Source organism: Lutjanus erythropterus, chromosome 20, assembly GCF_056507025.1.
Source record: "Lutjanus erythropterus isolate fLutEry1 chromosome 20, fLutEry1.hap2, whole genome shotgun sequence".
Taxonomy (NCBI): Eukaryota; Metazoa; Chordata; class Actinopteri; order Lutjaniformes; family Lutjanidae; genus Lutjanus; species Lutjanus erythropterus.
The window spans coordinates 33,329,066-33,401,154 of NC_139336.1; the positions used below are offsets into that span (position 1 = coordinate 33,329,066).

The 72,089-nt window shown below is 39.8% G+C and overlaps 3 protein-coding genes across 5 annotated transcripts; 1 reads left to right on the plus strand and 2 right to left on the minus strand.

Moving 5' to 3' along the window:
• Window positions 1–1,842: 1,842 nt before the first annotated feature.
• Window positions 1,843–32,005, minus strand: xrcc4 (X-ray repair complementing 4). Of its 3 annotated transcripts, none has more exons than XM_084746266.1 (8): window positions 31,872–32,005; window positions 27,605–27,748; window positions 26,854–27,044; window positions 17,996–18,162; window positions 16,390–16,521; window positions 15,413–15,552; window positions 11,966–12,107; window positions 1,843–2,007 (listed from the first exon to the last, which is right to left on the minus strand). In XM_084746266.1, exons 2-8 carry the CDS (start codon window positions 27,744–27,746, stop codon window positions 1,902–1,904), a joined length of 1,020 nt encoding a protein of 339 aa, XP_084602392.1. In that variant the 5' UTR covers window positions 27,747–27,748; window positions 31,872–32,005; the 3' UTR covers window positions 1,843–1,901. The 3 variants fall into 3 exon arrangements, with proteins under 3 accessions (XP_084602392.1, XP_084602393.1, XP_084602394.1); XM_084746267.1 differs by lacking the exon at window positions 31,872–32,005 and adding an exon at window positions 31,478–31,680; XM_084746268.1 differs by lacking the exon at window positions 1,843–2,007 and adding an exon at window positions 6,537–7,255.
• A 15,115-nt stretch (window positions 32,006–47,120) lies between these two features.
• zcchc9 (zinc finger, CCHC domain containing 9) lies at window positions 47,121–50,788 on the minus strand. Its single transcript, XM_084746545.1, has 6 exons — window positions 50,700–50,788; window positions 49,607–50,014; window positions 48,106–48,256; window positions 47,926–48,018; window positions 47,752–47,820; window positions 47,121–47,423 (listed from the first exon to the last, which is right to left on the minus strand). Exons 2-6 carry the CDS (start codon window positions 49,991–49,993, stop codon window positions 47,311–47,313), a joined length of 813 nt encoding a protein of 270 aa, XP_084602671.1. The 5' UTR covers window positions 49,994–50,014; window positions 50,700–50,788; the 3' UTR covers window positions 47,121–47,310.
• A 973-nt stretch (window positions 50,789–51,761) lies between these two features.
• On the plus strand, window positions 51,762–55,664 carry LOC146308801 (low choriolytic enzyme). The gene is given in 10 exon segments (XM_084746161.1): window positions 51,762–51,895; window positions 51,978–52,010; window positions 52,105–52,170; window positions 52,389–52,438; window positions 53,299–53,368; window positions 53,455–53,569; window positions 53,758–53,930; window positions 54,179–54,260; window positions 54,334–54,455; window positions 55,240–55,664. Coding segments are annotated over 10 exon segments (1,041 nt in total). The 5' UTR covers window positions 51,762–51,843; the 3' UTR covers window positions 55,518–55,664.
• Window positions 55,665–72,089: the final 16,425 nt, after the last annotated feature.

Sequence of the window (72,089 nt, forward strand, 5' to 3'; positions counted from 1 at the left end):
TTTCACTTTGTTACATCTACGTCATTTTTGTTACATTGTTTTTGTATTATGTTTTTTTTATCTTAAATATTTCTGGGTGTTTACGTCTTGTTGCATATTTCATGTTTTCGTCTGGTTCCATCTTTTACGTAGTTTTCATTCAGTTAAATCATTTTTGTCTTCTCACTTCTTTCTCGTCTCGCCATGTCTTTTACGTCATTGTCACACTGTTTTCATCTTGTCATGTCATTTGCTCTTGTTACACCTTTGATGTAACAAAACTCAGAAAAATCATCTTTGTTCATCTTTCCACTGTTCCAACAATCACCAGATCTGGTTTGGTTGAAATAATCCCTTAATTCACAGAGTCAGATGTGAAAATATTCTGGCGTCTCGCTGCGTCCTCCTGTCACGTCTTCATCGTCCCTGGTTGGACTCAGTTCATGTAATGCAGACTCGTCAGGCTACGAGCAGAAATTCCCTTAACCAGTAACTTGATTTTGACATGAAGAACTGGAGATCCACATTGAAGACCAAATAAAAACACAAATAAGCCTGTAAAATAACAACATATTTACACTGTTTGTTGGAACAAATATTTATTTGACAAGTTTGCAAAATATGTAAAAACACAATTCATTATCAGCTCATGGAGCACATTACAGAAGCAAACTGTGTTTAAAATACATGATGATTCTACAGAACCTCAGACAGGTCACAAATTAAAGGAGACACCTGGAGGAACGAGCACAGGTTCCACCAGACCGCAGGAGGTGTGCTCTGGTGTCAGATCAAACGTTCAGGAGGTTCTAGGGTTTCTTCAACCAGTTTTAGCAATCCTTTAGAATGTGATATGGTTCATTTACTTGGTTCTAGCAATTCTTTAGGGGGTTCTTTAGGGGGTTGCATTTGGAAGTTTTAGAGTTGCTGTAGGTTCTAGCATTCATTTAGAATGTTTAAAGGTTCCTTTAGTTGTTTGTGCTTCTACAGTTGTTTTACGTGGTTCTGGAGATCTTTTAGGATTTTAACTTAGGTTATTGTCATTTAGGATGTTCTGAGGTTAATTAGGTTCTTAATGTGGTTCTACTGATCATTTATGACCGCTAGCTCATCATCAAGCCTCTGCAGAAGCCTGATAACAGTCTGATCATTTGAATCAGGTGTGTTGGAGCAGGGAAACATCTAAAACCTGCAGGACAGTGGGCCCTGAGGACCAGGGTTGGGGAACACTGATTTAGAATGTTCTAAGGTTCCTTTAGTGAGTACTAGTAATCCTTTAGAATGTTCTATGGTTGCTTTAGGTGGTTCTAGTGATTCTTGAGGAGGTTTGTGAGATCTTTAGTTAGTTCCAACAGCACTTTAGGGTGTGCTAGGGATCCCTTACATGACTCGTGTGGTTCTTTATGAGGTTCTAGGGTTACTTTAGGCAGTTTGTGCAATCTTTGAGGATCTTGTGGTGGTTCCAGCAATCATTTACGAGGATCTAAGGTTCCTTGAGGTTGGGATGGTTTTGAATTAGGGGACCTTTAGGAGGTTCTAGGTTTCCTTAATGCGGCTCTAGCAAGTTTTTGAGTTCTTTTCTGTGGTTCCAGTGTTACTTAAAATTTTTTTGGTGGTTCTTAATATTTTAGGGATACTTTTAGGGGATTGAACATCTATGGGAAGACCACCAATGATACTGTTCTCCTCACTGGGGTTCCACTGCCTTATGAAAAGGAACCTATGACGTTTTTTCCTCGTATCCTCATCTGTCACCTTATGTGTAGATTGTTACAGGAACCGTTCTTATAAATAGTTTTAGAGCAATCCGTGACCATTAATGCATCATTTCTGTATAAAAATATCTTTATGGATAAAAATCAGTGCTGTAAACATGTTTTATTTCATTTATCTCTCTGTTCAACCAGACTGGAAGTGATGGGTCAAAAGTCCTCAAACAGGTCCTCAGTGTCTGAAGTTGCTGCTGCAGCATCTGCAGAGCGCTGGGGAGTCTGCTGCTGCTTACTGGATCCTGCAGGGGGGTCGGTCCTGTACAACACACACACACACACACACACACACACACACACAGAAAGAGAGAGAACGGGTCAGTGGGCTAATGAAGCTGGTTTACAGGAGAGTTTTCCTGTTGAGACGGGAAGTGTATCATGTGGCCCATAAGGAGCAAGACTAGAAACACATGGGCAACTTTTATACCTGTGTGTAGATACGTAGGTGTGTGTGTGTGTGTGTGTGTGTGTGTGTGTGTGTGTGTGTGTGTGTGTGTGTAATTGCAGCAGCTCCCCCACCTTAAGTGCTCGACATCAAATGCTGGACGTGGCTACCTGTGTTTTTTACCACGTCGAGGCTCGTGCTCTCCTCCAGTGTCGACTCTATGGAAGCTCATATATTCTGCCTTCACTTGAACGTAACGCCGTGTGATGTTTAGGGGTCAGGAAGGAAACAAAATTTCAGACATAAAGAGGATGAGGGAAGGATCAAGGATGCACAGTAGGTAGCAAAGAAAAGAGGGCAACAGGGGATCAAGGGAGAGAAACTGAGAGGGAAAACACATGTAGGCCAACAGTGTTTTATCCTCGAGGCTTTAAAGGGCTCAAATCTTCAGTCTTAAAGGAATAATTCGGGGAAATATGCTTATTTCGCTTTATTGCCAAGAGTTAGATGAGAAGATTGATACTAGTATCTATACTACTAGCTACTATATCTACTTTGTTTGCTGTATAAATGTGTGTAAACATCTTAAGCAGCAGACTGTTCGCTGCATCTGTATTTGCATTAACACAACTCTACCTCAACTTTATGTAAATAAGCCTTTTCTGACAGGAAACTGCTGTTATATAGGCTTAATATTGTTGTCTTCAAACCAACCAAACTCCATGGGCAAAATCTGTAATTTTACCTCAGAAAACACAGGAGTTGCTGGTCTACGGCTGCCTCAATTAGTTAGTTTGTTTGTGCTATTGTGTGACTTTAGAGAATCCAAACTGTCTAAAAACAGAAGTCGCACAATAACACAAAGAAATTAAAAACTTGAGGCTGCAGTAGACCAGCAGGTCCCGTGTTCTGCGAGGTAGAAATGCTTGTTTCTCCCATGGAGTTTGGTTGGGGAAAAGAGAACGATATTTGGCTTATTTAATGTCAGTTTCCTGATGAAAAAAGCTGTCTGAGAGCAGGGTATATATAGTATAGTGTGCTTAAAGTGATCCTGATTTCTTTAAGTGTCTTAAATATGTTTTCCTGAAGTACACTGCTTGACTTCCTGCACCAGTACTCCTGCTGCTTCTCCAAATTGGGGGCGTGTCAACCGCCATCTACTGCAGGAAATACACCGACTTTTGATACGTACGTCACACAAACTAATGATCTGAACTATACCAGCACAGCACTCACAGCGTGCAAACAAAACATGTACGTCTCCCATGCTCTCCTGCTTTTCTCTCAAAGAGATTCAGGGAAAACCCTGGACAGGTTGCTGAATTTCCCACGCTGTAAACCATCTAACATGGAGCACCACTCACCTCTAACCTTACTGCGTGTGTGAAAGACTGATGGATGTAAATCCAACATGACCGGAGGACCACCAACAATCCAGTACAGCATCTTGAGCTTTAAGTCACGAGTTCCGTTTTGAACGAGAACACAATACTACCGACTTTTCCCCTCAGATCCAATCCTGCTGTAGTGATGATTAGCTGAATAGGAAGGAGAAGAAAAGGCCGGTGTGAGAAGGAGAAGAGAGAGGAGGCCCTGAGCTTGTTTAAATCATTACCAACTGTACGACAAACACCACTGCGCTGCTGGAACCAGTTAAGACGAAACAAGAGACGTGTTCACTGGAGAGGGGGAGCTGTTCAGCACTGCCACGGAGGACCACCGGAGACTTGAACACATGGGGGGGGCGTGACGAGAGCGGTTTCAGCCCCGAGAGGTGAGGTTCAGCTCAGGCGTCGGACACACGGGAGCCCCCACACAGAGCTGGTCTGGTGACATACCAGAGCTGCAGCATGCACACCAATTATGTGCTCGTTTGTAGCTGAAGGAACTAAACAGAGGTTCAGTTTGGAACGTGCAGGGCAGATGGATTAGTTTTGTCTAAATGAAAAGAAATCAAACCCAAAATTGTATCACTTAAAGCTTTAGTGCACCAAACTACAACAGAAAGGCATGTTTACACATACCTCTGGTGGTATGCAAGTCACTCATTGAGGAGGGGTTTGATTTTTACTCTTCAATTATCCTGGAAAAATACATTTTATGAAATCAAATCTGACTATTAAACCTTGTAATGAGCCAACGTCCTTATGATTAAATTTTTTATTAAATGCAGACATCAACTCCATCTGATATCCACCCCAAATCTGAGAAAAAATAAGATGTTATGTGAAAATTGATACAGTGATACATCCAGCTGTTCCTGCCCATCAAGCAGTGAACAATCAATAAAAATGGAAAATATAGATATATGTGCTGCCCAGTCCTGCCACTCAAAAGTCCTCCCAACTGGTTGCTGTATTTCCTTTTGGGAATTTTGAGTTTGAGGTTTGACCCTTTGAGGCTGCTGTAGCTTGGCAGTGTGCAGTGTCAAAGCCAGAGAAATAGATCAAGTTAACAATGTGAAGTGACACAGAACAGATGAAATATACGGCCAAAAGTCTGTGATAATATCACAACAATCATGATACTAATTTCTGTTAGTGTGTCAATGGGAACTCCCATAGCAGGTTAGCATCAAGCTAACAGACTTAGCACAGTATTTCAGCAGTACAATAATTCAATGCAAGAAATGATTCAGAAAAAAAGAAAGTATCACAATACTTCAGCGACTCAATTCTGCTTGCTGTCAATCATCGGGAGTCGGACAGCTGTGTGGGCGGGACTTTGACCTCTCGCCACAGCACTCAGCGCTGGAGAAAGGTCTGGCTCCACACATATTCTGCTACAGATTTCTGCTTGTTTGCATATCTTCAAACCAATCACAAACTTCTTGGGCGAAGCTACGCCCAGGATGCAGCGACGGTGGAACATCTGCACGTCAGGAGGCAAGCTGTGGTATTATGATGACTACATCACTGAAAAAGAAAAGCTAACAGCTCTTAGCTTGTTTATGTTTGTACCATTAGCATCCCAGGCACTAACTTGCCGTTTTCAGCATGCAGGCTGCAGCTGAGTGATTGCTCTCTTGTTTCCCAGAGACTGAAAATGTAGATAGCGGACGCTGCAATGCAACCAATGCAAGGACTTATACCAGTAGCATGCATCCACTGGGTCAGACTACGGCAGCTCCAACTCTGATCACTACTGAACAGATTCTGGCTCCAAATGACATCACCAGCGCAAGATGCCAGCGCTTCTATCCAGGATATACTGGCTTCAATTTTGCACAGTGGGCTAAAGAAGAGACACGTCGTCCATCTTTATTAATGTCAACTGCTGGGACATGAGTGTCTTCTTTATTGACCCCTCAAACAAACCAATGCAGTTATGACTACTGACCAATTCATTAGGACAGTATTCAGAGTCCTGAAGAGGTGAAAAAAGAGAGACATCATGAAACACATAGTTTGTGAAGTGAAAACATCTTTTCCAATCCTGCAACCCATAAAAATCCATCTTGCGCCCCTTTAGTGGGTCTTAATCCCCATCATGGGAACAACTGCTTTAATGGATTCTTTCCTCTGACAGAAACATACGCTCATAAGCAGAAACATTCGTATATTCTACATATGTTATACATTTTACAGCTGAATTAGGATCATGTCAGAGGGCCACAGCTCAAACAACAACCTATAAAACCTCTCAGTGTAACACACAACAAGGCTCTACCAGTCCCATGTCTTGTAGTGATTATCTGTGATGGCTAGAAGCGATGTTTGATAGTTTACAGAACCCGTCCGTGTGTGAAGGAAGGAGCAAGAGAGTGTGCGAGTGTGTGCTTCACTCTAAGTTCCTTTTCATGGGAAAACAGTCCTTTGAATACACAAACGCTTACATCTGAGGGACATGTTAACAGGAATTACAATGAGTCAAAAATGAGACTCTCATGATCAGGAGAACCAGCTGTTTAACAGAGCTCAAAACTACACATCTCATTTTCTAAAGAAGTGATCAACCCAGAGGAAGATAAAGGGATTTGTTTTGTTGCTAAAGATGAGAGGGATCATACTGATTGTTGCTAGGATCTGAGACCGTATCAGGGTGTGTTAGTGCCCATGGCATCATGGGTAACTTGCACATCTGTGAAGTAGAGTTCGGTGATATGTTAAAATATGTTTTAAAAGCGACTATCATCAGCCCATCAATCGGCGACTGGCGATATCTTCGTCCCCCCTCCCGTCCTCTCAGGTCTCAGCTGGGAGGCGTACACAAGCGGCAAATTCACTACATTACACATGCAGCGTATGTTCAACATATCCAATTAACTTACAAAGAAATACAACCGTACACCTTCTAAATTCATATTAGACATATGAACATGAACTACAATGAGTCAAAGATGAGACTCTGAACATCAGGAGAACCAGCTGTTTAATAAAACTCAAATTATTTTTTATTTTTCTCAGAAAATGTTTAACTTGTCACTTTACCTTGTTGTCAGACAGACAAATATTGTTTCCACACCAACCAAACTCCATAGGTGAAATCAGTAACTTTACCTTACAGAACATGGGAGTTGCTGGTCTACCGCTGCCTCCATCGGTTAGGTAGTTATTGTGTGACTCCGGTGTTATAAAGGGTTAGTTCGGCTAACACAATAACACAATCAACAGATTGAGGCAACGTTAAACCAGCAACTCCTGTGTTGTGCGACATAAAATGATTGATTTCTCTGAGTTCAGTTGGTTTAGTGAGAGTGATATTTGGCTTAGAAAACAAAAAATATTCTAAATATTCAACTTCAAGTGAGCATAAAAACATTTTTTTGTGAAATTGGGGAACTTTTTTCAAATGTTGTCATTTCCGTCAACGTATATCAAACACGATACTTCAAAAAGTGCATATGCAGAAAAGGACTTAAAGAAGAAATGGGAACAGAAAAAACACCTTCAGAACCAGTCACTTCTTCCAGATCACAACTTGAACATAGACAATATATAATCAATCTTCTCATCTCTTTCAAAGAAGCTCATTTCCCAACATGTTGAGCAACTCGTTTAATTAGTCATCCTCGTCTTCTGTTCATGTGGCTTTCATTTAACTCTCTTCAGGCTCTTTCACCCCCCTTCACTCTCTGCTCCTCCTCGTCCTCCTCCTCCTCTCTACCCTCTGAGCGGACGACCTGCATGCAGAGGAACATGGAGGTAACAGAGGAAGGTGGACGGGTTGAGTGGTGATGGAAATGGAAAAAACAATAGCTGGGTGTAGGACTGCCAGCAGTCCCGAACCCCCCACATTAACAGGCACCTCTCAGACAAAGGCCTCTCTTCTGCAGCCACTGTTTGCCAGCTCAGAGGGGATCGAACACGCAGCCAACCACAGCTGCTCATCAGCTCACTGCAGCAGTCAGAGTTGGTAATAAGCCTCCGTAATGGGCACTACTACCAACCAGTGACAGCAGCTGGGGATAGATGGCACCACTTACGGCCATCTGCGGCTGGCACTCGGCGAGGTTTGGACACAGTATATCCCCCCTCTGTTGGAGGGCCACAGAAACAACGTCGGATTGAGACATGTCTTTGGAATATTCTCTAAATGGTCACATCCAAAGAGAAACTGGCACATGGGAGATATGGGAACAAGAGCAGCAGTATTGTGAGGTTTTGGAGCTGTGTGATGGTCTGACTCGGAGCGTAGATAGACACAACAGAGAGTGTGAGGAAAAGAAAGAGAAGTTAGAAAAGAAGAAAGTTGCATAATTGTTTCTTTGAGACCAGTGACTGACTTTGGCTCCCCGGTTCATGTCCTTAGAAATCCCTCCGCTGCACTGTGTTCAGCCCTGAGAATAATGGCATTCATCAATACCCAACAAACTAAAGGGACTGGTTCATTTTCCCACTTAACTCTGGTGGTATCGAGGTTTTGAGGTCTCTATCTGTGAGATTTCTCCAGTCTGGATCCACAGATTGCATTTAATTTGTTGGGAGATGAAAAACAATTCAGAGCTTTGTAGGCAGGAATAAGAACAGAGACATAGCTATCTAGCTAGCAAGCTACATCAATAAATAACAGCAACAGAAAACAAAAATGCAGTAAGTGTGGAGATCATGGCGGAGCATGTTGATGCAGCGGCCACTGGCTCCTTAAAACTTTGCAACTTCTCTCCTTTAATCTGTTGTTTTTTTTTCAGATTTATTACTGAAACATGCATCATCTATGACAGAATTATTTTCCTGGGAACTGGAAAATGATGATGTGGGGATTGGATTTAAGAGCTGAGAACCCTGAGATAATCAACAAATGCAGTCGCCATCTTTCAAATGTACAGTCAGATCAGCTGGATGCAACACCGCAGGTGACCGCTCCAAGAGGAGTGGAGGTGAGTGTATAAGAGCTACGCTACAGCAGAGACTGAAGGCTGCTTAGTGCAGATTCCTGAAAAAAAATAACACACCATAATCGTTTTAATGTGTTTTTCAATGAAAATGAGAATAATGATACAAAAACATTCCTTTCCTCTAATATCGCAAATCATATCACAATCGCAATATCAGTCAAGATAATTGCAATTAGATATTTCTTTCGTCGTTCAGCCCCAGCTGATTCCACACAAACACTGGACCTGATGCAGCCTCCTGATGTTTTCCACACACTCATTAGTGGAGCTGTGTGTTCACATAAAGTCCACAGTGGAAAAGGCCTTTTCTCCTGAGGCTGCTCATCACCAGCTGCTCTGCCTAAAGCCACGGCAGCATGTGTTTGTGTGCTTAAAGAGATAAAACAGGCCGTCAAGATAGAAAAGACCAGCAGCACAAATCATAAACCTGCAGGACAACGCTGCTCTTTTATCACCAATAAACTGTGAGAGAGCTGAATTTGATATTCCCTCTCAGAGGAATGTAGTAAATGTGATAACGCCCTGAAGGTGTACAGCTGGCCGTTCGCTCTGGACCGAACAGGAGTGGAAACTGCTGCTGCCAGCGCTCGGACAGTGGAACAAGGTCAAACTGCCGCCGCTCTTCCTCTTTTACGCTTCTGTCCTCAGTCCCTCCTCTCTGCTCTGAGCACAATGAGCTCCACGGGATCATGTTATATATACTGTAGCTAAGTGTGTCAGAGAGTCCAGCTCATCCTCTCACTGACTGTTTTCAGTCAGGGCCCAACGGTCATTTAGTAATTTTAGTTCCTGATGCATGAATGTCCTCTTACTTTTTCTTATATTTGTTCTTAAATAAAGCAATAAAAGGTGGGATTCATGAAACAACAGACTGATCACCAAACTCTCTGTGGCCAAGAGCAGCGTTTCTCAACCCTGGTCCTTCAGGGACGCCTGCCCTGCATGTTTTACATGTTTCTCTGCTCCAACACATCTGATTCAAATGATCAGCTCGTCATCAAGCCTCCGCAGAAGCCTGATAACAACCTGATCAGTTGAATCAGGTGTGTGAGGACTTTCAGGTAGAAGATCGAGTAGTTTTGTCACTGATCTAAGTTGAGGCTCCAGAACGGCACAGATTTTGATGAATCTGTCTCATAACCTGATCATCTTATGTGTAAATTATTAAATAAATAAACAAACTGTTGTATAAGATTTTTCTTCTGTGTTTTCATGTTGCAAATGTCTTTTTCTTCAATATTATTAATAGTTCTCAGCACAAGACATGAACTGACTTTTGCGTGTACTGAAGCACCCTTAAATTTTGTTGTTACCGCAGAACAAACAGGAAATACAAACAATTTAAGATCAAATCTGTTTGTCTGAATGATTCATGCATGAAGTCCACTGTTTTTAAACTGTGTGGGTCGATAACTGCTGCTGGTGACGTCACACCCACATTTTTAGTAAGTACTGGAGCAAATTAACAATATAACACACAATGTTAAAGGTGAATTATGTAAGAACTTAAGATTTAAACATTCTAAAATTAACAAGCCATCTGATCGACTTCACACTCAACACAGCACTCCCTGGATTAACAGTTCTCGAGATAAGTGAAGGACAGTTATACACACATACAAAGATTTCTTTCTTTATTGATAGATGGCTCTGCTACAGCGCCACCTATTGGCCAAATGGCATCATATCTACACATGACCACCAAATGTGGCTATTATAGCACAAAGCTTTGAGGAGAAATGATGATTTTTGCAAACTTTGAGAGCCAACATTGGTGATGATTGCTCAAAATTTGTACGAGACCAAATTGGACTAAATTCCAAATTGCAAATGGGCGGGGCTTATATGGATAGATTTGTACGGATCCTATCTGAACTGTGTCATGAATTACACATAATTTTTGTCAGTTTATAAGATAATTTAACAAGGCAAGAAAGTCGCAGTTTGTCGTTAAGTATCAGACTGTGAAGACACGTAATTAGAAAGACTACACACCCAGAACACATCATCATGAATTTCTAATATTAGCCACTGAAGCTTAAAATGCCTGTGTGTTTTTGTAGCAGGATGTGATCACACAACATCAGGTCTTACTCATTCTTTCTTTTCCTTGCTGTTTTACGGCGTCTGTTTAGGCTGCAGTCCATCAAGTGTTTTTGTCATTACAGAGTTTGGCCACTATGTCAAACTGGTTTCAAAGTGTGGCAAACTTTCTGGAGGATTGGTTTGGACCCATATAATCCAGGAAAACAAAGTTTTAGTTGAAAAGTTCAAGGTCAAAATGTAAAGTTTGTTGTTTAAGCACCACTAACTGGCCAAACTGTACCAAACTTTACACTGCAGTTTCCAAGTTGATTAAATACCAACTTCCAACCAGAAAAGCAAAAATCAGTTAGTTCAGTGATTGTTTATGTCTCATGATTACTAGTATTTTTGCCATTTCTTGTTTAGTTTTCCATGGATTTCAAACTTTCCTCCAATTGTCATCAGAGAAAAAAGATGTGCTGCTCATCAGAGCAACAGGTCAAGCTGCTAAATGAACAGAAGAGAATATTTCTGGGTGATGGAGAAATACTGTTTTATTCTCATTTTATTTATACTGTGTGTGATACTGAGGATGAATAATACTTGACATAAAAAGAAGAGTTAGTTTGTGTCCATTCTTCCATCTTTCACAGTCACCATCATTCAGTTTTGCATCTATTTTTTTTGTTTTTGTCTCTTCATATGAATCAATTCAAAGTTTTCTTTCTTAGTGAAATGAACACTGGAACCAAACAGTGATATTTTGTGGACGTCTGTGTGTTTGAATCCTCTGTGAAAGACACACGTTGCTGCGTTACTCCTCACATTCCTTCACATATTTACTGATTGTAAACACGACCGACTGCTGCCATACGAGCGAGATCAGCTCTGCTGCCACTTTAGTCTTGTGTGCTCTTCACGTACAACCTCCAACCATGTGAATGTTCGGGTCCACACAGAGAGCCGCTGCAGATTGGGTGTAATTACCCGACATAAAGAAGATCCCTGACAGGGAACTTTTATGATGTTTGATTTTCCCATTCAAGAGGGCGAGAGGAGGAGAGAAGAGGGAGAAGGAGGTGATGGGGAAGGGAAGATGAGACAACAGGGATGGACCAGCAAAGAAAAATGATATTTAACACGATCATCTCTACGTGTTTTGTATTTCTGTTCTGCAGTAAAGAAGGGAGGTGTATTTTAACCATGACTTGTAACAATAAAGTAGATTTAAACAGATAAAATGTTTGTTTCTGTGTCCTATTTTTAGCTGGAGATGTCACACCCTGGCTAAATGAACAAATTAGAGGATAACCACATGAACAGTTTACAAGCTGCAGAGGCAGTAAACAGCTCAGAGAAACCACAGAGCAGGAGGCGATGATGTGGGAGGAACTACTTTTCACACATTGTCAAAACAAACCAACACAAACACTGTGAATGACACCGCGTGTGCGCAGTACAGTGCAGTACCTCGTTCTCTGGGAGCTCTGCGGGTTCGGCCTTTTGACCGCTGGGTCAGGAGCCTCGAGGTGACGAAAGCGCCGCTTGCGAGTGGGGGCCACGTCTGTGATGTCCTTCAGGCTGTCGTCCAATGGGCTCGCGGTGGAGGACTCTGAGGAGAAGATGAGTCAGTCAGGTTTCTGCATAAAATAGTGGACTCAAAGTGAGACAGATTAGAGAACAAACACATCTTAATTAAAGCAGCAGCATCACAGAGTTCATGATCTGATATTACAAGACACAAAACTGCCGTCTGTCCCAGATGACAGAGACGGAAACCAAAGTCTTCATGTTTTCTGCTCCAGTCAAGAAAAATCTTTTCTTAAATGAAAGTACAGAAATTTGAGCAGCAAAATGTGCTTAAAGTGTCAAAAGTAAAAGTACTGATTAGGAGGAACAATTACTGTCATTAAGTTTCCCTTTAATGTTCAAATGTAACTTGTGATTGTTAAAATGAGATGAGGCACTTCTGATCAGTGGAGGATTTTAAAAACAACACCAGATATCCAGTTTCATCTCGAACATTTATGGCGAACAGTTGGTTATGTAACTCAGAGCAGTTCTCAGGAGTGGAATGAGTTTTTTTTTTTTTTTTAACTTGTCATTCTTTGACTGTCTGAGGTTGAGAGATGGCAGCCGGCATCTCGCCAAACATCTGCTCGTGCCTCCTCTCCTCCGCTGTCTGACGCTGCTGTCATCGCCTCTCCTCTCTGCCTCTGTTCTTAAACGTGAGGATGTCGGGAACAAGTGTGTGGAACAACAGAGGGGCAGATGGTTTCTCTGCCCGCAAATCAGCACGTTCTCCGGGGATCAAAGAGCAGAGGAACACTGGGACCGAGGCCGGCGGCAGGAGGACGATGGCGCAAAATATGGAAACCTCAAAATTACGTGTTCTTCCTTTTCTCACATTAATCGTCGCTGATATATTTCTCTCCACTCAGTTCAGTGACTGACTGGTTTCCACATCGTCTTATACTGACTCTGAAACAGTCTGTAAACGCTGCCTGTTAAACTCGGTGACCCACTGAACACAAAGCAGCAGAAGCAAGTAAAACCATAACAAAGTCGACAGGTGTCAGGTGTTTCTCCACCCCTTTATCCCTTTTATGGTTTTCTTGTTGAAATATGTGGAGAACTTAAAGTTTCCATGAAGTCAAAATCGATGTTTAAATGTTTTTATCATGTATGCATTGCACTACGTATGTGTCCCAACAAATTGTCAAACAATGAATTGAGAAAATGATCAATAGATTAATTGAGTGAAAATATTTGGTTAGCTGCAGCCCTATTCTTGATGGTATTCTGGAGTTTTTTTTCCTGAACTCTCCTGATAGACAGATAGCTTTATCTGTTCTTTAACTAGAAGGACAGCTTAACTTGTTGCTAAATTAGCAACACAGGCTAACACAGCCTCTGACACTGAGGGAGGCCAGTTTCTATGATGGCAGGGAATACAGCACTAAGGTTATTCAGAGTTTCTGTTATTTCTTGATGTGTCACCTTAAAATGCCTCGCTTTAAAGTGTTTTCTGTTTTCCTGCACTTGATTGAACCCAAAAGGGCAATTTCAAAAAAAAAAAAAAAGAATCCCATTCAAACACTGGCAGCTCACTTCACTGACGAGTTTGTCCCCTCTGGTTAAAGTGCAGCTAATCAGCAACATCAGCTGCTCCACTGATTGCACAAACTGTAAAAGTAAAAGTTTAAACTTCCAAAATTGCCGCACATTTTCCAGATCTCTGTCACAATAACATAAAAGGGGAACTTCACCAGGAACATTAGTTATAAGGAAAAAAATCATGACCATGTCATTTTAGTCTGTCTACATATTACTTGAATTTAATATAATGACAGTTATGGAGTGAGTTTTGAGGCGGTAACTTTAACAGATCATCTACAGAAAGTAGTTAAATCTGTCATATGAGCGGATCAGTCAGCATTAAATCACATGAGGCAGAAAATTGCTGTTGCAGGTGGTGGAAAACACCTGGCGAGGGCAAATATTAGACATGTGAGAACCACTGAGAACATAACTTCACAACTCCTTAATAATTAATGCTACACAGCTACCAAAACAGTAGAATATAAGTTTTCTGTAAAGTATTTTTACATTTTGTAAAATATGACCATGAATCTGATATTTTCTGGAAGCCGTTGTCATGGGAGCTGCGTGTTTGCACCACCTCTGAGACTTTCTGTGTGTTTTCATGCCCAGAAACTCACCATGACATCACTGAGGAGTTATGTAATGTTGGGTCGTGGGCCTCCGTGAGCTGACATCCCAAAACACCTTTAAATACACGCAGCTTCTAACGCTGACGTTACACTCCATCACCCTCCAGACGGGCGCTCCCAGACGGCCTGGACGTGATTAATGTGCCACCGGCAGGAGGGTGGATGGATGTACGTACGGCGTGGAGGTGTGTGTTACAGTTACCTATCACTGAGCTGTGAGGCGTTTTTCAGGGGAGCTTTTTTGCCCTCCTTTCAGCTGTTTACGTCCCCGATTTTTCCACTTTCTCACACACGCTGAGAAGCCAGGTTGGGTTCGTTCGATACGTCAAAGCTTGTTCTGTGATGTAGGTGTCCCTGTTCTCTGGGCCTCCCCCCTCCATGTGATGAGGAAAAGCTTGTGTTGTTCCTGTTGCCACGACAGTGACTCAGACGGCACCGTGTTGCCAGTTAAGACCAACAGATAGGAGGAGGGAAGTTTGGGAAATGTGTGTGTGTGTTTTGTGTTCTATGTGGTATGTATAGAGACTGAAAGGTCACAGTTTTGATCCACACAACAAATCTATTGTTAAATTGTGCCTGAGCTCATTCTGGTGAAGTCATGGTCCCACCCAGCAAAGTAAAGGAAAATTAATTTCTTTGCACTAACAACAAAAACTAATTGTTTTATTTTAAACTAACCACACTGATTTTTAATTACAAGCCTCTGCTTAACGGCAGAGATGTTCATTTACAGCACAGATTTGTCTCCATTGTTAATACACATTTCACCTCATACCTGTAGTGCCATTTATCCAGCTAGATAGTTCTGGAGTGAGCTGCAGCATTTTGGAGAAAACGGGCATAGAAATGTCTGAATTTACTTGAATGGGACAAATTTGCACACAGCTTGTGGTGCTCAAAGCGCCAAAAATACATTTGAAAAACTCATCAGTGATGTCTCTTTCCAGAAATCATGACCTGCTTACTAAAGATAATCCACAGACCTTGTTGCTAGGAGTTTCAGGGAGGAACTACTTTCTTTCTGCAGGAGAATCTACAGAAACTACTTTCTTTCTAATAAAAAGGAAGCCTTAGTTCAACCCCTTAGTTACTGTATTTATTTGGAAACATCTCTTAGACGAAGTTTGAGGAAAACTCTGTCTTACAAAACAAAAGCAGGCGGCTTCACTGACAGAGATCTTACCTCGGGTTGATAAAGTGGCCGCTGGAGTCGACTGTACTTCCTCTGGCTCCTCGTCGGTACTCCCTCCATATTCATCCTCCTCCTGACCTGCTGTTTGGCCTGATTTTACCGAATCCTTCTTTTTCTGTCCATCAGAGCTCCTACAACACAGAGCAGAGAGTTGACATCAAGAACACTGACAACAAAAAACTCTTGAGGAATTTGAGGAACTTCAGGAACAAGCACTGAAAGCTGCACAGTAATAGATGACTATCAGTTTAAGTACACTACTCTATATTTAGAACATTTCCACTGATTTACTTTGCAATCAGACCACGAATCTGCAACCTTTATGATTAAAAGAGCCATTTCTGGCCAAAATCCTTTTCTCTGAGGACTTTTTTTTAATTTGGCGTCCATAGCGAGCTTTTGGAGACTAAAGAAGATGAGCCACAGACGAAGGTTATGACTCTATTATGATTTTCACAGCTTTTTCATTTTTACAGTGAAGACCTCCAACAATGATAAATGACAATGTTAAAATGTTTAAAAGAACATTTCATTTCCGTATAATTTTTTTGCCGAAGCCACGGGGAGCCAGTGGACTGGGGCTAAAGGGCCGCAGGTTGCAGACACCTGCATTACAGAGTCTTAATGACAGCTATGCTCTCTTCACAGCCAGAAAAACTCCTTTGAAAAAAACAATAATTTTACCTCGCAGGACACAGGAGTTGCTGGTCAACCTCTGCCTCGATCTGAAGCAAGTAACGTTGGTTTCAATCCAAACTAACATTTTAAAACATCAAAGTCACATAAAAAGACAAACTGACTGACCGGTTGAGGCAACAGTAGACCAGCAACTCACTAAACTTTGATACTGAATATGAATTTTACCACTTAAAGCCACATTTTCACAGGTTTTAGAGCAAAAGTTCAATTTTAAGGAGACTGACAGGGTGAGTGAGTTAATAACTTCAGGACTTTAGTCTGTAGTGTACCTGGTCTCCTGCAGTCGTGTGATGGTCTCCTGCAGACTGCGGATCTTTGCTTTCTTCTCATTGAGGACGAGGACAAACCGAGAGTACAGCTCCGCCTCCAGGGCTTCTTTACCACCCGTATAACGCTTCAGTCTGAAATACACAGAAAAACACACAAAGGTCTTAACATCTGGAAGTCACACTTTCCTCTTCAGTGACTCTTCATCCAATATTTTCTCCTGGACGTCACGAAATGTACACAAATGTTTCCATCTTGCAACACAACACCACGGCTGCTGATCAGTGATGGATAGTTCAGTCGAGGGAGAGATTACAGAGTCATGAATCATACAAGATGACAACAGCACAGATGTGTAACACCAGCAGTCTTATTCTTTGCATTAAAGTACATAATTAATGGAGGAGGACTGTTTGTAGTGAATCACAGGGGTCCCTCTAATGAACTCACATTAACACGTCTGTGACATCAGTTCAGAGCTCAGAGCGACGCGCAGCTGCAGGCGGCGGCTCCTCCACTAACGCTGTTACATGAGTTGGGTCATAACTCAGTGGGAAACCACTGATGGAGAACTAGAACTTTTAACCTTTCTGTGTCGTAGTGCACCGTGCAGGATTACAACCAACGTCTCACGTCTTAATGTGAGCCGTTTCACTACGAACCAAACTGTGTCTGAGACACCAAATATCAAAACATGAAGGACTGAAAGTCTATGATCATGTATTTCATTATTGTCTGTGTGCAGTTTTTAATTAAATCTTTAAACAGATCTCAGTTTTGAGTGAAATTTTTTTTGATTACACTTCAAATTAAGGAGCTTGTAATAAGCATTAATAGTTAATAGGTGATAAGGCTGTAATAAGAAGCTTATAAACATTAATATGTGTTTATACGACTATATAAGTGATAATAATGGCATAATAAACATGATTATTGTTAGATTATAAGATGTTTGTAAGTAGTCTTATGAAGAACTTGTTAACAGTTGATAGACACAGGAGAATGTTAATGAAAGCCTTATAAGCATCTTATAATTGTTTATAATAGCATTAGCTTTTGTTGTTGCTTTACTGAGATTTCAGCATACTTCATTGTGCGTTTATTGGCAGTTTACGATGCAATTATTAACAGTTAACAATGCAGATACCAGATCTAAGGTGTGAACAGTGCTTATTAAGGTTAATTAATCCTTTATTATGCACTTGTTAACAGTTGCCTATGATGTTTTTAATTATTAGTATTTTCAGGCTGGTTTTCTCTCCTAAGAACTGCTAATAAATGCATAATTAAGTTTGTAGAAATCTTAATAAAGCAACAACAAAAGCGTAGTAAAGGTTTAACAATGATGTTATAGGGAAATTAATTAAATTAATGTTTGTAATGTCGTTATAAACAATTATAAGGCTTTTAACATTCTTAAGCAGTTAACGGTTAAGAAGTTAAGCGTTCACTGCTGTTAACAAGTAATAAAATTTCCCCAAACTTTAAGAGAGAGTTAATGAAACTTCTGCACTTTTCCGATGTGGAAATCGTCCCTGATCCCTGCCAGGTTTTGGTTTTGGTTTGGATCAGTGGGAACTCTGGTTGTCTTGTGTTTTGTGTGTTTACTCTGTCGTGATGCGTTGCTGCTCTCGTCTCAGTCTCTGGTTCTCCTCCTCCAGTTTCTGGTTGTGATGCTGCAGCGTGTTTCCCCTCTGCAGATTGTGGATCAGTAACTCCCTCACTGCCTCCGCCGGCTCCGAGACGGCCCTCAGCAAAACAGAACCCAACCTGAACTGGAAAAAAAGAATCAATTATTTATAATGCAGCCAGAAAAAAAAAGTTAATGACTAAAAGAAGTGCAGATCTCCACCGGGTGTGTCTGGGGGCCTGTGGGTGGGGAACAGAGAGTGCAGGGCGGCTGTGTGTCCTGTGTGTGTGTGTGTGTGTGTGTGTGTGTGTGTGTGTGTGTGTGTGTGTGTGTGTGTGTGTGTGCATGAGAGCAGTGAAATGAAGTGGAGACAACAGGCAGATTACATTATCTTTATAATGTCAACAAAAGAATCCACCGGCAACAACGGGACCATCATGCACATTTCTCTTGCATAAATGAAAACTGAGCTGTGGGTCATAAAATCAGAACAAAATATACAACCTTAAGTCAAGAAATGTTGCATAAAACTTCAATAAAACAGAAGGAAATGATTTGCAAAAACTTTTTTACCTATATTCAGTTGACTATGGTGCAAAGACAAGATATTTAATGTTACGTGTCTTTCTCTTTGCATGGTAGAGTCTTAACTTGCATTTGCAGATGCAGAGACAAACTGTGTTTACTGACAACGGTTTTTCCAAAGTGTTCCTGAGCCCATGTAGTATCCTTTATACAATGATGTGGGTTTTTAATGCAGTTTTTAATGCAGTGCTTCCAGAGGGGTCAAAGGTCACAGACATTCAATGCTGGTTTTCAGTCTTGCTCCTTACGTGCAGAGATTTCTCTGGATTCTCTGAATCTTTTAATGATATGATGGATTGTAGATGGTGAAATCTATAAATTCCGTTCTTCTTAAACTGTTGAACTGTTTGCAGTTTTTCACACAGCATTGAACCTCACCCCATCCATGCTGGTGAACCACTGAGCCTTTCCAGGACGCCCCTTTAATACCTGATCATGATCCTGTCACCTGTTACCAGTTAACCTGTTAACCTGTGGAATGTTCCAAACAGGTGTTTTTGGAGCGTTGACAACTTTCACAATCCTTTGTTGCTCCTGAACCAACTTTTTTGAAACATGTTGCAGGAATCAAATTCAGAATGTGAGTGGATATTTACAAAAACAATTAAGTTTGTAAGTTTGAACATTAAATATCTTGAATATAGGTTGAAAAGTATTTGCAAATCATTGCATTCTCTTGCAGCTCTAAAATATATTCCTACATACTTCTACAGATTACAGGTTTTATCTTTCTTTTTGCGCTGGTCACTGTCCTATAAGGACCACTGTCCCCCGGGAAACAAAGTTTTCCTTCAAATACGACGCTGCCGTGTTTACACACAGATAAGAGGCAGAGCAGTGACTATCACCACTGACCTCTCTGACCATCAGCTCCTTAAATAACTGACCTTTACACACACAGCTGTGTGTCTGCAGGTGTGTGTCTGTACAGACTGGATAAGAAGAGAGATAAAACTTTGTTGTTTCAGTTAAGTGATAGAAAGACAAACGGGGATTTTGGTGATTGTAGACTGTGACTTCAAATGGTTCTTAATACACAGAATTTTTTCGGCCTCATCAAATAATAAGTTGTGCTCAATTTTAACTGCTTTCTGAGTGTTTTCTTACTGTTCGACTAGTCGCCTTGTCTAAATTAAATTTTGTATTTAATCAGCAGGGAAATTAGTCGGCAGGAACAACCCTGGTGTCTGAGTATCCACATCTGTACCAGATGAGATGAGCACCACCATGTTAGCATGAAGAATAATGCTTGGAGAGACATTTCGTTCGCCATGAGTCTACGGCGAAATGTGCAAAATATGTCTCCTTTATGGTGTCACCAAAAGAAAAGACAGAGGATCACCAAAGTCATCTGGGGACAATGAATGTCTGCACAAATGTTTGTGAGAATCCAGGGACAGAAAGACAGACATGATATGATGCGATTTACATCAGAGACTTGCTGTGGTGAAGGCACTTCATACATGATAGAAGTCAACCGTTTACATCTCATCATCATCTTCATCTTTCCTCCTGCTCGCTCTCACATATTCCCACCCTCTGTGTTTCCTCTCAGGTTATTTACAAGTGTCCAATATTTGCCAGCTATTACTTCACCACCTCTTAGAAATGTTAAGTAAATAACCTCAGACTAAAATACTGCTCAGCGTGGAAATACCTCTTCTAAGCTCTTCAGGCAAACACTTCCAGTTGTTGCCTCATCGTATACACTTCTACCTCAGCTGTCACCTGACTGCTCATATTAAAGATCTGAGCTGTGAGGCTTGTGGTCAGAGCTCGATGTTGTTGACTGGTGTGAGACACCGGCGGGTTGGCCGGACCACGTTTGGCTGAAGCGCTGTTGATGTGGGCAAAGGTTTCCCGTGTCGTCATAGAGACGCTACTGTTTCAAAAGCTGTTTCTGACTCACTGATTCACACCAATTAACTGCGGGGCACTTTTATTTGGGGAGAGACCTCCGAGCGCAGCTCCACCTATTCTAAATTTACTGCCAAAGTGGGTGAATGTTGGCGCTGATATAGAGACGGTGAATGTTTAAGTCATTAATGTAACAGCCTGTATTTCACAGTACAGAGTGTTTAGTTTGAACTAACATCCCTGTACTTCAGAGGACAGGAGGACAAAGGACAACAAATGTTCAGCTGTTCAGCTTCAGTCTAATGTAAAGATAAAAGGTAATTCATTAACATATATTAAGGGCACTCTGATCAGGATTTTTGGAGACTGAGGCTGTTCACTGATTGTTGGAAGCAGAATCAGTCATTACTGATCACAGGGTCTCAATTATCAAATTAATCACCAACTATTTTAGTACCTGATTAATTATTTTGACATGTTTTTTTGAATAAAAATTCATTTATTTTAGCTTCTCAAATGTGAATAATTTCTGGTTTATTTAGTCCTCTTATGAGAGCAAAACGAGATAGGAGATAAGATAGACGATAAAACGACATTTGAGGACATCAGCTTGGGCATTTCTCAACATTTTCTGTCATTTTACGGTCCAAACCACTTATCAGTTATTCAATCAATCATCTCTTTTGGTACTGTAAGGAAGTGGCGTTATTCTGGACTAAAACTGAAGAATGTATTTCTGCATATAGAACAGTTTTTCCCTTGACTGTATTGCTTGGAGATTTGAGGGATGAGGAGGACGGGAAAGACCTCAATAACGTCATCATCATGATGGCGAAAACATTCATATTTAGAGCTTTAAAGAAACTGGATGTAAATGGAAGGATGTAAATAGAAATAAGGAACAGAGATAGGCCAGCGTATTTAGAAGGAAAATAGAAACCTTTTGTTTTAAAAAGCTTTTGTGGCCATTTGAGTATGGATGTCTGAGTTTACAGTGTGCACCTGAATGCACCATGAAGTCCCTTTCTCTGTGTGTGTGTGTGTGTGTGTGTGTGTGTGTGTGTGTGTGTGTGTGTGACAGCAGAGGACAGAAGCAGTTCGCCCATAAATGACACCAAACACGACTGAGACTGAGCAGTTTTTCATCACATCAGTATCAATCAAACTATGTACAACAACTTCTCAGAAAACCAGAGGAACGTAAACAGGAAAGAAAATAGAAAATGAACATGGTAGTTATGATGCGGGTTCTATTTTTTTGTAGTTTTCATTAGTTTCTTCAGGACATTTACACTCTTAGTTTTCATTTTCTGAAAATAAGGGCTTGAGTTTTGTTTTGATTCATCCTTAATTTTAGTCCAAGTTCTCTATAAATATGTCCAACAATCAAACAACAAGTTTCCGATAGAAATCGATAACATGTGTTCACCATGACAACAGCAGCAGCAACACACTGTCTGAATGGCTCCTGTACAAGGTTCAGTCATCATTTAGCAACGCAGACTCAAACTAAGGGTCCACTTGCATTAATATGTGAAAAAGACAGCATTTAATCAAAATAAGTGATCTGGAAGTCGTTTTTAGTTTCACTTAGTGTTTCCGTTCACGCTGCAGTTGAGGTTTCATCTTTATTCATTTATTTAACAACTTTCCTTGGAGAAACTGTAGTTTATCATTTCTCTAAGATGCTGCTCTGCTGCAGATCTTATGCACACTTATCATTTGTACCAGGCAGGATTTCATTACAGGGACTGCTGCACATCCTGATCAACTTGTTTAAGTTGCTAAAAGTTGCGTTCACACAGCTCAGGGTTTAAGATGCCAACCATAAACTATAATGTTAGCAGTCCTGAGTTTGGGACCTTTACTGTACCTCCCTCTCCATACTAAATAAAAAAACCTTTAATGTTCTTCTTGACATCATGGTTTTGTTGCTGCAGGCTCAGCTGTAAGATGACAGTAACTGGAATAAGGTAACCCTCTTGAAGCTTCATTAGAAACTGCTGGATGTTGCTCCACTGTATTTTATTTCATATTTAAAATGTTTTTGCTTTGTTTGAAGAGTTGTATTTGTATTTTTGATCATGCAAAGGCATGGCTCTGTGGATGCATATCTTAACAACTACTTATTTTTTCTTTAGTGCCACCATCAGCTTGACATTCTTGATTCAAAGTGAAACATCCTAACAACTATTAAATGGACAGTCATCAGATTTGGTTCAGACATTCATGTTCCCTTCAGAATGAACTGTAATAACTTTGGTGAGGCTCTGACTTTAGTGCCATCATCAGCATTTTCATGTGACCAAATACATGCAGAACAAATAACATGCCCCTCATTCTCAGCTGTACTTTGCGTTTACTGCTAATTAACAAATGTTAGGATGCTAATACCCTAAGCTAACAAGGTGAACAAGATAAACATCAGACCTGATAAACATGAGCATGTTAGTACTGTCATTAGTTGTGTTTCCATATATTTGTTGAGCAAATTTGAAGTGAACTCTTTGAAATGTTGCAAAAAAGAGACAATGCTAATTGTGTGTGTTAACAACCGGTTCTGAGCGAATAATCTAGTATAAAGCACAGTTGGCTGCATCAATAAACAGCAGAGAAGAGGTAGAGGTCGCGAACTGGGAACAAAAGCAGTTGTTAACCAAACACTAATAAACTTCAAAAAAGAAGAAAAAAACAGTCCAAAACCAGTCGCCTTGGAGAAAAATGGAGAGATTAGATAATTATATTTTCATTGGACAGTCGATGCTGACAGAGCAAACAGCTTCATGTTCTTCAGCAGAAGCAGCTGACCAGTCGTGTTTTTATTCAAAGTGTTTCCATTTGTCATTAAGCCATTAACTCTTTTGAAATTTACATATCTTATATAATCCTATTTTCTATTTTCTTAATTTTTCTTTGCTTTTCTATTCTTCAGTTGGAGCATCTGTAAGATGTGAAATGTATAAAGTATTCCTGAGTCTGATACTCAGAAATAGTGAGTGTAAGAAGTTATTTGCAAACTTGAGGAGGTATTTTTAAATGCTGCCGTTTCCATCAACCTTTTCAAATATGATCCGTCAAAATGCACACAAAAGGAAATGCAGCTATTATGAAAATGTTAGGAAACATGTCAAAGTACAGTTTTACAGAGCTGGTTAGTCGTGTCTAATAATATACTGTGCTTTACAAAGGGCTGCAATTAAAGATCATTTTGACTGTCGACACATGTAGATTATTTTCTGAATTAATCAATTAGTTGTTTGGTCCATAAAATGTCAGTAAGTGGTCGATCAGTGTTTCCAAAAGTCCAAAATGATGTCCTAAAATGTTTTGGTTTGTCTACAACCCAAAGAAACCAGAAAATATTCACATTTAAGAAGCTGAAATCAGAGAATTTTTACTTTTTCTTCTTACAAAATGGCTTAAATTGATTAATCAATTATCAAAATAGTTGTTGAATAACTTGATAGTCTATTCTAATCGATTAATTGACTGAATGCAGCTCCAGTTTCTGATTTGTTCTATAAATTGTGTGTTCTTGTGCTGCTTTTGTGATGTTCTTTGATGGGCTAAAAACAGTCTCACTCTGGTGGCAAATTCAGATGCATTTTGTTGTATTCAAACAAAAGGATTTGTTGCATATTTATGGGCTTATAGAGTCGCTGTGACCATCTGATGATGATTATACTTCACAATACAACATAATACAGAATCAGATGTAATAATAGGACTTTAAATCTACTGAAGTCAGTGGATTCAATAACAGAAAACATCTGTGAAACACAGACCAAATGTCTCAGCCGTCACAGAAGGACCTCAAGTCTTACATGTTTCTCACTGCAGCACGAGTCAGCAGAACATGCTGACAAAACGCATCAGCACGAACACACACGTGTTTGGTATGTTAACCACCTCAGGTAACACCTGCACATGTGTGTGAGAGTCTCACTTGTGGGCTCTTTTGGTGTTTTGCAGCGCTGAGCAGCAGCTGCGATTAGAGGGGAATGACCAGGCATTAGGCCGAAGCCTTTCATTATGACTCATAACTTTATGACAGATGAATTACTGTTGTGTTTTTTATGTTGAGCAAGAGAAACCCCTCGAACACCTCCGATGACACAACCCAGCAGCACACTTCCGTAAATCCACTGTGTGTAACTCTCATTTAAAAGAAAAAAAAAAACAAAAAAAAACAGAAGCATCGATTCATTTCCCTTTTGCTTACACGCACTCACATTTCCATTCTGTCATAATTACCATGGCAACAAAGGTTTGTCTCCATCATGAGTGAGTGTGTTCACATGCTGACCCCTGAACAGGGATTATTCATTAGATTGCTAAACACCATCATGCTGCTCAGCCCCCCCCCCCAACCCCATCTGTGTTGTCACACAACAAAATCACACCAGAACAAATACAATAAGGTCGTATTTTTAACACTTCAGTTTGTTCTTTGGTGACAGTTATTTGTTTCACAAGGTCTCCTGACAGCAGGAGTCCACCAAAATCTAAAGCAAAAAATGCTTCTAATAAATCTGAATTTATTAAATATATATATATATATATATATATATATGCTGATGAATCTAGCTAACAGTCGTTCAGTAAACTCTAACCATCAGAGATAATGGGATGCAACCAAAAGAGATTTTCAGGTGTTGCTTGGATCACTATAACAACACACACTGAGGGGTTATAACCAAGTGTGACTGTTCGTTTTGATATTGACGCCAAGATAAACCAATCAGTTCATGTACAAGCCTCACTAAAACAGCAGACGGGACACATTCTGCTGGGAATGATAGGAATTTAAAGGGACAGTAACCCCAAAATCAAAGGCGTCAGAGCAGGAGTCAGAGCAGCTGGGTAGCTGACGGTGTCACCGACCAACAGTCAACTTTCTAGCTCTTCAGGCTAACGTTAGCAGACCGCTGTTCACAGACTGAAACATCCAAAAATCTCACATCCTGTTCTGACTGAAGAATAAACAACCTGTGTTGATGCATCTCCTGAAACATTTTCTCATTCAGACTCATTTAACCTCTGCTTCTATTTTTCTCTTCACAAAGCTTTACTACAGGAAACTGTTGCACCGCGTCTGTCTCTGGTTTAATTTAATTTTTACAAAAATGTTTGTGTATTCTTTCATTATTGTTCTTAGAAAGATTAAATATTTGAAACCTTGCAGCTTCATGGGAAACTACTTTCTGTCTAGTAGAAAAAATAGTTTCAGTAGATTCTACTGTAGAAATAAAGTCATTAAAACTCTACATCTCATACCAGAAAACATCTAGATGGATAAATGGCACTACAGGTAAAAGGAAAAATATGTTTTTTGTTTCAGGGGTGAACTGTCCCTTTAACGGCTTAGTTGTTGAAGAAAGGGAAAAAGACAGTACTGCATCAGTATCGGAATATCTGACATGATGAAGTGGTTTTGAGTCATCCCTAATTCCAGCATCCCATGAGTTTGTGCACATACTGATCCGTTTCCTCAGCAGAAAAGTGTTCACTTGTCCAACTCGCCGAATGTGCCAGAGGTAGGAGCACCTGGCTTTAAATGGGGGATGACGCTCTGGTTTAATTCTTGTTACACCCAAAACACACTCACAACCTCACTTTGCACCCTGATTGAGCGCAATTTAACCAGCAAAACTGGAGTTGGAGTGAATAGAACCTTAAAATTGTACAACTGGGGATGGGAAGACAACATTTCAAGCATATCATACTTTATAATTAGAAATTGTATGACATGATGAAATAATTAAGCCCAAAAGTGCTGATTTGTGAACACTCTGCTGCAGCTTTGAGGGTTGCATTGATTTGTGACCTGCAGATGATTTAAACCACATGAAAGTCAGATCACAACAAATACAACAATCTATTACATGATCCATTTAAAGATCTGAAGCAGATTACAGAGTGTATCCGTCCTCACACGTGATTATTTCTGGGTGTTATTGTATTAGGTCAGACACTTTTACTGCAGGTCCGTGGTAAGCTGAAACAACATTAACATTTCACACTCGATCCATCACTTCCTGGGTTCAGGGTCAGGAGATCAGAACTTTTCTCCGGAGCTTTAAACATCAGAGGTAGATTAAAGAAGCCGAGGTGACGCCGTTATTAACGCGGCGCTGACGTCATGCGAAACATCAACAGCTCTGAAGAGGTCTTTAATGTCAACAATCAACCTACATTTTACTGATAAAGCTGCAAAACCAAAACAAGCGACCGCTTTTTGAAATTAACCTCCTGACTCTTCTGCTGGGAGAGAGGGGCATTTAAATAAACACACACACACACACACACACACTCATAGAGATTTAAACCTCTCTCACCATCCCAGCTATCACACTGAGACACTGCGAAGACTAATAGCTGCGGTTTCACTCACAGAGATGTCCTTCTGAACCTTCTCGTACGCCAGCGTGACGGTGGAGGCGTGGTCGGGCGGAGACGGCGTCAGGCTGAAACTGTACGCGGTGGAGTTTTCCGTCTGGGTCAGCGCCTGCTGGAGGTCCTGGATGTACCGCTCCGTCTGCATCTCCAGCTCCTCTGCCTCACCACATACCGCTGCCTCACTCACTGCAAAGACACGATAACAACACTTAATATTAACAGTAATAATGACTAAAGTGTTGCTGCAGCAAATAGAGGCAGAACAAAAAAAAGAGGGCTTTAAGATGCCAACCATGAACCATCATCAGTGTAAAAAGAACATTTACTCAAGTCCTGCACTTAAGCACTTGAGTATTTCCATTTTCTGCTACTTTAAACTTTTACTCCACTACATTTCATCTCATCCCAAGACTGAAAACATCAGGGTCCAAATGACGCTGGATTTTTATACTTGAGTAAAACAATATACGGTTCCGTTAACATTTCGTGCACCTTGTTGAATTCTGACCTGAGACAAACTAATAAATCTTCCTCTGGGTGTAGAGGTCCGCGCAGCTGAAAAGGTCAACGATGGTACACTCTAAAATGTTCCCAGGTGAAGTGAGAAGGTGTGTGTACGTGTGTATACGTGTGTGTGGTCACACAGGTGAGGTTGTCCAAGCATCAGGTGAGCATAAATCTGTCAGGTCAGACATGTTAAAATGTGAGACGACAGGTCGTGAGGTCACGCTGGGTGAGGTTTTTACCATCTCCTCTCCAAGCGTCCTGTCCGTCAGTCAGCAGCAACTGGAAGCCAGAGCCTAAGCCCCGCCCCCGCCAGTCCACCCGCAGGAAGTAGGAGGAGTCAGGCTCTGACGGGATGTGGATTTCACGCACTGATGTGTGCATCCCTGCAGACAACAAACAACAGAAATTTAGAGGAATGCTGATTTCTGGCACACTGAGTTGATTTTTATTGACACTCAAATGCAATATTTTTGCTTTTGTGCCGACTCACAATTTCTCTCAGATTTTGTTGATAAATTTGTTAATGCATCAGTGATCACTTCTCCTTTGCCAAGATAATCCACCCACCTGACAGATGTGACATACAGAGATATTGATTAAAAAGCAGGATTTATTCTTGGGCTGGTCACAATAAAAGGACACTTGCCCAGCATGGCATTTTACTTTCCTCGTGCAAGTAGGCAAGCATTATTGATGATTAATTCACAGTCTGCAAACAGACTAATGTTTCAACACTACTTTGTCTTTATCAGAGGACTCTGATGAAGACACAGTACTGCTAAAATGTTCCATCTGCACAATTATAAGCTGTGAATAAATCTGTGTGCTCCAGTCCCCTTTGGTTCCCCGGTGGAACGGGTCATTACTTTGTCCTCCTGGGAAAAAGATTTTGGTTTCTGTAGCCCTGTGTGAAATATCCTAGTTATAGTTCAGTGCAGAATAAATCAGTCTGTCCAGGATTTTGCTGGCTTTTGGGGGGGATTGTGGCCTAATATCTCTGGTTTTACAGCAGCTTTTCTTGTTACAATGTTTTGGGGCATTTTTTTTTTATGAAGTTGTGGGAACAAGTGATTTTTTAAACTGTTTTAAACTGTTCTGAGTGGTCAAACTTACTTTACCAAAAAGGCTCAAGATTATAAAAATTCTAACAAAATATGCTTATTTGTAAGTGAAGAAATGCACCTGGGACTGTTTTCCAAAAAGATGCAAAATCTTTTTGAAGCTCAAACTCAGTCAAAAAAGCAAGAACAGGTTTTGGAGCGACATATGCTGCCATCCCAGACGATGTCTTTTTCAGAGACGTCCCTGCTTATTTCAGGAAGACGATGCCAAGACACATTGTGGATGTGTTTTTCTGTTTTAACATTAAATATCTTGACTTTGTACTGTATTCAACTGAATATAAGTCAAAAAGCAAATAGTTGCAAACCATTGCATTCTGTTTTTATTCACATTTTATACAGCATCCCAACTGTTTTGGAATTTCCTGTAAGATCCAAAGTAATTTTGAACTTCTTTCATCTCATTTAGAATATTTTTTAAAGAGCACACTGCTTCAGATTTAACCCAAAACAGCAGATTAGTAAAACACAGGCTGTTTTAACACTTGTGACCAGCAGTGTAAGCTGACAGTCCTGATTGGTGGAGGTGTGTCAGACCTGATGGAGATCTGTCACGGCTCCCACAGCTGCTCTTACATCATTTTCCTGGCATGTGTCACAGCCTGTTCGTGTTCATGTGCCAGCCAACACCTTCACTTACTGTGGCTTCAACCAGCCTGCAAAACAGCCGCGCACAGAAGAAAAAAAAACACACTCCTGGATGTGGGTTTCTCAACAGCTACTGTGAATTTATCTGCATCTGCAGGAGGCCGAACTATTGTTTTATGGAGGGAATGGAAGACATATTGAAGGTCCCAAGGGAAAATGGATCTGTAAACCATCAGAGACCACATGAGGCTTGGCTAGGAGGAACACAGAATCCCCCATGAGAGGAAACACACAACTGTTGTTAGCTGTTTCAGAGCTGCTATCAGGGCTGGTAGATGGTGAACTGTGCGGGAAAACACTACATTATTAAAACCCTCAGGCACTAATTTTGGTCACAAATTCATTATCATATTCAATCACCTCCTGTGAATAGCAATTATCCAATCGTGGCTTTGCAGCTGTAAGCAGGCCTGATTTGCATTTCTCCACATGTTGAACTGGGATTCATGGAGCTGCAGTAACACAGATACACAAAGAGGGAGGGGGTGTCTTGTTTTTTTAACCTTTCAAAAACCAAAAATATTTGAGCAAAAGTGAGTCTGTCTGCTGTAGCATAAGCTGCTAATGTTAGCATGCCTGGTAGTTAGGTAAGAACTAAGCTAACTCGCTAATTACCTAAAGTAGTAATCTAGCGTCACCTCAGAGGCCAAGAGTTAGCATGTCATTAGCTCACAACATTTTTCACTAGTTTCTGAGAATAGACCCAACGATTAATAAATCTGGCTAATCTAGAACATATTTGGCAGATTAATCAATCAGGCCTGATGTTTATTTAGTAAAGAGTGAGTTTGTACATTTTTCACAGACTAAGTGGATTTAGTAAATGTTTTTTGAAGGTACATGGGAAGAAAACTCTAATAAATCCTCCCCACGCAAACAACTTAAAAATAGAAAACAGATCAGGCGTTCATTATCTGCTGGCTTCACTGAAATATGCAGAACTCATGCTGGAAGGAGGGTTATGTAATTGTTAAGCATCGGTTTTCCTTAGTGCCGTTTGGTCGTGTAATGACCAAAGTGAAAATGATGAGTCCAGCTTCATGCAAGCATGTCATCACAGCTCTGTAAGCACTGTAATGCACTAATACACAGCCTCTCATTAGGTGTAAGTACAGGCTGAGCGGAGCAGAGCAGAGAAACCCACACCTCAGTTAGCTGGATACTAATGACCGACCACAGCAGCGGGCCAACATCCTCACACAGCCAGACACATGTTTGAGCAGAGCACAACAGCAGCCGCATCTTTAACAACATCCTTACAACACCTGCTTCACAACTAAATACATGCACGGGTGGAGGAATCTGAAAAGGAGATACTAGAAAACCTCATTTGTTTTATTTAAAGATGCTGCTGTTTGCAGCAGCATGTGCAACTGTTTCTGAACCACAGACAGGAACCTGAAGGAGTTCTACAATTAAAATTTACAAATCGCGGTTATTTAATTGGCTAATTCCAGTATTTTTAAACTTACTGGTGGCATGTCTCTAAAGAGCAACATGTCACTGCAGTGACAGGAATTTCTAGCTTCTCAAATGTCAAAGATTTTGAAAAATATGTAATTGCAGTTATTCTGACTGATACTGCAATTGTGATATGATTTGTGATATAAGAAGGAATTTGTTTTTAGAGGGTTAATGTCTTGAAAACAAATTTAATGAAAATCAGTTCAGAATTAAGTTGATTTTGTAGTTCACATCTCTTTTATTAGCAGACCTTGCAGACCACCGATGCAGTGACCACACAGATGTGTAGTGGAGATAGCAGCCAAGTGAACAAAACAGGGATTTATTGTTCTCATATTGTGCACGACTTTAGTTAATCATAGTTTATCAGGTATGGAATTAATCTGCAGATGCTCCAGTTTGAGATGAAACAAAACTTTTCTACAGATGTTGGTTTTTGAGCAATAGACTAGATAAGCCTCGTTTTTAGCCTAGCAGTTGTTAGTTATTGCTGTCCCCTGCTTCTGCTTCTTGTTTTATAACCTGCCCCTAGCCATACCCGCTAACACTGAGACCTTCAAAAGAGTGAATTTTGAAACCAAAGTAGAGAGTCTGGGCCCCTCTGCCCCAACACTTTGACTGCCATAGACTTCAGGCATTCAGACTTTTAAAGAATTAAGAAAGAACATTCTGCTTTGGCAAACAGATTCCAGGAGGACAACAGGACCACAGTATTTCTCTATGAGAGATCAGCTGTGGACTTATCATATCATATTATAATATGTTATGTTATGTTATATTATATTATAGAGCATTTTTCTACGTAAAGCACTTTTACTTTAATTACTATAAGTACATTCTCCTGATAATGCTGAAGTAACAGTTACAATTGATAATTACAGACAAATTTTACAGTGTGGTTTTAGTACTTTTCCTGAAGTAAAGGACCTCTCACGTGTCCACAGAGGGAATCTTCTGGTTATTGTGGAAACTATTTGTCCAAAACCAACCGATCATTTCAATTTCCAGGTTTAATTTCCAGATGTGTAATGAGGTTTAATGTGACTTTCTTTCCGTTTAAGAGTGTCCAGCTGAACCTCAGTTGACAACAGAGACAGGAAAATGTCCCTCTGGTCCAGCAGTCTGACACTATGAATGAGTTAGCTTAGCTAGCTGTTAGCTGTGAGTCGCTGTTTGTAAACAGACTGGAGTTTCGTCACGTGACGAGACAAACTGGAAAAAACAGTCGTTTAAACCCCCAACGACAAAATGTTTGTTTCGTTTGTTTTCTTACCGACGGCTGCACCGTGTAGCTCCGCCGGTTCGTTTTCTGGAGAAAATCTGATATTTTTAAAAACTCAGAGCTGCACCGGCGGCCAAGTTTGCTGCTACGTCATCATCAAGCGACACAGCCGATCGAATCAAACGTGGGCGGTTTGTCTTCTTCTTCTTCTTCTTCTTCTTTGTGTTTTATGGCGGGTGGCAACCAGCTTTTAGGTGCATTACCGCCACCCTCTATGTTGGCGTGTGGACCAGAGGTAGAAGGAGGAAAAAAAACTAGATTCTTTTAATCAGATTCGTTTCTTTCACAAAACGGATTAAACCCCCTAAACCAAAGGCAGATATATATTTTAAGCTTAGCTCTCCTATTCCCTGTGTCATGACTTCCCTCTTCAGTGTTTCTCTGGGATACTTTTAGCAGTGAAGAATTACATGTTCTACTGATTCCTGTTTCTGACAATATTCACACAGTCCTGAAGGATGTCTGTTAATTAAATAAAGTGTTTTATTGAGCTTTGTATGTCCAACCCTCAACCTTGTTCTAACATTCTCCTCTCTAGTGCTTCTTTTCACTGTCCTCGATTTGGAGCTTTAATTTTACAGATATTAATGGTGCAAAGTGTGGCTTGTTCCTTTTAGATTCTGCATCACAAATAAAAATGAGAATAGAATATTTTCACACAATCTGTAAAACAAACATCTCCAAATTTGTACAAGAAACAAGAAACTCATCTATGGCTGCCCGTATTAAATTATGGAAAGACTGAGAATCAAATATTGTGCAAAACAACACATGATTATCATTTAGGACAAAAAATATTATAACCTATTTTAAATGTAACCCAGCAATCTGCACCATTGTTAACCTCTTAAAGAATGTTATTCAGGAAATTTTACACTCATTCAGCCAAATGTCTGAATGATGTTTCATATTTCAAATCTAAATGGGATGTTATAGATTGAGTCTCTTAAATTTGTAATAAAGAAGACATGATTTAAAAAAAATTAAAAAAATTGAGCACCACAAATCGAGTGGCGTCTTCCATTAAATTGGAGAGAGGGCAACCATCTCTACAGCTGATACACCAAAACTATCTGGATAAACAGCAGGTGAGAGGGAAAATATGTATTTTTGATTCTGAACTGTCCCTTTAAGTAAAGTAGTGCAACAATGAAAATAAGGTTCAGCATTCAGAATCTTATTTAGGTAAAAGTACAGTCATAGGTTCATGTAGTAAAAGTTCTCATCCTGCAATAAAATGTCTCCGTCTGTGACTGACATCTGATTCTGTGACATTATTAGATTATTTATACTGATGGAGACACTTTGCACTCTTTTATATACAGGTAACTCATTTAGTCCAGTGGTTCACAACCAGGAGGACTGTGCCTCTCCAAAGGGACTCCCTAAAACTTTGCGTTTTGTCCGGATGGGTGTGGTTTTTCCAGGACATAGCTGTACACACTTCAGTGAGCTCTGGGTGCACAAACACAGCTGAACAGAGCGGCTGAGTCGAGGTTAGTTTTAGTTCTAAAGCTTGGAAAATTAGGCAAACTAGACTGAATAACACACACGTAATATTTTTAATATATCTGTTTCGGCAAGATACTCCACATCATCTTGGACATCATTTAGTCCATCTTGTCAATGTTTTAACACTATTTAATTCAGGAGTGTAGTGGAGTGTTAACTGTAACTGTAGCTGTAAAGTTTATCCACCTCATTGAAACGAGACTGAGAGTTTATTCATTTAATCTCAAATCAACCTGATTTATTTTACTGTGAAAAATTTGATGATGAGTTTGAGAATTTATCTACAGTCAGACAAAAGTCATACCGAAAGATAAAATAAGAGAAAGAAAAGAAATATAAAGAAGCATCATATATATATATATATATAAACATATATAAACAGGGAAGATATAGAAAAAATAGGAACAATATACTCAATCTAAGGAGACTCCCCAGTTGAATTTCCACCACTGCATGGAGTTGTTAATTCTCCTCATAACCTTAACTCTGTCTTTTACTCCTTTTTTTTTTTTTTTTTTTTTTATCATTTTGTGTTCTAAGTCCTCATAAACTGATGATCCCATAAATATAAAAGAATAATCTCTGCTTGAAGTTACAGTCAGGCATCATGAGGTCTCCCGTATGTTTTATTCTGGGGTTAAGACAGAGATAAGATTAATAAACAGCGTTTGAAGTTTGCCAGTTTATCCAGAAAGTGATGAGCTGATGAGCCTCCTCCTCCTCCAAAGGGTCACGAGATAAATCTGCGGGGTCGAGAGATGATTAATGAGAGGGACGGAGGAAAAACATAGTTCAGATACACAAATCTGTTTCAGATTTCTTCTCTCTATAAATCTCTAATCTTTGTAGGTTTTGTGAAATATTGGTTGATTTTTATCTCACTGGGTCTCAAAAAGCTACTGAAATCAAACCACATTAGAAGTTTAGAGGGAAAATGTCTCCTTAGAGATCTGAGACATGATGAGGAGACACAGTCTTTAACAATGTGTTGCATTTTATGATCTTATTATATGTTTTTAGTGAAAAATCTTAATCTGAAAAGTAACTACAGCTGCCAAAGGCAATGTAGTGGATTGAAAAGTACAATATTTCAGTCAAAGAAAGAACATTTCTCCCTATTTCTCAATAGTTTTTGGAGAACAATGGAGCAGGATGACACAGAGGGAGAAGATAAATCAGACTGTGGATGGCTTTGATTTGGCTCTGCACATGAGATTTGTTAAAAATATGTAAAATACAGAAGATCACAAGACTTATCCTTAAACTAAACATTTCCTGAACGGCTGCAACACCCAGAAAATACATGGAATCAATGATATCAAAACCTTTTTCAGGCAATTCATCAATTCACAAAACTCCGGGGCAACTTATCTCAGGACAGACAACTGCTACGTCTGATGAGAGGAAGCAAGTTAAAGTGAAATAATACAGTAATAAGTTTCCCTGTGTCCGCGTCCGTCTGTGTTGTTTTGGTTTCCTCGTCAGAGAGGCTAAAGCAACAAGCTGTGTCCCACATGTTGTCAAGAGGGAAATGAAGGGATTACTGCAGGACTATGATTTGAGTTCTGCAAACAGACACACTTTCCAAGAATAATTGCTGCTCGGGCATTAGAGCGCTTCTATTGAGGAAACACACACACACACACACACACACACACACACACACACACACACACACACACACACCGAGGCCCAAATCAGCTGTTTTTTCTACAGGGATTTAGAGTATGTGTGCGTGTGTGTGTGTGTGTGTGTGTGTGTAGTTCAGGGACTGCATGCATGAGTGGAGCTCACGTAGAGTAACCTGTGCAGGTCTCCCAGGTGGCCTTTAAGTGCAGGAAAGCACGTGTGGAGGACTGTGGGAAATATTAAATTTCAGTCAGAGTAAATTCTGACTTGTTTAGAAAAAAGAGGACCACATTTACCTAACAAGCTCTAATTATCTGTTGGTTAAACTTCTCCCAAAAACATGTTGGAGTGGTGCACATGTACCAAAGATACTCTCTATGCAAAGAGTGTGAAGGGTGATGAATTTTTTTAGCCTTTCCAATAAAAAAGAAAACACAAGAGAAAAATTGTGAGAAATTGTGTTTATTGTAAGCAGCTAAGTATGCTAAGCTAACTAGCTTACCACCTGCAGAAGCAACCAGGCGTTACTTCAAAGTCTGCGTTCACGTGCTCCTCAGTTTGTCCCATTTCCAGAGTCACTGTTTCCTCCAGCATTAATTTAAAAAACAAAAAAGACTCAGTCATGAACTTGTGTTTTCTTGTTGTGTTTGCTCATATTGTATTTGGCTGCAGCAGTAATTCCTTCCTGTTTATCTATTTGTATTTCTCATCATGCAGTTCTTTAATTTATTATCAGGCGATTTTCTATCTTACTGTCCATCAGAGACTGTGTCCTACTTTACTGTTTGTTTTATAACAAAGTAATTTTTCATGAAAGGTCCAGAAGCATCTCAATAATCCACTGATTTGTAATTAAAAAGGCATATCATTAATTGTTTGGCAGTAATAAAGTTCTGTTACACTGAATTAAAGCCACGATGTCTAGAATAAGAAATTCCTGACTTTGTCACCCCCCAGTGAAAATATTAAGAAAGACACTTTCTTTCCATTGTCCATTTTTTCTGCAAGCAAAAACAAAAATTCTAGATAAGTTGGTTTTAACTGATTTATGAGGTATATTTAGACAAATGTGTTTAGTAAAAATTTGCTTAGAGTTTCTTTTTATACATGCATGGATCATGAGAATAATTACATGTTTTTTTGTTTTCCATTGTTGGAAGAAGAGGGGTTGGATCAACCAGTCAGCTTCCTTATTTTAGATGTAGAATTTAAATATAATTAAAGAGAAACATGTCCATAACACGATTAGAAATTTATTTGAGTTCTGAGATTTAAGTCTGAATTTTGACTTTGAAGTCCATCAGTCCATCAACCTGAAAATCAAATGTCCACTTGTTCTTGGGGTACATTATTGTAAAAAGTTTGAGAAGCACTGAACTAAATGGTCACATAAAAGGAAGACAGATGGTGGAGACCAACAATAGAGCTAAAACAGACTGAATATAGACTTTCACTCATTCTTGACAATTAAGACAAAACCGTATTTAAACTGTGCTGGAAAAATCTGTTTTTAAAGATCAAACTTTTGGCTATTAACACTTAAAATGGACCAACCTCGTGGTGATTCAATTTTTATTAAATGTAGAATGTCAACCTCGTCAGATTTTCCATCTGACGTCTTATGTCTTGACAAAATGTGACATTTTGTAGTGAGCAGCCATTTTATTTTTTTAAAGTGTCTCAGAATTCTATTAATGCTAATCAAAATATACATTTTTAAATGATAATGAGACAGGAGTTCTTGGGGTACAGCTGGCCATTTTTATGCCTGATTAAATCATGTTTTTGTAAAAACCTGACAGAGCTGACGGAAATCTGGGCCAACATTTTCAAACATTATAGCGATGATCATAATAACACATTTTTACACCCATGTTATCACTCAGTGTTGTAAGTTTTACATTTTGAAGCTTTTAAAACATTTTTTAAATTGTTTGAAGTTGTGATTTATTGTCTGGGACGAGGATGTTTTCTGGCACAGAGCAAGTTCAGATGAAAACATTTCACAGATTCCATATATTTTTATATCCTTAAATAATACTTTTTTGCTGGATGTGTGATGCAACTGTTTGAAAACAAACTCACAACAACAACTAAATAAGATGCTGATATGTTCATGTTGTGTTTGCAAACATTACAATGACATATTTTTTACGGTATCCTTGTACGGACGCCGATGTTCTCCCATGAACTCAGCCATTGTTCTCATACAGAATCAGAACAGTACAGTATCTGTATTTAATTAGAGGTACTGATACAGTCAGTTTTGGACAAAGTGAACACGACCTCCTCCATCCTGCCCACAGGCCTTTATAATCCAGCCTCCATCAGTTAACCAGACGTCTATGTAAACACATCCCTGCTTGTTTTTGTTATTGTTTTTATTAGTTGATGTTATTACTGTCCAACATATTACACAGAGATTGCTGGGTGTTTTAAATCGGCTATACATCCAGCTGTAGTATGTAAAACATTTGTAAAACGATCCTCTCCTCTCTGTCCAGTAATGCAGATGGATTTGTGGTCAAACGCATTCTGGCAACTTAGTTATTCCTGGAAATGCTCTTTATATTGGCTGAGTGATGTTGGTTAGTCGAGATCTGAGGGGTTTACAGATCTGTGGTTTCCCCCCCACCACCACTGAAAGCGTGCTGAATGACAGCCCGTCAGCGTCTACTGAGATGGTAATGCGTTGGCCAACCTGCTCCTGGATACACCAAAAGAGACGACCCCCAAACACTTTAAGAAGTCTTGCATGTGCGTTTGTTTCAGCGCCACGGCAGCTGCTCAGAACAAAGAGTTTATTCACAGAGTTCGAGGCCGGTTGATCCCGGCAGACCTCGGAGGGACTGGCGATAGAAAAGGTCAACAAACTGACGCTCTCTCCAGGACCCGGGTCATTTATTTAGGTTGGCACATGAAGGATGTGATTCTGGTCTCTGCGTGGCGTGGTGGGCGTTGATGGGAATGGGCAGGGAATCTGAAAAGTTAAGTACAGTGTTTGGAAGGTGGACAAGACTTTAGTACAACTTGGACTTTATTTTAAAAGTTTTGGCCAGAATTTCTGTTGGTTCTGATAACATTTAACCTCATCTGTGACCTCAGCACGTGTACTTAACTCTGTGATTTGGTAACATTTCTTTTCCAAAGAAAAGGAAAAATGTGTTTATTAGCTTTCATCCAGCAGCGGATCTTTTCATGATCTCACAGATCTGGCAGATTATTTTCTGTGTGTTCAGAGTGATAAAATGTTTTCCCAAGATGAAATCTTTATTTAAATCTGCTGGTCACTACCAGAGCGAGCAAAGCAAACTTTATATATGTTATGGTGAAGAAGAAGAAGTGGAGGAAGAGGAAGAGGAAGAGGAAGAAGAAAAAGGTGAAGAGGAAGTTGGCGACGATGGAAAAGAATGATACAACAAAGACAAAGATGGGAAAGAAGAGAGCGATAAGAAGGAGAGGAAGAAGAATAAGAGGAGGAAGAAGAAGGAGAAAAAGAAAAAGATGAGGATGATAAAGAGAAAGTTGATGACGATGAAAGAGAACAAGAAGATGAGCAAGACCAGGAAGAAGACACAATATAAAGAAGATGATGAAGAAGAGGAAGAGGAAGATGAAGATGAAGAAGAAAGACAAGAAGAGGAAGAAGACAACAACAACAAAGAAGAAGAAGACCACAAAAAAAGATGAAGAAGACAACGAAGACGACGAAGAATAAGATGAAGAAGATGAAGACAAAGACAACTAAGAGGAAGACAAAGAAAACAATGAAGATGAAGAAGAAGATGATGACAATGACGATGACGATGATGACAATAATAACAAAAAAGACGATGAAGATGAAGAAGAGGAATCAGAAGAGAGAAAAGAAGGAGAAAAAGGCAAAGGTGAAGACAACGATGATAAAGAGGAAGTCGACGACGACAAAAAAGAACAAGAAGACGAGTACAAAGAAGATGAAGACCAACACGAAGACGTTGAAGAAGACGATGATGAAGAAGTAGACAAAGAATATGATGAGGAAGACGGAAGTCTGAAGTCTGAAAAGTAATCATGAGTCATTTCAGTTTTATTATTATTGATCAATCAATAAAAACAAAGCTGCTTTTCTCTTCTACTTGTTAAAATCCCTTCATGAGTTACTCCACAGTGCTGAATAATGAGAAAGTGACTCTGACTGTATAATGGACCCACCCAGAGCCTTTAGAACTGGCTGCTGATAAACAGAAACATATTTCCCGGTGGCTCCTGGTATCACCAGAGGGCTCGGCCAGACAGCGTAGCCTTATTAGCTCCAATAGACTCCTAACAGATCCACACGGGGCCTTCGGTTTCAGATCTCCCCTCCTCTGTCATTAACTGTAACTCTTCACTTTCATCTCCTCTGTAAGACTCAGGGATCCTTCCTTCCGCCCGTCTTTAGCGTCGCCCGCGCCTCATAGCCTCGAGCAGACAGATGTGCACGAACGTGTACATGCGTCAGGCACTTTAGGCTAGATCCTGCAGTAATGACTTCCAGCTCAGTCTTCAGGTAACGAGCATTTCCTGCTCGCTGTGTCTGCCTGAGGACGACCGCTGACCAGTTCTCTGAAGTTCAGTCCTTACTTTGTCACACCGGTCCTTTTCAGACACGTAACATTGCTGGATTCATTCATCTGTTACAGGGATGGCTTTTTGTCTGTTGTGTAAATGTTCCCTGGCACAGCAGCATTGACAGAGTAACCAATTTTCCCAAGTTTTTGTGACTAATGGGGGCAACAATTTTGAAACTGTTCCAATATTGAGCGAGACAACTACAGCCATCCGCCCTGAAATGAGCTGTAATTTAATCCTTAGGGGCAACTGCGCACCATCAAAGTGCATCTACACTGAAGGTGCTTGTTTTTACAACTGACAGGCTCAGATTGAAACCGTGACAGCTATCTTCAAAGCCACCAGACTCATTTTACAGAAACAATAATTTTATTATCATAAATCACACCTCATTCAAACTGGACAGAAACAAAATAACATTCACCAAAATCAACTTGGATCATCTTTCTGCTGACTTTCCACAAACTATCGCCACCTCTGGTTTGGTTTGGTTTGTCCGCTCTGGTTCACTGTAGAACCACTGCAGGGTGTTTAGACGAGGAGCTGCTCCCTCTGTAGATATAAAGGGCTCATTTTAAGTTAACAAAAACACAAGGATTACTATTTTCAGGTGATTTCACACTAATGAAAACATACTTATGAATATTAAACTCCCTCTCTGACGTATCATGCCAGTAAATCCCCATAAATGTGACACACTGGACCTTTAAAGTGAGAACACTTATTTCCAACATGGTCATTTCACAATATGAGAAAAGCAAACACATGTGCTGAGACCCAGAACAATATCTGGCAACCAGGTCATAATCAGAACTCTTACCACAGCCTGGCTGCAGTTCTACCCCAGAGAATAAATTCTGGTGACATTAATGAGCCTGTTTGGCTTCTACGTGCAGCCACAGCTCTCGGCTTTCAAGTAATGATCGCCGAAGACTCTTGTGTCTGTGAGCAAACAGACTGTGAGGTCCTGCAGAACAATTGTTCAGCTCGCAGACAGACTGGAGATGGATTTCACTGAACTGGCCGTCTTTTGTTACACAATCACTTATATCTGTGTAAACTAAAACATCACTGAGACTGAAAGATGAGGCCCACAAGATGCAGAACCATGAATAGTTGTTAGATGCTTAAGAATTATGCAACTTCAAGGTGAAACAAACAATTGTCTCATGAAGTTTTCAGTGACAATAAAAAAATCTGAAAAGTCTGTATTCTTTATGGGCTCATAAAGCCTCGTAATTATGAGATTAAAAAGTTGAAATTATGAGAGAAAAAAAAGTATTATGAGATTTTAAATCTAAGTTATGAGATTAAAAAAAATCAAAGTATGAGATAAAAAAAATTCAAGAGATAAAAAGTCTAAATCATGAGAAAAAAAATTATGAGACAAAAAGTCATTATTATGAGATTAAAAGTATAAAATATGAGATATAAAGTCATAATTATAAAATTAAATCATAATTATAAAAATTAAAAGTCATAATTTAGAGATAAAATGTCAAAATTATGTTGTAAAAACTCACAATTATAAGGAAAAAATACATATTTATGAAATAAAGTTGGAACTGTGAGAAAAAGTAAGATAAACCTCATAATTTTTATCTCAGAATTTTAAAAATTTTATCTCCCAAGTTTGACTTTTTATCTCATAAATTAAAATTTTAAATCTATCTAATCTAATAATTATGACTGACCATGAGGGCATTTTTTTTTCGTTCACTGGTAGGAATGACCTTTCATACATGAGGGTTTCAGTTGTTCTTAACCACCTTTTTTCTTATTAAAAACTTTGTGTTTTCCATCCGTTTCTACTCCAAAGTGAGTGAAACTGAAGGACCTCCGCCCTGCTGTCAGTCAGCACAGATAAATGAGGTTTTTATTACGGTGCCGTGCAGCAGCTCTGGGTCGGGGTCTTTTAGGTCAGGACAGTTAACCTGCGATGCTACTGTGAAGTTTTGCTAAATTAGCAAAAAAGCAGAAAACTCCCTGTTAGCTGGTGCTCTTCCTCTCCTCTCTCCATCAGCCCATCTCTCACAGGGGGTCGGGGGCAGTTAAAACCCAGTCCATAAAGGTAGTTCATTAGGGCTGGCCTAGTTTAGAAAGGGGGCCCGAATGGGGTCTTCAGGGATCTTGGCAGGGATTATGGATGTTTTCAGTTAAAGGGACCTCGATGAGCTGCTGTCAGTGGGCCCAGAAGTTCAGGCAGCATGGAGAGCTGAAGCTGCATCCAGCTAAAGCAACAGCATCATGGAGTCTCTCACCATGTTTAAAATGAATCTCCTGTCTGCTTCTTTTGTTTCGGTTTGTTTTGTTTCTCATTAACAGCAGTGGATCATTTTAGCTGACAGTTGGATAGGCTGACACATAAATGTAACATCTGCTTTCTATCAACAGCTACATTAAATAGTGCAAGAAAGGAGACAGTTGAAAAGACCATATCCTGTAAAAAGAAATATGCAACCTCACATATGCTAACAGTTCTGCAAGTATGCTACTTTAAAATGTGTCTAGCTTGCAAATGCTTGCAAAGGGAAAGATGCCAGTCTAATTATGACACGATGTGATGTGGCACAATTTGATTTGACAGAAACTTACAGTCAGGACACACTGAAAATCATTCTGCATCTGTGGGCAGCTCTGTTCAAGAGATTACACATATTAAATATTTAATACACAAGTGACACTTTCCACGAAAGTAAAAAACACATCTGTCAAAATTCAGATTACAGCTGATGTGCTGCAGTGACACTTGGAGTAATATTTTACACCCCACATCCAGCAGATGGCGTGGGTGATGCAAGCGGCTTTGCTACCTTACACCATGTTTGCAAGAGGGTAAGTGTAAGTGCGCATCATTTCCCTGAAACTTCAGAAACACTTCCTGATTGTGTTTCCTCACCCACAGTAGTGTTGTTTCCTCCCAATCGTGCCTGACCTCCGTCGCTTTGGAGACGTCCTGCTTTGTCCTTTTCACTTCTCGAACCAGGAGATCTGTCCCCTCGCTTGAAGATCATCGTTTCCTCCCAGTAATTCCATCTTCAAACTGCCAATGCTTGCACTCCAAGCGCACCTGCTTCTTAAAGGTGATGAGAGCTGACTTTTTGATTGGTTTATTGCACGCTACTCCCAAAACACACCCATGAACTAATCAAGGCACTTCTGCACAGCTGATAAGGTGTATTCCAGTGTGCGCCATGGATTGATTATACTTTAGTTTTAAATTTGACATACAGGCTGTTGAACCAGGCTGTACTGCAGTGCAGCAGAACACTCTGAATCACTGATTTAAAAAAAAAAAACATCTACCAAAAATCAAACCAAAGTCTGTATAAAATTTCATGGCAATCCATCTAATAGTTTGGATATTTTAGTCTGGACCAAAGTGGTGGATCAGCCGACAGATTGCATGATAAAGCATCGCTAAAGAGAAACTGACTCTTTGATGATAGAAGATGTTCAGATGGATCATATCTGAAGATGTATGTATGTACAGTAAAAGCTCAGAGGAGCAGAACAGGATAAAGGCTGTGTGTTGTTGGGCAATCCCACGACAGAAAGACAATAGTTGGAGGAAAGACCCCTCTCAGCTTCTCTTAAATTGGATCCAGGAGACATCAGTGAATAAGCCCTCTGTGCTTTTGTTATGAGGCACACACACACACACACACACACACACACACACACACACACACACACTTCTCTCCTGTGGATGAAACTTCTGAGTAGATTGTGTAATCAGCCTCAGTGAGCTGGCAGCGTGTAGCTGTCTGGCTGCAGTTTCTCTTCGCCTCCATGAGAACGCATCAGACTCTGTGGAAACCAGGCACAGGGGGGTCTTCTGAGGGTAACCTCCAGGAGGCAGTCCCCCCGATTCTTATTTACTTTATATTTCACTTTTACCCAACCAGGGAGTCTTTTGGAGACCAAACAACTACTTCATAACAGCTCCTGGTGAACGTATTAACTGATTTGCAGCAGTGGTGGTACAAGTTCTGCATCGAAAAACTTTCTTAAAGGGACACCGTGCAGGACGTTGCCCAAAATACAATGCATATACTCCTGTATGTAAAGAGACACCACCCTCTGCCCATACTTTCTTATTTTCTCATTATTTTGCTGCTTTACTGACCCAAAAAGTCAGTATCTAACATCCTGGGAATGAAACCCAACCATCTACTATCTATCTGATGTATTTACAAACCGCAACTTTAGGTTTAGTGCTGCCAGAACTACACTACACCACTTTTTTTCTCCATGTGACAAAATAGAATATTTGCAAGGAACAGTGAGTAAATGACCTGAAACTAGCCACAATTTAAGTGTGTGCTGCATGTGTGCACGTCATGGGTGCACTTCAGTACTTACAATGTACAGTATTTGGCTCTGATGATGTTGTGAAGTAGAATAAGTGTCTTTGTCGTTGGCAGAGAACTCCCTATTTTCATTGGTGTAAATTAGTCCCAATTTTTATACTTTAGCCACAGAGATCAAGTTGCTGTGTTTACATGTATGAATGCATGCATGTACACACGTTGAACTAGCTGGTGACAGTTATTGTGAATTCAACACTTGAATCGTTGATTCATTCATTTAACACACACTGAAGTGTAAGAAGGGTCTAGCCTCATTAAAGACAGGAAAAAAACAATGGTTTTTGTGGTTGCTTCCCATCACCTGCAGTTCGTGCTGTATTTTAAAATTACAGTCATTGAAACAGAACTCCCTGACGTTGCTTGATGTCCTTTCAGATCAATATTCTTCATGTATATATATATATATATGTATATATATGTATATAAAGTAGACTGACTCATGATCTGGAGATCCACATCACAGGTTAGATAATCACCAACAGTTTGAGTATTTTCTCATGAACTGAGGAACAAGTTTTGTCTGTTGTGGACTGGAGGCTGGTCAGCGTTTCACAGAACCAGAAAGTTCCAAGAAACCTTTTGCATCATCAATGATGTAAGGCCTTTTTACACGCTCTCCAGGGGAACACACACACACACACACACACACACACACACACACACACACACACACACACACACACACACACACACACACACACAGACAGGGATCTCTGCTTTGTGTCCCAGAAAACAAAAAAGTTTAATCTTCATTGAAAAAATCTGGAGTGAGGTGAAATCTCCAGTGTGATCTGGTTTGTCTGTGTGTTTCTCAGCCTCTCGCTCTGCAGCTGCTGACGCATTATGATGGTTTGTGGGTCAGTTCTTTAATGGACTCGGGGTGTTGACAATCTCATTGATCGGCCACTTTATAACTCCTCGTTGTCCTCCTAGCGACAGGCTCAGCTGGTCTCCCCCTGCTATGAAAACTGCAAACAGGCCGATCATATTATCACGTAATTCCCTCACGTCCATGAGACAGAAACTCAACTTGCAGCTTTGAAACATCCTCTAAAGAGAAAAAGATGTTTCCGCTGCAATCAGGTCTTAATGCAGAACATGAAAACCATAATTGTGTCGATTTGGAAAAATTACAAAGGGAGAGAGAACTGTTGGACAAATGAGACGAGAATCTGTTCAGAAAACGAGGAGGGACAGGGAAGAGCTGGCTGCAAAACACAGAGGTTGCTTTGATGAAAAAATCCAGATCTACACAATAGATGCACATTTATCCTGCACATAAAAGCAAAAGTTCTGATTTTTTGATGTGAGGTACTTATCCATAGTCAGATGGTGGTTGACACGCCCCCACTTTGGAGAGGCAGCAGAAGTACTGGTGTAGGAAGCTAAGCTATGTCCTGCTGTGGACAGGCTCAGCAGCAAAATGTGTTTTAGACTAACAAAATCAATATCAATTTAAGTCTACGGCATATTTACAATATTTTAACCACTTTACCTTGGTTTCAGACAGCCTTTTCTGACGGAGAACTGTTGTTATACAAGCTAAATATCAGTCCACTGAAAAAACTGTAATTTTACCTGACAGAACACAGGAGTCTCTGGGCCACCATTGCCTCGATTTGTCAGGTTGTGTGTGTTATTGTGTGAATTTGGTGAATCCAAACTGCCCCTTTAAAACACAGAAGCCACACAATAACACAAACAAACTGTTCTGTGAGGTAAAATGACCATTTTTGGTGAAGGAATTTGGTAGATTTGGAGAGAGTGATATTTGGCTACTATAGTGATGATTTCCTGGCAGAAAAGGCTGAAAATATTCTATATAGCATACAGTTAAACTGATACTGATTTTTTAGGTGTCCAAAACACATTTTGCTGCTGATCCTGTCCACAGCAGCACTCCTGCTGCTTCTCCAAACTGGGGTAGATAATACCTCATACAACCACACTTCAAAAAACCCAAACTATCCTTTTAACTCTAAAGTTGGTACTTCTACTAAGTTGGTATTTTTAAAGCAAAAACCTGCGGTTTATTGCCTTCTCTTTCAAGTAAGTGTCTAAAGCTAAAAGTATGACAGAGCTGCAGGATGACCTTGACATCAGGAGTCACTCTGTGATCCTGCAGCAGAGCAGCTCAGTGTGAGTCAGCACTGACCCCGAGTGGCCGAGTCCTCACATTACAGCTGCAATAAAGACCATTATATTTATTTAATTTACATGTGAGGAAATTAATTAAGGCTGAAAGACGTCAAGAAAATGCATTTAAAAAGATAAAGATCAAAGGTCGAATCAGAGGACAGGATTAATATGTAGAAACAATAACCTGACATAAAGCTGTAAAACTGCCACATTTTCAACTATTTCTGTTCCATTAATTTTACTGCCCCTTTAATACTTGCTTTGCAAATTGACATGTTGTCTTTTTTCCACATTTTGCGTTACTTTGCACTGTTTCATGCACGCACAGAACTTTCTTAACTCTTTGAACAGCACATCATACATAAAGTAAATGAATAAATAGGATTCAAACCAGTCTGAAAGGAGTAAAGTCTTCTAAAGAGTGAAGTCTTGAGCTGTTTTTAATATCCAATAGTCCAAACATAGTTTTTCAGACATGCAGATTAACTCGGCGGTCGCAGAACAAAACATCTTTGTTGAAGAAAAAGAATAAATTCAAAGAAGTCACGTCATGTTTCATTACAATGTAGGACAGTTACCACATCTACTATGTGAAAAGAAAATATAATTTAAACCATCACTGTCCTCCAACACAAACACTCGTACAACACACACTAACATACACAAACATAGAATAACTACTAACAGAGTGTTTGGACGTTTATCATCATGTATTTTCTGTCTCTTGTGGTTTCTGCAGCTGCTATTAATTCTGATTCGTCCATGAGAAGACGCCTCGTCTTCTAGGCCTCAGTACAAATGTGATCCGTTATTCATGAAAACAGCAGTGTTTGTTTTTCATTTTTAGTTTTTAATTGACCACAGCTTCTCAGTGAACCCTAAATATGAATCTCCATCGTATTTCTCTCAGTTCATTTTCCCTCTCACAGAAAACGATCAAGCATTTTTGATCGCAGTTTTGTTCCAAGAGCAGAATAAAATCAGACTGTAAATATACAGAAGCAATGTTTTATTAAAAGGATCTTTATCAAATATTCACAAAGAGAAGCAGAAAGTGTCTGAAGGACCACCTCACTGTGTGTGAATTATCAGTCTGTTTGTCAGAGTCCAGAGGGTGAAGCTGCTCACAGATGGATGAACATCGTGAACAGAGTCGGACTGATCGACGGATCAGCTGTAGACGATCAGAACGTCACCACTTTAGTCTGTTTGGGTTTGACTTTCTTCACTGGAACGTGGACGTCCTCGTAGTCCGCACTCATGTTGTTGGACAACCAGGCAACCGTCACCGAGTTCGCTGAAGGGAGAGGAATCAAAGGTGAGACACATGGAGGGGGGAGAATTAATCAGACATTGGTTCCCAACCTGAGGTACGTGAACCCCTGAGAGGCACTGTAAAAATCTCACAGGGTCCTCAGGTCTTTGTCTGCTCTGAGGTTGTCAAAATTAGATTCCCACAAATCACTGTTTGTGCAAAAGTTGGTATAAATTGTGTATCTGTATGAAAAGACCTGTGCAGCACTGTTAATGAACCTGACAGTGTGTTTAATAAAAACGTGATAATTTCCTCCTCCTCTATAAAACCCTGCAGGATGAGTTTGAAGATGGACACAAAGGAGACTCACTTGCAGCCTGGTGTTCTGGACAATCCTTCTGAAAATGTTCCACTGAACCACAGACACGACAGCAGCCTCCTGCACACACACACACACACACGCGCACACACACACACACGAACCATCAGTTAAACAAGTGTAACATTAATGACTTTACAGTGCAGTGGATGTGTGTGTTTGTACCTTGTGCATAAAGTCCTTTAGGATTATCTGGACAGGAGCGAGACAGGTGTCCAGTCTGACCACAGATGAAGCACTTTGCATACGGATAATCACCTGACAACAACAAACAACATGTCAGCATTAATGAAACAGTGTTAAATATTCATCTGTTCCAGCTGTGAGTCTCCATGATGTCCTCACCCAGAGCAGGATCCACTTTAGCTCTGCACTTCTGGATTTCATGTTCGGTGGAGCCGCAGCGGTAACAGATGCCTCGACCCATCTCCTCGTCTCTGTCGGCCTCCGGACAGTCGGCCAGACCGTGACCGGGCTTCCTACAGTTAAAACACAGCTGGAGGAGAGAAGGACACGGGGAAGGAAACGATGGGACGGAAGAGAGAAGGAGACAAGGAGAGACATGAAACAAAAGAAACAAGGAGATGAAGGAAACAAGATTTAGGATAAGAGGAGAGACAGGAGCATCAGAGACAATAACAGGGCCTGTATTTACACAGAGTTACTCTGAGGAGTCTCTCTGGAAGTTAAACCAGGACTAAACTCAGTCCTTCATCAGAGTAGAATTAGTTATTGATGCTGCTGACTGTCAGTACAGTTTCCTGCACTACCTGTTAGTTTAGATCTTTTACAACTGAAAGCTCATGGAACAGTTGTGGCTCACTGCAAGTGCGACACTGCTGGTTTGAAAGTGGATCTGTAAGTAACATTCTCTGGTAAAGTTTGTTTTTATAGATCTGGTGTGGAAAGTGGAGTCTGCCAGATGTTGCATTAGTGAGGGAAAGATCACCTTAAGCTGAATAAAAGATAGAGAAGCCAAATAATCACAAACTTATTGCAGGGAATCATATATTGTAAGTAAAAAAATATTTAAAAATCCATTAAGAGAGGGAGAGAGAGTCCAATAAGCTCTTTATATATCCAGAGGTCTGGAGGAAAAGAGTGGGAGAGGAGATAAAACCTGCCTTCTTCACACATGCCAGACAAATAAAGACCCGGGCACGATGCAAGAGGAGAGGGAGAGACTCTGGCGCTGTTGGCAGAAGAGCTGTGCACTGAATTGAATAAGATATTGAATATATTTCTTATTTTTTCCCCTGATGGTCAGAATAAGTTGCTAAAAATTGGCCTCTAGTCATTTTTCAGAAATGCTAAGATAGTCTGAAAAGCTGTTAAATCTAGAGAGAGCTGTCAAGTTGGCAACATTGAGCCCAATAATTATGATGTGGTTGATAAATGAGGAGAAAAAAGAGGGATTGATACAGTGGAGGATGAAAGACAACAAGTCACTAAATCTACATTTATCGGCCAGCAGCAGCACACTGTGTTGTCCACTGACATCCACTGCTAACGTGAAAAGTTATGCATGTTCATCTTTTCTCTGCAAGTCCCTTATAAATGCATCATCTGTAAGTTTGTTCTGTTTATCAAATGTTATTGTGATCCAACTGTTTTGAAAATCGAATGCTATTAAATATGCTGTCTCATTATCATTAAAAGATGAAATGAAAATAATGAGTAAAAATAGGTTTTGACAGAATTTTGCAGCCTTGTCCATCAAAATGATGGAAAGCAAGAAAATGCAGTCCAGCCTCTGATATACGCCTCTTTCAGGTCTCATTGTGTGTTCATGTGATGGTTATAAACGAGACCCCAATCAGTCAGGACTGACTATATATTCACTCACCATGTTGTTCTGCTTGTTCTTCTGTCTCTTTATCCTTCTATCTTCTCTTCTTCTGTCTTTTTTCAGGGCAGTCTCCACCTCCTCCCTGATCTCCCGCTCCTCCTCCCTCCCTCCTCTGTCTGCTTTCGGCAGCGGCTGCCCGCTCTGCTGCAGATACTCCAGGAAGCCGTTCACGTCCTCGTCCACGTACTCCTTCTTTTTACGGTTGGGTTTTTTCACGCCTGATCCACCAGGCTGAGTCCCCCTCAGATGGTCCCTCTGAGGTCCTCCTTTAGGACCGCCTCCTCTTCCTCTTCCTCTTCCTCCTCCTCCTCTCAGCTGACTCCATGGAGTGGCCTCTGCTGGCTTGTTTTTATGGATGTTATTTGCTCTCGCCCACCTCGTCATGACTGAAACTTCTGACTGAAACTAAAGAAAGACAAAGTGTATTTAAGGTGGAACAGTTACAGTTGACGGCAACTGTTGTCAAAGTGTGTTTGAAAGTTTAGGTAGGGAATAATCGAGTAATCAGTCCATTATTTAACTCCTGCTTTTTGAAAAGCTTACAGTAAAAATATTTTTAATGCTAATGTGACGCTACTGACTCCAAACAGTCTGACAAAATGATGTTTGTCCACTGTAAAACCAAACTAACTTGACTAGCTTAGAAATATATCGTTAATATTATTATTACTGTTATATAACTGTGTCATCCTCCAGCAGCTGTTTTTTTCACAGCTGAGTCATGCAGATGTTAAGTTTCTTAAACAGCAGTTTGAACCAGAAAAAGACCGTTAACGATAAAGATGTGTAACTTTACTAAGAATAACTGCTGTTGTTGAATCCAGCTGTCATTTAAACATCGTTAGGATAAATTACTGCACGAAATAACAACAAGAAAATATTTTGTTGACGTTGATTCCAATGAAACTCCTGTTAGCATGTCAGTTAGCGGCTAGCTAACAAACAGAGCGTTACTTCAGTTTTTAATGATAACAAACATTTTAGCGACTCGTAACAGAATCGAATAAAACTGGATAAATGGAAATTAAAGATAATCTTTTCCTAAAGAACATAAAATATCACTGTAAGCTCAAATTCTCATCATCATTACCCCGAGAGATCTTCACCCATGTGTTTGTATTTTTGCCGGAAGTGGTCATTCTTCTTCTACGGCAGAGGTGCCTAGTCTTGTTTCCTTTTCTTCTTCGTGTATATCGACGGTTCACAAACCATCGGAAAAGATGCATAGCGTCACCTGCTGGATCATGGTGTATGCAGCACTTCAGTCTATTGTTTTTGTCCTGCTTCTTCTTCTTCTTCTTCTTCTTCTTCTTCTTCTTCTTTGCTAAAAGTGTTTGTGCAGCAACTATTTGACTGTTTACTCAAGAAAAGCAGGTTAATGTTTCAGGTTTACAGTTTAATTTATGTTAATTTTTAAGGTGTTGTTAATGATGTAGCTGGTTGATCTATTTTATGTACAGTTGGATATTTTAATCTATAATAATACACTATTTTAAAAATTAGAACAATAATGCGTTTCTTATATATTAAAAAATATAACTATTATAAGTGGCTACACTGTAAAAACAAACAAGTTGATGAAACTCAAAATGTCAAAGTAACGGACTGCAATTCATTTTTGAGTTAAGTTTTGATCTTTTGTTGAGATAATTTACTTTTCTTCTTTAGATAAAATTAAGCTTTGAATTTTAGAAATTCAAAACATTGTATTTGAATGATATATTCATTGAAGTGCAAGTCAGTGTTAAAATTCTACTATTTCCAGTTAAAATTATTTCTCAGGCACTAAAAAAAGTTTTGCAGCTCACTGTGACAATTTTTTTTTTCACTTTGTTTCTAAAATTCAAAGATTAATTTAATGAAAGTAAATGATCTCACCCAAAGATTATAGGTCAGAAAAAAACTTTTTCAGGTTTATTTCAAAACTCAAGAGTTTGACTTGGCCTCAAAACTCAAAAATCTATTGCAGTACATTGCATTGAAATTTTAATTCATCTCCACTACTTTTTCTACGGTGTACAGCTATGAAATATATATATATATATATATATGATAGTAAAATACAGTAAGAAGTAGGGTATTTCTCTCTGAAGTGCAGTAAAAGTGTCTCCTCTGAACTTCACAGGAATAAATGAGGCAGCAGGTGATTTGACTTAACACGACTAACGAGCAGCTGAAGCATCAGTCAGTCTGTCTCTGTCTGTCTCTGTCTGTCTGTCCTGACCTGTGTCACCATGCTGCATCTGCTCCTCACTGCACTGCTGTTTGTTTTATCGTCTCAACATGGTAAGAAATCGACATGTGACACTGTTTGATTTCACTCTGCAGGAATAAACACGTGACTGTTCTCTGTTCTGATGTGTTTCAGTCGACTCCAGTCCCATACAGGGAGAGAGAAAAGGTAAAACTGGTCTGATTTACGTCTGAACCCATCAACATGTTAAGGTTCATGAGATTTGTGTGTTTCTTTAATGAACTGATGTGTGTTTTTGCAGCTCGTCCAGAGGACTGGATCACCAGGGTGTTGAACTATATGGACTCTAACCCAGAGACTTTGGAAGGTGAACTGTCACTATTTGCAGATGAGGAGAAACATGTTGAAAACAGAAGAAAAATCAGTATTGATGTGTTTTTTCTTTTCCTCTTTGTGACAGAGCTGATGGTCCAGGACCACGCAGTGTCAGAAGGAGACAAATAAAAGTGAAACTGGAGGAGAAACATGTTGAAAACAGAAGAAAAATCAGTATTGATGTGTTTTTTCTTTTCCTCTTTGTGACAGAGCTGATGGTCCAGGACCACGCGGTGTCAGAAGGAGACATTGTGCTGTCAGTGAGTGAATCTACCTCATTTTTCATTCAGTTTATTTCTAATTGAGTGTGAACGCTCAGTGGTCACAACCAGATGTTCCTCTACAAGTTTTTTTTGGACATGTTCCAATGTTGAAATTCCCTGCAAACATCAAAATAGTCAGCTAGGACGTGGTCGCTATAATTCAGGTTTTTGATATTTTTCATACTTTGATAATATTCAGCATTTTCTTTCATTCAAAGTAAATGACAGAATGTTCAAAATGAAAACAGTTTCACTTTCCAAACTCTTTAACCACTCATTCATACTTTCAAGCTAGAAACTCCATCAAAACACCAAAATGTTCCACATCTTTTTGCCTTTTATTTGACTTTCAAATCCCACTAAAACTTTTCAAAACATTCAACTTTCTTTAAAGTTTATTTAAAATGGAAGTCAGTCACAAAACCCTTCAAACCCATTCATCTTCAGACTCTACAGTTTAATGTCACCTTTTCAATAAACATTAAAATATTCCACATCTTTCAAAGGGTCTTGGTTATTTGCGAGACTTTTCACGACAGCAGTTCAGTTTAGCATCAACTTTTCAACAGCCAGGATTCACACCAACAGTTTCTTCGGAAAGTTAAATGCATAATTAAATTCAACTATAATTGCAAAGTTAAATGTATAATTGCACAAAGTTGGGACTTTGAATGGTAATTTTCTTCTTATCATTTCAGCTTTAACCTATTTATTTAGTTTGCATGCTGTTTTGGTGCATTTCTATTTCTTAACATTTCACTGTGCATCCATCTCATTTAGAAAGGATACTCATAAACCCACACAGAGGCTGAATGCCTTTGACAAAGTAAAACTAACTTGACTGTTTGACCCTCCAGTCTGACAGGAATGCGGTGGAGAGCACGTGGCCGACGCTGGAGATCCCGTACGCCATCAGTCCAGAGTTAGGTGAGCAGTCTGACATTGGGTTGCGCTCCAGGTCCCTGCACTCACGAGGAATAATCTGTAGTTTACTGTTCCTGTGTGTTTCCCAGAGAGCCGGACAGACGAAATCGTGTCTGCGGTGGCGATGGTGTCTGAACACACCTGTGTGTCGTTCCACAAGAGAACCTCTGAGACAAACTACCTGCTCTTCAAAAGCAGCAAAGGGTATGAAAACAGTTTACTATTTCATCAAAAATGTAGGACTGCCACTGATAAACACTTTTTCTCTAAAATGTCATTCACAAGTAAGAACCACATGATCAATGACAAATATGTTTACAATAGTGTTCTGATTATTGATGTGATATAAAAGCATTTTGTCGTCTGATCATGCATCAACTGTCATGTTCCAGATGTGCTTCATACGTGGGCTTCATCGGCGGTGAGCAGCCAGTGTTTGTCGGGCCCCGATGCAAGATGGGAAACATCATCCATGAGATTCTTCACGCTCTGGGTTTCCACCACGAACACACGAGGACAGACCGCGAACAGTACATCACCGTTCTTCCCAGTAATATCATGAAAGGTAATGTTTGTGTGCTCATGCACACGTTTTAAATGTACACAAACACTCTGCTTAGACTATTATCTGATATGCAGAGATGGTCCACCTATTCTTTACACAAGTAAGTACAGATAATTCATTAAAACTAAAGTAATGAGCCTGTTTTTTTGGTTTATTTTTAGTGGAGGTGGACTTCAATGGTGTACTGGTTTAGTAATGATGAGGATGTGTTCGTCCTCTAAGCAAAAAATAATGAAAATGTGTTTCAGGGATGGAGAAAAACTTCCAAAAGCATCAAGGTAAAACCTTTGGTCTTCATTATGACATCACGTCTATCATGCACTATGGAAGGTAAGGAAGTGTCCAAACGTTTTTCCTGCCTTCTGTAAATGTTACTTCGTGACTGTTTTTATTCCTGTTTCAGTGGGGTTTTTTCTGTAAATGGTCTGCCCACTATTGTAGCCAACGATGATGTGAAGGAGATGGGACAGAGAGTCAAAATGACGCAGACGGACATTGAGAGAGTTCGCATTCTCTACAGCTGTGGTATGTACTGCTGTATTTTTACTGTCCTTTGGTCACTGTTGGATGACCTCACTGAGAAGGAACATAAAAAGTAGTGATCCAAGAAATTAAGTTTTATAACAAGATTCAGGAACAAAGACCACGCCTCAGACGGATTCATTTCTGCACAGCGAGTGCTGAAACACACCTCAGCCGTTTCCTTACCTTATGACTCTATTTCCTCATTCCACATCAACCTTCTCACAGGGTCAGGCCGTCTCAGAGCAATCTCACCCCTCCTTTTTCTCCTCAGCCTCCTCTAGCAACCCGAGCAACCCCACAGTCTACAGCAATCCACAAAACCTTCAACTTCCCACTATCTCTTTTCTTTGCCTCCCTTCTCCCTCCCCTAAAAGCTTCACTCTAGTCGCTGCATTACCTCCGGCACATCCAAGCGGACCCTGACCTTGCAGTTTGGGGGCAGTAGTTTTACATATCACTCTCTTTTTGCTACCCAAGCTGCCAGTCGCCTGCAGCAATTTAACCAGGGCATATACTGGGGGGCACTAGACTCCAACTGTATTGCCGGGTTTTTGCAGCTCGCTCCTCTTTGTGCAGTGCACCATCCCACATTAACACACCACGCAGCCTCACCACTTCCTCGCCCCGTGCCATGGCCCTGAACAAACGAAGCCCCACCGTTTTTTGTGGCTGTCCCTCAACTTTCCATCACCTGAAAACCAACCAATTCAGAAAATGAAGAAAAAGTAATTGATTTGTGGATTCCCTTTAACTGTAAACTCTCCCCCTCTCCTCTCCTTACCAGATGCCATTACAAAGGAGGTGGAGAAGGAGAGCAGTGATAAGAGGGAGGAGACGGAGGAGACAGAGGAGACGGAGGAGACGGAGGAGAGGCAGGATGCAAACATGTATGGACTGGTCCACGATGTGACGTCTGCCCCCAGGACCATGAAGAACTAGGGCCATGTTTCTGCCAACAAACCAAAGGAAGATCACACTCGAACTGCCTCCCTGCAGCAGCTGACTGCTGCCACCAGAGGGCAGAATAACACCAGCAGAGAAAAGACCCAGACTGAGCTGTAACTGAACTATTTATTAATAAAATCAATATTATTCTGTACACTGAGATTTGTCTTCACTGGCATGTTTGACATGACATCAAGTAGTTAGAGGGACTGTACATGAAAAAGTATTATTCCATCCTTTTTGCAGTGTTTCCCTATTCAGATAGATAGATGACAGTCTAATAAAAGGCAAAATAATACTGTAAACTTTAATAAAGTGTCTAATAAAGAACATATTTATAGTTTTTGTCTGAGGTGTAATAAAACATACTTAGTTAATAAAGTATAAGCTAAAAATATTGAAATGCTGCCAAAAACAAGAGGGTCCTGCTGCTTGGAGATGTAATTAAAATAGCTCAGAACAGGGTATAGGACCGATACCTAAAGTGTGGGTAAAAGTACATGTTGTGCAGTAAAATGTCTCCTGCTGTGACTGATGTCTGATTCTATGAGACTTTATTAGATTGTTCATACTGATGCATCACTGTTAGAGCAGAACTTCACTGTTGGAGCTGCTCCAGGTGGAGACACTGAACTACTTTATAGGTCACCAGATAAATCTGAGTGGTTGTCAGGTGATTAATAGGAGACGAGGGCGCCGTGTGGAGGAAGGCGAGGGAGGATGATTTTAAAGACACACTTTATGGTGCGGCTTGACTCGACTCCTTGGCTTTCCGTTGCAACTTCATGCAACTGTGTCCGGTTGCATAAAAGCTCTTAGGCTAAGGATTCCCTTAAGTTTTCATCTAAGGATAACTCAGAAAATAATGGGTTGCATAAAATCACCTACTCTGCAGAAGCAGGTCTGTCAGATTGTACCCTGATGTTGATCCCACCTGTCAGAGGTGTCATGCTACTTTATATCACATGCTTTTGTTGTTTGAACATCGTAACTGCTGTGATTGAAGTAGCTCCAGAAGGGCTGTCCCTTTTGAATAGCCAATCAAACTCCATGGCTTTTGCATCCCCTTTGGCCCACCCTCTGATCCTCTTGAAGTGGACTCCACCTTCACATGCCTGCTGGGTCAGAGAGGTAACGTCATGCTTAAAACTAGAAGAGCTGAGATACCGCAGCCATGCCTTCCATGTACCAGGCTGACTGAGTGAAGCCTTCATCCACCTCCTGGACTGAGCTTATATGTAATATCTATTTATTTATGTGATTTAATTGATTTTAATTTATTTCCTTTATTTATTTTTACTGTTATTGTTGATAGTGCACGTTTTCATTTATTAGTTTTTAGTTATTTATGTCTTTACTTCATCAATTTATATTTTTATATTACAGTTTGTACATGTGCTGTATTCTTTTTGTAAAGATCACCTGCAAAATGCCAAAAAAAAAAGTTGAAATAAAGTTTTTTCAACACACCGCTGCACAAAAAAAGGCACTTGGTGAAAAGACCTTTGGCGCAGCGTCTTTTCTCTGAGTGGCCGCGTGCAGACGCTCCCTGCTCATTGGGAACAACTGAAAGACACAGGCCCTCAGTCTAAGTCGATCAGTTGCATCAATAGCAACCACATTTTTAAATTCACTCAAAAACAGCAGCCTGCAAAACCACACCATGTTTGACTGATAAAGTGCAGACATAACAAGAACACCATCCCTTCATATCATCTGTTATAGCAGCAGCGTAGCTCCTTTTTATGAGTGTGTAGTGAGCGACAGTGAATGTGCTCTGAGTGGAGCAAAAGGTGAGCAGTGAAGTTGTCGGTCTCGCAGTAAATGTAAATAAAGGTTTCTCTGTGTGTGTGTGTGTGTGTGTGTGTGTGTGTGTGTGTGTGTGTGTGTGTGTGTGTGTTGTTTCCCAACTGCTAGTATAGCGTTGCTAAGACGATCATGTCTGCCCACATTGAGAAAGCGACAGCTGTTTTTACACGTCATTTTAATGCGTGACTATATAACAACAACAATGATGTCCATCTGTTGTGTGCTTTGTCCTGAACCTCCAGGTGCAGAATGTTACATGCATGTCTGCAGAGCGCTCAGACATCACACACCATCAAACACACAGTACTGTACTGTAGAGAGCTGCAAGCAAGGCGAGCAAGAGTTAGCTGAAGTTGAGTTGAAAAGAAAAATGCCTTTTTAAACTTTTTACATCACATTCCCGGTCATGTGATGTGCACCTCTTTAACAACATGTCAGTATATCAGAACATAATATGACATGTGCTTACATAAGCCTGAACCAACAAATAATATCATGACATCCACCGATCAATCAGTTTTCAGCTTTTAGCTTTGCAGAGCTAAGATTCATCAGTTAGCTACCTAGCTAGCAGCAGTTTGGTTGTTGTTGTTTTCAGGTGTTCGTCACCTCAGACCTTGTTCTGTTTCCCCAAAATACTGTGGGGGTCATTTGCAGATATTTGTACTGACGTAGTTTTAGTTTAGTTATGCCTTTTTTATGTTGAAAGAGTCTTTCCTCATGTGCAAACTTCCTGCCGTTGTGTTTGTCCCACTTATTTTTTATTGCTGATTATTGTTACCTGTTTCTTACTGGCCTGCCCTCCATCGATTATTTAGTTTTTGTGGCTCCCCTTTCATTTCTAATTATTGCCACCTGTCCCTTGTTAGCTTTCCCTCCCTCGATTATTTAGTGTGTGTGTTTCCCTCCTTTTCATTTCTAATTTTTGTCATCTGTCTTTATTAGCCTCCTCTCCCTGGAGTATTTAGTTTGTGTGTTTTCCTCCTTTTTCATGCCTCATTATTGAAACCTAAACCTTGTTCTGTTACCCCAAAATACTGTGGTTACCATGGTTACAAGCCCGCTAGCCAGAATGTATTCACTTTGAGTAAAGTGTATCTGTGACGGCAGATTATGCACGAGGCATTTTACAGTGGACAACTTCGACAACTAACGTTAGCTGACTGGAGCATGCGATGGGCCGCGGGCCTCACTGATTAAGATTACTGAACAAAAAGCTCAGCTTAATGACTCTGTTCACTGATTTGGATGAAACTGGATCTTATTTTATGGAGAAAATGCTTTTTTGTTTCCCCTCTGATGTCCTCCGGTTGCTCAGCTTCAACTTTGGCTCAGAGTTTCTGCTAACTCAGCTGCCATTAGCAGTCAGCAGAGACCGACGGGCAATACAGTACTGAGGTGATCAGTGGAGCTTCCTGATGGAAAGATATTTTTTACTAGTTTTTTAAGTAGGTAACTGCGAACTGTAGTGCCATTAGCTCGGTTAGCCGTGCAGCTAAGTTAGCTGACTCAGTCTCTGGGTGTCAGGAGCCAAATCTGACAAACATACCACCTTTGTCCTGTCGTCAATCCTCTGTCATCTTGGTGGACGTGTTCAGTCCAATTTTAACTGTGACTCAGGTTGGTTAATGGACTGCTTCAGTATGGCTGTGGGGGTGTAGCATTAACAGACACTCAGCACTCTTGGCTACTGTGACAAGTCTCTCTTTTTACTGGAAACACATAAATATGCAGAAGCAAACAGCAGTTTTCTCTCTCTCTTTTGTTTCATGTGGACTCTGAATGGGTTGAATTAGTTCTACAAGTGTTTTTACAGTAACTGTAGCATGGCAAGGCTTTTTTCTTTTTCCTTACTTAATGTATATAAATTCTTTTAAAATTTAAAGCTTTGATTTTTATTTTTAATTTTTTTTTTGTGAAACTACTTGACTTAAACTTTTGGCCCTCAAACGGTTATCGAAATTAAATCATTTGAGTTGTTTACAGGTGAAATATCTCTTTGGAGCCTGACTCAGAAATGTTGTAAGTTTTCCACATAACTGCAGAATTATTTAAAGGATATATATTTAAAGGAGAAGTCTGTAATATATGTAGTGTAATAAATCATAAAATGACCATGATATGTCATCTGAACTTACAGAAATATGCTAAACTGAAAATAGGCCTACCTGCTACTCTGACAAAAGCACTAGAGCTGCAGTGTCCCCCTTTGAATTTTCCATTCCAGGCCATAATAACTGTGTTTGTTTGCCCATTTCACATTAATTAGAGTTCAAATTAATGCAGAATGTTTGCCGAATGACTGAGTGTCTGTTTTATGAGTTGTAAGAAATCATTAATAATCGTTTAGAAGAAGTAGATGTTTCTAAAGTCTAAATTGACTAAAATGTTAATGGAGTTTGGTAGACAGAGTCACTGAACTCCAACTGCAGCATGTATTTTCAGAGCAGTGGGGGTTTTGTTTTTAGGATAATCATAGAGGATTTGGCTTTGCTTGTTATTGTCAAATTAAAATGTTTCTCTTGTCTTGCACTCCTGCAGCCTGCCTGAACCTCCTCAAGTCTGAGGAGGAGGGGGCAGGGAAAAGCAACTCGCTCGACTTTGATTTTAAATAAAATTTCAACCTATTCTAAAAACAGTCTGTGGCTCCAGCTCAGTATGACTGCAGTAATCATTTTTGGACTGCAGTTGCTCCTTTAATTTCTTACTTTGTTGTCCAAGTATTAATATAATGGTGAGATTTATTTGTGTCATTGGATATTTATTTAATTTCATGATCATATTTCTGATAGATTGATTCAGTGAAGTGTAAAATACAAGGATCTCAGTCTGTACAGTTTCAGGGTTTTGTCCTCATTCTGTCAGCTTGACTCCACAGTAATGGACACTTCTGCTCCCTTAGCTTCACTGTTCGACTGTTGTTTGTTACTATATGTCAAGTGTAAATGTCAGAGCAATTTTCCGCCAGCCTACCTGCATGACAATAAACTGAGCTGGAGATAAATATTTGGCAGTTAGCTGAGATTACAGGAAAGCAGCACTTTGAAACCTTTCCTGTCAGTGAAGCTGCTTTCAGGGTCACGAAACAACACAAACGCCAACTTTGTGGAGGAATTTAAAAACTGTCTTGGTGCGCATGAAGCTGCCGTATGTGGAGTCACCTGAGCAGGAGACGGCAGGTTTGATGCAGACGCCTCTGGAAACGAGTTTCTACCTGGTCTGAAGAGATAAGCTGAGTCTGCTGTGTCGTGTTAAACAATAAAACTTGCAAACTTTAAATAAAACTTCATTCAATGTTTCTCTGTGTGAAAATCTCTACATCAGAACTTCTGAAAACATTAAACGACATCCGTTTATACAGAGCAGCTACAGCAGTGGAGTGTAACTGAGTACAGGTACTCGAGTATTTACATGTTACACAACCATATACTAATACTCCATTACATTTCAGAGGTGATTATTATACTTTCTACTTTAAAGATTATTTTTCATATCCTTTCTGTCCAGTGAAAAACCATCTGCATCACATATTTCTTCTCTTTATCTTTAGAACGTACTGCAGCAGCCCTTACAAGGAACACACACTCTTAGAAGTAAGGGTTCCAAAAGATATAACCCATGGAAAATAAAGGGTTCCTGGTAGAACCCACGGGGTGAGTTCTTGATAAAATCCTGTGCAATGTAAAAGGGTTCTCCGTAGAACCTCTTGCGTGGATTCTTGATAAAACCACTGGAACATAAAGGGATTCTCGGTAGAACCCCCTGGATTAGTTCTTGAAAAAACCCCTGGAATATAAAAGGGTTCTTGGTAGGACCTCCTGGGTGGATTCTTGATAAAACTCTTCAAATATAAAAGGGTTCTTGGGAGAACCTCCTGGGTGGATTCTTGCTCAAACCCTTTGAATGTAAAAGGGTTCTCAGTAGAATCCCCTGGGTGGATTTTTGGTAAAACCTTTAAAAGTAAAAGGGAGAACCTCCAGGGTGGGTTCTTGTTAGCACCCTTGGAAGGTGCAAAGATTCTGGATAGAACCCCCAGAGAGGATTCTGGCCATTACGCCACAGGAGGGTTCTCTGTCGAGATAAGATAAGATATTCCTGTTAGTCTTCCCTCCCTCGAGTGTTTAGTTTGTGTGTTTCCCTCTCACTGTTACCAGTTTGACTTTGTCCCGTGTCTCAAACGTTCCAGCTCTTTTTCTGAGGGTTCTCCCAGTGATTTTGGACCATTGTTTTGTTTGTTTGTTTTTTTTGGACCTTGCCTGTTTTTTAATGTGCAATGAAATAAGCTGAACTTTATCCTCATCTTCATCTGACGACTGTCAAACTATAAAAAACTACAGACCCAAACAAAGAAAGTCCAGTTTGTTTCGTCTCTCAGCGTCTTATGAGCTGCAGAATTCAGCTCATAAATGATCCCCGACTGAAGCCACCAGAACATCCATCTTCTCCATGCGTCCACCCACAGAGAAGCTCCTGATATGCATACATTTCCATGTTATTAAATTAGATATTCAACACAACACTGGCATGGTTTCTGTCCTTAAAAAAAATCAGTGTTCATATGTTTTAAATCCAAACTAAAGTACCTGAATGATAAATCTGCTTTAATAGTCTTTTAATGACCGAGGCCACTGTGAGGAGCCTCATTAAAGGAAATAATTCATTTGGTCAAATAAAAACAAATAAAAACATGGCCGTGATAAAGATGTCTGACACAGATAAATGAATGTGATCAGGGGTTATTGGAGGTTTCTTCAGTCTGTGAAGAGGAGCCTCTGAATGCAGCTTACAGAGATTAATATCTGCTCTGAAACTGAGCGAACTGATGATTATTGTGTCACAGCAGAGAGAGATGATGAGAAACAGACAGGCCACTGTTTTTATTCCCTATTTTCCCTTTATTGAGAGAGAAGGTTATTGCAAAAGCAACAAACCAACTAATCTTTTGCCATAAACATAAATCTATACATTTTATTTGTACAGTTTAACTACTTTTCATTTTCAGAGCTTATAAAGACGAGTTCTTCTGACTGGAAGTTGATGAGCTGAATGAATGAACTGCTGACAGTTCACTCAACTTATTAAATTAAGTTTTAAAGAAATATGATCAGCATATCAGCCGACGTCTGAGAGTTAAAACTGTACTTTCCAAACGTCCCTCCTGATTTTCATCCTTAATTTTCTGTCTTATAGTAATCAAATTTGACAGGTCATCTAGGCATCTGTTAACCAAAAAGTGTACATTTATTATTTTCTTTAAAAGTCACCGGTCTATTGGTTCCTCCCAATTTTTGAGGTCTAAAGTTTGGCAAGTTTGGTCAAAACTCTGCTGAGAAACTTCTTTTTATAGTTTGAAGAAAACACATGATGGAAACTTGTTATGTGTCTCTGATGCACTTCAAGAAAACTCACGGTCGACTGTTTTCCCCAGTAATGAAAACACTGTGAACCATGATGAAGGTTAGTATTAAATTTAATTCAGTCCCTTCCTCCTTAATAAATTCAGTGGGAGCAGTTTCATATGTTCTCTATCAAAGCAGCTCCAGCAGCAGCAGCTGAGATGAAACTCACTCTTCAAACTGAGAAAATGGAAATGGAAACGTATTACTTTTTTGTAATGTTCATCAGTGTGACTTAACAGTTGTTGCTTCTCATATTTTAAGCTTACTTAACGTCTTCTCACTTACAACTGAATTTATTGCAAATTTGTTTTGAATCGCTACAAAAATGACCTCAACTTCTCTTTTCAAGCTCAGTTAAATGAAAGTTTTAAGGAAGCGCTGACAGATCTTCTTAAATTAAAACATAGTTTTTTGCAGTGTATTCTGAAGAAAACAGACGTGACAGAAACTTTCTTTTTTGAACTGGACTCCATCGGGGTATTTATCTTGTTGTTGCTCAGTGCCAAAGATTTTCTGTCTCGTCAAATCATCACAACATCAGTTTTTATGATAAAAAATGGTCTTGACTTCGTTCTCTTCTCTCTCCTGTCTGTCTGAGTGTGACTCAGTCATTTTACTGTTGTAGCTGTTCAGGTGGAGCTCATTTTAAACTGTTTTGTATCAGACTGCAACTAATGATTATTTTCAGTATGAATTAATCTGCTGATCATTTTCTCCAATAATCAATTGTTCAACCAACATCTCTCATGTCAAAATAATACAGTTTACTGTCATTTAAGACAAGGAAAAGCTGTGAATCATCACATTTATAAGCTAAAAACCATGAAATGTTATAAAAAAGGTCACTGATTAACTTGTGATAACTGACTCATTAACTAATCGATTACTCAACTAATCACTTAAACTAAAATTTTAAATAGTTTGGTGGTTTAATTTTCTGCAGTGCATCACGTTTTAAAAGTTCTTCATCTGGTTTGTTTGTAAAAATCTTTACGGGAGTAAATGTAGCCGTGTTTAGTTTCTACCCCTGCCACCCTCCTTCTCTCTCTCTCTCTCTCTCTCTCTCTCTCTCTCTCTTTTTTCATGCAAATTTACTCCCCTTGGTTTTTACTAATTTACTAATTTTTAATAATTTACTCCTGTTGTTTTGTGTGCTGGCAAGACCAAAATTAATGCATCAGCGTTTTTCTGAACTCTTCAGAAAAGATACAACTTACATCAGTGTCTTTCTCGACTTTTCTGCATTTAATGATTAACTGAGGAAAAAAAGCTGGGAAACATTTTAAAGGGCATCTCTTTGGCTTTTGCTGCAACATATAGCTGAATTTTTTCTTTCCAAACTAATATATCAAACAAACGTTCACCAGCATGATAAGACTTATGTCTTGTTGAAGAAATTGATGGATGACCTTATTTATATTCTTAGTTTGACATAAAAGACAAAGTTTTCTCAAAAGTTGGTTCATCTGCAGCCAACAGGGTGACTGTCATTTCCCTCAAAACCTTTAAAAAGAGACATAATACATGAAGGGACAGAATCAAAGACAACCGAGAAATCCTTTGATTAGGGCTGCAACAATTATTTTCAGTATTGATGATTATTGGTAGCCTGTTTAGGCCTATGGATTGATTGATTATTTTCTCGATAAATCAGTTAGTTGTTTGGTCTATAAAATGTCAGAAAAGTGTAAAAACTGTCCCTGAAATGTTGTTTTGTCCACAAGAATCCAGAAAATATTCACATTTAAGAAGCTGAAATCAGAGAATTTGGACATTTTTCCTGAAAAAATGACTCACAAGGATTAATTAGTTACCAAAATAGTTTAGCTTAGCTCTAGTTTTTGAATAAAATCGAGATAGGCTGATTATAAAACTGACCATGTTGGCTGAATAAGTGACTTAAGAGCAAAATATTATTATTAAACTGTAGAAAAAATAGATGTATTTTTATACAAAATATATCTGTTCTCCAAAATAAAACACAGTTTGAGGGGAATTTTATCAGCATTATGTGTATAACAACACAAATCACCAGCCGAGTAGAAGACATGATGTGGAGTAAAGTTACATAAAGAGATCAGACACTTTAAGTAGCGCCTGAATTCATTTTTAAGTCATTTAAAGTGGTGAAGTCCAAAACATAAATAAGTCTACCTCTGTACTCTCTCATGAAAACAGATTTTAAATAGTTTCATGTATTTCCTAATCTCATAATTTCCCCCCAAAAAATAATCAAATAGTTTTGAACATGTGATGATGTGCGTGTTAATCCACCTCCCCCTGACAGACGCGTGTTTCTCAAACTGTCCGTGAGGCGCACAGCCGGACAGACTGAGGAGCGTCTGGAGTCCAGGAGAAGCTGCTGTGCGTAAAAAAGCGCGTCGTCGTTGATCCGCTAACATCCGCATCAGTTCCTCTCATCTCCCTCAGTGAGCAGAGTCAGAGTCTCCAGCGTCCGGACTGTGAGCACCAACCCGGGATGTAAAGGCTGAGGATTTATTTTATTCTTCATCTACTTTTAAAGAAAACTTTAATGTCTCCTTAATGTCTTTTTTTCCTGCATTTCCACGGATCCTAACTGGAAATACGTTTGTATGTTTGCTCTTCTCTGTTCTTCACTCATGACCCTCCGCTTTTAAAGCCGCTCTGTGGAGATCAGAGCGTCCAGAGTGACTCTCTGCCTCGGCTCGTCGGACATCACCGGACACTTCCGTCCAAATTCTGCGTTTATTCTGCAAGAAAATAAAGTTTTAAAGTTTTGGGCTCGGAGTGACGCAGCCGATTTATTCCAGTGAGTACAGATTTTAAGATGATTTTATATTTATTTGGAGGGTTTTCTTTTTCCCTGTATTTTATTTTTACTGTGTTGAAGTGCACACTCATGTCAGCATCAAAGGTTCTGGGAAAAAGTAATCAGATTACTGTCTTCCACGTTAAATATACAGATTCCTCCCTGTGCAGCCACACGTTTACTGTGAAAACATCTGGATTTCTGCCTGTGACAATTTTAAAGAACTAAACACAGAAAATAAAGTGTTACAGTTTGGAGCATTGGTTTAAAGAAAATATCGACAAGCAGATTATTTTTATGTTGTCCAATAAAATCAGAAGAGACTAAATAAAATAGTCAAATAAACATCATATATGAATAAAGACATATATAACTGATGAGGAGAAAAAGCTGCAGAAATTGACATATAGAATATATGATTTTATATAAGAAGAATAGAATAAGGCTGCAACTAATAACTGTTTTGTTTCATTTGCAATTTTCTTGATTAATTCTTTGGTCCAAATAATGTAGAAAAATAGTGAAAATTGTCAATGATTGTTCCCCAAATCTAAAGATGATGTCTTGTTTTGTCCACAATCCAAATGTATTCAGTTTACTGTTAGAGAGAAGCAAAGAAACCAGAAAATATCACATTTAAAAGCTGGAATCAGAGCATTTTGATATTTCTTTTAATTAAAATATGACTCAAAAACAATTAAACAATTACAAATATAGTTGGTGATTAATTTATTAAGTGTGGAACTAATCATTTAATTGATTAATCATTGCAGCTCTGCTGTAGACCTCAATCAGGGAAAGGTTCCTGAAGAAGAAGAGGTCAAGTTAGTTAAATCTACTCCAGTGTCACAAATCCTGTGGCTTCATAGTCTGTGCCGAACAAAACACCTTGTGTGGACTCGAGGGGTGTTTGTGTCCCCTTGTTCAAAAAAACAATGCAGCAGTGTCCTCTGGGATGCCACTGTGGTACACTGCCATCTGATTTCACTGTTGATAAAATGCAAGTTATACCGGTTGAGCAGACTAACAGATAGACAGCTCTCAGGAAACAGTCAAAACTGAGCACATTGTATCATTGGGTTAAACATTGTTCAAAATTATTACGTGTATTAGGAGCCATTTGAAGCCATGAATTACAGTCTTCAATAATCAAATCGTAACTTAAATGCTGCTGAAATGTGTGACACGCTGTGCTGTGCATTATTAACATTGCACATTATCCTACAAAATATGACAATAACTCACCATATACTTCATCTTTTTAAACCGAACAGGATCACTGCATCTGCTGGTTCACAGCATTTCTTACTCAGATCTGCCACACAGTGTGGCTAACATTAGCACTGCAGCAGTAAACTGCTCTCAGTGCAGGCTAACCAGCATGCTTGCACATTGCCAACGGTGCAACGAGCGAGCTCAGGGTCCCACTGCAAAATTATCAAACTGTGCCCAACACATCACAATCATTTGTAATATAACATAATGTCAATAGTGAATGAATGGAGTGAAAATACGCAACTTTAAAACGACCAGCAACAGCAAAATGCACTGCACAACTGACGCTGAAATGAAATGATTATTAGGAAAACAGACCACTGCGATATGAAAGAGGAATTAGCAAGGCCAAGATAGTGAAAGACTCGCTCACTTGACATATCTGGTGACAGCACACCTGCACACAGATGCAAATACAGTAAACCAGGTGACAGCACACCTGCACACAGATGCAAATACAGTAAACCAGGTGACAGCACACCTGCACACAGAAGCAAATACAGTAAACCAGGTGAAAGCACACCTGCACACAGACGCAAATACAGTAAACCAGGTGACGGCTCACCTGCACACAGACGCAAATACAGTAAACCAGGTGACGGCTCACCTGCACACAGACGCAAATACAGTAAACCAGGTGACGGCTCACCTGCACACAGATGCAAATACAGTAAACCAGGTGACAGCACACCTGCACACAGAAGCAAATACAGTAAACCAGGTGAAAGCACACCTGCACACAGACGCAAATACAGTAAACCAGGTGACAGCACACCTGCACACAGATGCAAATACAGTAAACCAGGTGACAGCACAAATACAGTAAACCAGGTGACAGCACACCTGCACACAGAAGCAAATACAGTAAACCAGGTGACGGCTCACCTGCACACAGATGCAAATACAGTAAACCAGGTGACGGCTCACCTGCACACAGATGCAAATACAGTAAACCAGGTGACGGCGCATTGACAACAGTTGAATCTGCATGTAGGCATCAGCCTATGGACAACAAATACAGGTTTGACTATTATTTAGACAAATAAGTTCTACTTACATCATAGATGCACTCTCTTTAACACAGCCGTGGGATCAACTTGTGCCTGCTGTTTCGTCTTTGTGAAACTTTTTGAAAGCTTTTGGAAGCTTTGATTTTTATTTCTTGGCTGCTCCTTTGCTTCTTTGTATTTGTACTCCATGGCTCGTTTCTCACTTCTTGTTCTCTTGACACTTCACCAGCAAACTTTTCTGTTTATTTCCCCTCGCAGAAATTTTGCACATGTCCATAGCTGCAATAACCCAAAATTCTGTGCAGGCACACTAAATCACATCTGGGCCATACAGACACGACCCTGAGAATGAGAATTTCCACTGAAAATGAACTGGAGCCCAGAAAGTTCATTCCCAGCTGGAACCAAAAAAGCCAGCAGGATTTCCTGGAGAACCAAAGTGGGCGTGTCACATTCTACAGGTTGTTATGCCGTGTGCGGTGCCCTCTGTGGATGAGTATCTGGTATTACAAGGGTTCTATTCAAAACTGGTGGTGGGCTGGTTCACTTGCACCAAGGTTACAAGAATCTTGAACGGAACCAGCTCCAGAACCAGAGCTAATTAGGTCAAAATATTCCAGCAGTTTAATCTAGAACCCACCCGGGGGGGTTCTATCGAGAACTGTTTTATATTCCAATGGTTTCATCTGGAACCCACCCAGATGATATAAAAAATAGCCCTGTTAAGTCAGGGTTTCATCTATAACCCTTTGCTGATGGTTCTATGAGGAATGATGTTGTATTCAACAGATGAGGCAAAAATGATCAACTACGACAGAACATCAATAAAATGAACTGATTAAGAGGGTTCCAGATAATTCTACATTTTAAAATATAATTTGAAACATTTGAATATTTAAGGGCGGGGATTTTTTAACACTCACGTTTTCAACAATCCTTGAAAAACTTCCATAAATGGTTCTTCATAAGCAAATGGTTCTGGATAGGACCTGAGCCCTCCAGGAAAAACCCTTCTGAGACCTTTATTTCTAAGACTGTAGATAAAACATGATAAAGGGTTCCTTCCAGTAGAGAGAACATGACGCAGCACCACACAGGCTGCCTCTGGCCTCGACATGGTTACATGGATCCCTGTGTTTTTTATTGCAGAGGTGTAGTCATTGTTGTACTCAAAGTCACATCATAAAACAATTTTAATCTCAACCAGGGACTGGTGGCGAATAGGTGACTCACCGCATACAGTCGGTGCCATGGGCACCAACTTGGGTTAAACACTGAGGAGCAAAAGATGTTGGCCTATGTAATGTTAGATGACGTCAGGTGGTGAGGAAACTTTGCGTGCTCCACCTGAGTTTGGGCTGTTTTAGCAAGTTATCACAACAATTATATCCTGCAAGCACACAAGGAAACTAAAGATGAAGGAAACCCCTGTTTACATAGCTTACATAGAATTGCAGAATCATATAAATGCATGTTTGATGCTTTCATAATGTTGCGTGGAGACCTAATTCACCTGTTGGGCCACAGACTAAAGAAAATGACAGCTTAAATCTAGACAAAATGAGATACAGGTAGACTGTATTCTGACCAAATCAGGTGCTGCAATGATTCGCACATAAACACTGTGAAACAATTAGAAAACAATGCTTAATTTCTCTGATTCAGTGGCTTGCTGCTACCACCTCTCTCTCAGAGAAAAGGACACAAACTAAAGGAAGCTTCTCAGTGTCACTATGCAGCATAAACTGCAGTCAGACCCAGACGTCAAAGCTCATTACACAGAGTAAACCAAGCGAGGACACAACTGGGAGGGAACCATCGTTTGGTCCTTGAACTTTATCTGGATAGTACCTCGTTTCAGAGATATTTCAGGTGGAGTCAGACCGACTGGGTGGTGTTGGGTAGTTATCAAAAATTTTAGTCCCTCTCTGAGGAAAGACGCCAAAATGTCCTGAAGAATCCATCCAAAGCCTCACACCAAGTGAGTGAAAGCTTTTTTAGTTTTGCTCTTTAACTTTGAGTTATCATTAAATTAATTAAGCCTGCTATATTGAAAATTGCACGAATGAGTCGTCTGCTGAACGCGAACAGAATGTGGAATCCGTCTCAGCTCAATAAAATGACTTTGAAAATATCAAATGACTTGTTTTAACAAATTTCTTTGGTTTAAAATATTACAAATTGTAAAATATCTCTTCCATGAGGCTGTTCAGTCAGTGACAGATCACAGGCAACAAACATGTCAGCATGTCATCAAGCTGCATGCACTATGTGCAATTGTTCATTACAATGTTGATTAATGTTGCAATGACGGTCTTCTGCCTCTATCTGCCTTAATAATTATGAATAGTACCTGATAACACACTGAAGCGCTCAGGTTTGTAACCATCATACATCGGGATAGTGAGCTCCTGTTCTCAGGATAGAAAACGTGTAAATTTCAGGAAAAATATTAATTCCTACTCATGATATCTCATCATCTAACATAACAGAAGCCGACAGGTCCCTCAGTCAACCAAAGTCGGCATTCATACTCCATCATCATTTTTTTGGTCTTTCAGTTGCTGTTATTGTAACATAACTACTCCTAATAGCATAAAACACGTGTCTGAGGCTTTGTGCTAATACTTCTGTCTTCTCTCTTAGTATGACTAAGTCTCTCTCTGTGAAAGAGACTTAGTCATACTAAATATTAAAAATAATGTGGCATTATCCTACGAGTTTTTTTCCACCCCTGCCCCTCAGTTAGCGTCAGTCTGTCACTGATCCTAGAGCAGAAAAACGAGGGTCCTGCACTCTGCGTTTGTCAGCTCAGTATTTAGTTCTCTGGCTCTCCTGCTGGCACTGCACTAAACAGTGCAATGTTGCTAGCAGTAGATTTCTGCCTTTCAGAGGCTCAGCAGTGTTTTTGTAACAAACCTGATGTCTGCACCTGCATGCTGATGTTTCTCTAAATGAATATGTTTTTGCCTGGTTTCTCATGAGACCAGTTTCTTATGGTCAGTTTGCACCTACAAAGGTCAGTGCAGCTAAGCAAATTTTAATGTAACACGCTTTTAGACCCTCGATTTGGAAAAGGAAACTCCCCCCACATCCTTTACATGGCTGCACTTACAGTATATAGTGCTTTTATACCAAGAGTTTTACAACTTGCCTCTCATTCACACACACTCAGCTGCACACTGATGGCCGAGCTGCCACGCAGCTCACTGCACAATATGGGGTGGACAGGAGGAGATGGGGATCGAATCAGCTCCTCCTGTGGGTAACTCGCTCTACCGGCTGAGTCACAGCTGCCACAGCAAAATGTAATAAATATAACATGCAAAATAAAACCTAGAAATTAAAATAAAACCTAGCAAATTTGGCAGTGGGTTATACAGGCACACAAGTCAAGTTTACAACCAAATTAAATTTTGATTTAATTTTCAGAAAATCTGCCAAAAAAGCAAATTAATGTGAGTCATCCATCGATTTCTGTCGTGTGAACATTAACTTGATTCAAATTTTGAGATAATTCTCCAGTCCTGCATCCAACATAAGTAAAAGTACAGAAGAATTAGGTATAAAATGTAGTAAAGTGTCAGTAGTAAAAGTACTCATCCTGCAGTAAAATGTCTCCTGCTGGGACTGATGACTGATTCTATGTGACATTATCAGATTGTTCATACTGATGCATCAATGTTAAAGCAGCATTTCACTGTGGGAGCTGCTCCACATGGAGACACTGTGAACTACTTTATATACAGACAGCTAGTTTAGTCCAGTGGTTCTGAACAGACACTAAACTCTGTGCTGTTCATCCTGTCATTTCCATTGTTTTCCTTATGGCACAATGCATTATGGCATATAAAGCCTGGTGTATTGTGTCCACTATATAGGGTATAATAATTCTTACTATACATTCAGACACCACTACAAAATGGCAAACACACTGTGTAGTGATTTATATAGTGAGTAATTTTGGACACAGCCACTGAGTTTTATAAGAGGTCACAAGACAAAAAGGTTCAGAACTGTGCTGCATCTTATAAGCTTCTATATTTTATGTAAAATGCTCAAACTAGCTAAAGCTGTGAAAAAATAATTGTAGTGTACAGTAGACTGTGGCCAGTTTGGAGAAGCAGTAGGGTCAGCAGCAACATGTATTTTAGCCACTTAAAAAAGACCCACCTAAAAAAATCTATATCAGTTTATATCACAGAACACAGGCGATGTTGGTCTGCTGCTGTCTTGATCTGTTAGTTTTTTGTGTTATTGTGTGACTTTGGTGTTTTATTTTTAATGATAGTTAGGATTCACCAAAATCACACAGTAACTCGGCAGACTTTGGTTGGTAAAGCAGTGAAAATATTCTTAATCTAATCTACACTTGAAATTATACTTATTTCTTCTTTTTTTAAGT

Bases quoted from the DNA above. Each gene is read 5' to 3' on its own strand.
- xrcc4 (XM_084746266.1), bottom strand. From the start codon at position 27,746: ATGCACACATCAGTGCGTGAAATCCACATCCCGTCAGAGCCTGACTCC. The intron at 16,522-17,995 runs GTAAACACACAA...TGTGTATTTCAG, and splicing joins CAGCAACGCATCACGACAGA to ACTGAAGCGTTATACGGGTG. The intron at 15,553-16,389 runs GTACACTACAGA...TCTGTGTTGTAG, and splicing joins ACACGACTGCAGGAGACCAG to GAGCTCTGATGGACAGAAAA.
- zcchc9 (XM_084746545.1), bottom strand. From the start codon at position 49,993: ATGACGAGGTGGGCGAGAGCAAATAACATCCATAAAAACAAGCCAGCA. The intron at 48,257-49,606 runs GTGAGTGAATAT...TCTCTCCTCCAG, and splicing joins AGAACAAGCAGAACAACATG to CTGTGTTTTAACTGTAGGAA. The intron at 47,424-47,751 runs GTGAGTCTCCTT...CTCTCCCTTCAG, and splicing joins TCCAGAACACCAGGCTGCAA to CGAACTCGGTGACGGTTGCC.